At 39.4% G+C, this 60,948-nt stretch overlaps 1 protein-coding gene across 1 annotated transcript; it reads left to right on the forward strand.

Annotated features, from left to right (window-relative positions):
• Nucleotides 1–36,541: 36,541 nt before the first annotated feature.
• Nucleotides 36,542–38,521, forward strand: LOC148117326 (transcription elongation factor A protein-like 5). Its single transcript, XM_087902813.1, has 3 exons — nucleotides 36,542–36,698; nucleotides 37,260–37,332; nucleotides 37,636–38,521. Exon 3 carries the CDS (start codon nucleotides 37,662–37,664, stop codon nucleotides 38,259–38,261), a length of 600 nt encoding a protein of 199 aa, XP_087758939.1. The 5' UTR covers nucleotides 36,542–36,698; nucleotides 37,260–37,332; nucleotides 37,636–37,661; the 3' UTR covers nucleotides 38,262–38,521.
• Nucleotides 38,522–60,948: the final 22,427 nt, after the last annotated feature.

The raw sequence follows: 60,948 nt of genomic DNA on the forward strand, positions 1-60,948 counted from the left end.
GTACAAAGTATAATATAGACCATGCTATCTTTCATATACAAAAGCAATGTAAAAAACATTTCTTCTCTTCGTGCAAAATATACGACAGGATGAATTAGGCCAGAAACTTACAGGAAAAGGATGGGAAATAAAAGCACAGTAGAAGAGATGAGAATAGGAGTTTTATGTGTCCCTTATGAAAATACAACACATCATATAAGAAACTTGAGTATTCACAGAACATAAATGAAAATTCACTATGGATGTCTTGTAGTCAATATATTATGGACAGTAAGAGTACAGGGTAAACAATTGAAATTACCCAACTTGTGAACAAGAGAATGCCCTAAAACCAATAAATTAAGCTAATTATAATTTACATAGATTTTGTAAATATTCACATAAACATTGTAACCATACTGTAGGAATAAAAAAAAATATTTGTGCCTAGAAAGCTTTAATTTTATTAAGCAAGGTAAAGACAGAAATAAAAGCACACAGATACAAGTAAATAAATGTTTCTATCAAGTATACTTAGTAATTCTGAAACTAATGCATATGTATACTGAGTAGGAAAAAATAAGTAAATATATCATTGAAATAAAAGGCAGGTGAGGGAAAAATTTAGAGGTAAAGCTAGCAAGGATTGGAATCAGAAGCATCATCATGAGATCCTGTCATTTGTGGGTGTGTGTGTGTGTTTGTATAAATATGGCTACATGCATACTATATCTTACTTCTGCACTTGGAAAGGACTCACCCACAGTAAAAGCCCATTAATAAACACTATCTAAATGCAACTCACTAAAAAGAGGATTCAGAAACTCTTGAGCAACGTGCTTTAACTCAAGGCCAGGATGGAAAAAAATTCACAAGATGAATCTGAAATTCCTAGTGTCAGACACTTCTAGTGTGCAAAGCAGTACATCATTATATTGAGAAAGCAACTGACTAACTAGAAGGAGGTCCCAGAATAATTCAAGGAACAAAGTATCTTGTAAGATGATTATAACATATAGTATCACATTTATTCCTAAAACCACACTGGTACAAATAAATTAATGAAATACAGATAGTACCCTTTTCTAAAAAGATATCTCAACAGGTAATTTTAATATGCCCAAAGAAACCAGAAGGCCATGACTAGGTACATTTGTAGCAAGCTAGTTCCTAAAAGAGAGTCACAATCTGGGAAGAACAGTATTTCTTTCAAACTTAAATTGTTTCTTTCACCAGAAAATTAAAACAAAAATATGTGTGCTTTGACATCTGGGGAAAACTAAGCAGGTTTTAGCCTAATAGAAAATGACCCTTCCTATTACGTTCCTATGAGAAGAAATCCCCTAGTCTAAGTACCCTGTTGCTCTCCTTTGAGGTAGTGGATCAAAGCACACTACCTGTTTATTTCCCAAGCAGCAGACTGTCATCCACAGTATTGTGCAGAACAATCATTCCCCCATGAAGTGAAGGTCATTCCCTTTTCTTGATACTACCAAGAATGTTCCACAGCCCTTTTTGTACACCTTCTTCCAGAATGTGACACTGTATAGTTCTACCCACAACACAGTGTGCTTCTCTCCTAGACTTTAAGTGTTGTTGCTCATTAGTTTTTATGTATTTATTTAATCTGCCTAATGTCAGTTACACTTAGCCGCTCCCAAAGCATTCTGGTGGGAATGCCCTGCATATCAGTAAGGTGAGTGGGGAAAGAGTAAAACATGTATTTTTTCACAGATGCACACTTTCAATCTAGTCACAAGAAAACATTAAATTCTAGAGGATGATGCCAAATTAGAATCTGCCTATGGTGGCTCATAGTAAATGAGGAAAAGTCCAGGCAAGAAAGGACAGACTCTAGAACACAAAGAGAGATTAGGATAGCATAAAAATCAAGAAAATAAGTTACAGAAAGGTGAGAAACACAGAGACAGGGCTATGCCAACAAAAGGAGCAAGTAGCTAAGGTTCCAGCAACTGTTCCATGACCAGGAAGAGGAAGGCAAAGCCTCATCATAAAGGTAAGCTAAGTGAGCCTGGATAAGAGCCTGGAAGCAGTGCTACCCAAAGGGCAGGCCCGCAGTTCTCACGCACCTTAAGTCAAGTTGGGGGGACTGGGGTGACAGTGACCCCACTCGCATGAGAGAAGACATCCGTTTCAGCCCTCTTTGTATGGAAGTGTTGTAGATGGGCGACATCTTGAGAAGGGCTTGCTGTTTGAGACAGACTTACTCTGGTCTTCCAAAAGAAGAAAAAAAGAGACATCACAAAACATGACTAGGGACACGCTGCTAGTGTGTGTCTCTAGATGGACCCTGAAGATCAGACACAGACATTTTGAGTTCAACTGGCAGGTACTGCAGTGAACGGCACAGTGGTAGGAGATTCCAGCATCCATGACAGGAAGCATACATACCCCATAACCTAAGGATGGTTGAGGATGCTGACATATCATACTTGGGATCAGCAATCAGACTGAGATCCAGAGGCATCTGTCTGACATGCAATTCATGACTGGTGAGAATAAGAACTCTGAATGTTAGGCCCAGCACAGCCCCAGGATTCTGCAGTCCCCTCCCCATCATACATCAGCTCTGTAGGACAGGATATGAATGTGTAGAGACTGACCATCCAACCCAAATCTCAGTGCTATTTCTTCTTTCATTCTAAAATGTGCTTGGGAGACACACGTTGGCATAGATGTCAGTCACCCCACAGTTTCTGAACACAGGTAAACCCTATCCCTCACACAGAGAGTAAAGTATGTACGGACAGCAGAGGCTTCTGAGACTCAAAGACTGGAAGCTCCTGAACATGTGGGGACCTGTTTAATCTGATCCTTGAAAGTCCACTCTCTCAATCCTCCAAAGAATAGGACAATTCAATTCCAGTTCATCCATCTGTTAGCAACCTGTGGCAGGCTCCAGTTGAGGACCTGAGGACCTGCAAGGGAGCTGCTCTGATACTTGACCTTTTCTTTTCTTTTTTTGACTGCTGTATTTTCATAATTTTAATTCACAGGCTTGTTAATTGGTCAGGCTAGTACAACAATGGCTTTCTCCCAACAGAAAGGCCAAGAACCTGGTAGCTGTTCAGTCTATGAAGTTTCTAATTTCCAATTTTTCTTTTATTTGCCTCTTTGCTGTACTCTTTCTAATATAATGTTAGTCACTTTCATTTTATAGTTAAGCCTCCCAATTATATTTCTCTTACATCTACCTAATTATTTTTGCAAGTTTCTTAATTGTGCAATCAGTATTTTTAAAATATCTTTTTTCTTTTCCTCTTTACAGTCACATTTCTTCACTTCCTTTCTCTTGTTTAGTGTTGCTATTTTTTAATGTCCTCTTTCTTGGTCCCTTAATTTATTTCTTTCATTTACCATTTCTACTTTTGCCCAAATTGGTTTTTAACTTCATTTCTTGCTGTACATTATTTTTGCTATTTCTGTTCTGTAGTCATTGGTGCTGTAGTGGTTTGCTTTAATCAATTAATTAAATTTGATTACAATTTTATGATTATTTATATGCATGCTTAAGTGTGTTGTTTACAGCTGTTATAGTGGCTTCCTTTACCCTCTGTGAACATAGTGGATATTGAATCTTTCATTGAAAAACAGTCTCCCAAAACATCTGGGTGGGATGTAGACTTCATGGGATGCAAAAGTAACAATATGGAACCTTGAAAACACAGGGCATAAGCATCATTAATCTTCAAATACTGAATACAAAATGCTGAAACTCTTGAAATTCTAGACAATTAATTCAAAAGTCTACTTGAAAAATTACCAGTGGCTTTCAAGATACAAACAAGGAAGGAAATCAATTCAGAATGTAAATACACAAGTCAGCAAGGATATTGATACTTTGAGAACAAGCAGCTAAGGAAACAACCAATAAGATGAAAAAGATTTACTGATATACTAGATCAAGGCAAAGAAAGGTTAGGTTTGGAAGAAGAGCTCAAGGAAACTTTACATTTAGACATCCATAAATAAAACCAAATTAGCAAGCACGAGCAGAACTTGCAGAAATTCAGGGACACGCTAGATTCCTTGGGGTAGAAAGAGGAGACGGCATGAAAACTAATGGTAGGGGAAATCTAACCTGTGACATTATCTCTGAAAAATTCCTAAATCTGGGAAAATAAATGAACATCTAAGTATTCATTTGGAATCCAAAACACACAGGGACAAAAAAAAAACCCCAATTTATCTAAAATAGGTTGGAAGTAAAAGGCAGGCTATGGGAACATAAACAACATTTGGTGCCTAGAAGAACAAAGACACAATATTAAAAGCTGCAAGAGAAACATGTCAATCAACTTAATAAAAGCAAAGCCACCAGAGTAACATCAGATATCCTGTGAGCAACTTGAAAAGCCAGATGACATGGAACTATATCTCTTTATTCTTAAAACTGAGCAGATTCCAGACAGTACAAAGTTATCTTTTACAAGCTGTGGCGAGGAAGAAACATCTGTGGAATGATGACCACTCTGAAAGATAAACTCAAAGAGGCAAACAGTTGATGAACATCAGAGCAGAATTTTAGAAAGATCCCTAAAGGAACCCTATAGGCAGGGGAGGAAGACAGTAGTTTTATGTTTTGCTTTTCAGATGTGAAAATCCGTTTGGGGGGAGGGTTTCAAGATACTGTTTCTCTGTGTAGCTGTCTGTCCTGGAACTCGTGCTATATTTCAGGCCGGCCTCAAACTCACAAAGATCTGCCTGCCTGTGCCCCAGAGTGCTAAGATTAAAGATGTGTGCCGCCACAGCCCAGCCCAAAAAGTTTTTTTAACTAAGGGAATGAAATACTATAAATAGAGAATGATTGCACACTGCAGTCTTTACTATTTTATAAAGCTGACATAAAATAAGTAACAAAATTGTCAGGCAGTGGTGGTGAATACCTTTAATTTCAGTACTTGGTAGGCAGAGGCTCGTTTATCTCTGTGAGTTCAAGGCCAGCCTGGTCTGCAGAGCGAGTGTTCCAGGACAGGCTCAAAACCAAAAAAAAAAAAAAAAAAAAAAGGAAGAGGAAAAGAAAAGAAAAATTTCACCACGTATCCAAGGCAACCTCGGCAACTTCTTACCTACTTACCTTAGGCTTGGAAAGGCTCTAGCCTTTCACAGACATCTGCAACCTGTTTGATGAACAGACTAAGGAACCAGTCTGAGGAACAAAAATTTTTGAAGAGAAAGGATGGTTTGAGAACGTTAAACACTCTGAGTAGTCACACAGTTGAAGCGAATCACATCAGAATAAGCCGTTCCTCAAGTGGACACCATCTGGGGACACACTGAAAGATCCAGCCAGATCGCAATTCATCTCCAAAGTCTGGATTAAGATAATTTAGGCTCCAAAGGTTTCATTTTACAAAAAGAAAACTGAGGCGGCGGTGGCGCACACCTTTAATCCCAACACTCGGGAGGCAGAGGCAGGGGGATCTCCGTGAGTTCCGAAGCCAGCCTTGTCTAAGAGCGAGTTCCGGGACAGCCAGGGCTACAGAGAAACCCTGTCTCTAACCGCCCACACCCCGCCCATAAAAATATAAAAAGGAAAAAAAGAAGTTTAAATTTACTTAACTGGTAGGGCAAGGAAAGTAATTTGACTTTTTTAGTACCTCGGCAGCGGTAACCTTCCTCTTCTGGTGGGTGGGGAGCCTGAAGCAAGGTCCCTCAGACTTCAGTGCTTCTCTGACAAAGGGATCCTCCTCAGATTACACAGAGGCAGGCACTGGACTTCAATTGGTTCATTTGAGGTCAGCTGACTAAACCATGTCTTTGTCCTCATCTAGGAAACTGCGCCCAAATGGGCGGAGTTAGCTCCTCTGAAGCTACCTGCAAGGTGAAAATAGTTGGGAACTATCTGAAGACGTGGGTTCCCAGGTTCGGGAATCAAACTCAGAGGTCTTCTGCAAAAGCAGCACAAGCCCCTAACTGCCGAACCATCTCTCCAGCACCAGTGTTCAACTTTTCCCCCATACTACTGATTCTACATGTCTCTATTTGTTAATCTTTTCTATACTATTGTTTACGGAAGTACAGTGTACTCTTACGCTATTTGGCATTTTATTGTGCGTCTTCCGTAGGAAAAAAAATAGGATAGAACTATCAGCCAATGCCTCATTAATGTACCCTCAGTGAGTATAGCACCGCTTAGATAAGTGATATATGGGTGCTGAATGGATAGACGATGTTTTCCTTGCTATGCAGCAACCTTCTGGTTCCTATAAGACTCTCTCACCAAACTTATGTACCACTGTGTTTTGCTGTAAAATCCTTCTTTTTCTCTTCCGTTAATATTAAACTTGCTTCTTTTTATTCTTTGTGTCTTTCAGGTCATGTATCTCCATCCCGTTTATTTTTTCGTCATTTATTTTCTTTAGTCTACTATTTTTTTTTTGTTTGGTTGGTTTTGTTTTAGTTTTCCAAGACAAAATTTCTCTGTGTAACAGTCCTGACTGTCCTGGAATTCAGTCTGTAGAACAGGCTGACCTCAGATCCACAGAGATCTGCCTGCCTTTGCCTCCTGAGTGCTGGGATTAAAGGCCTGTGCTACCACCACCTGGCAAACTAGAAGCTTCTTACATGGAAGTGTAAGTAAAATGTTATAGATTTGGGATGGTGCGGTGTATATATTTCTTGATCTTCTTATTAATACTCGAAGAATTTTGCACAGTGTATTTTGATCATATTTCACCTTTCACAGATCCTCACAGATACATCCAAGTTTGTGTTCTCTTTTTCTTTTAACCCACCAAGTCTAATTTTTCCTGCACTTGTACTCTCAGATTTGTGGCCTTCCACTGGAGCACAGTTGATTTGCCAAGGGTCACCTCTTTAAAAAATAAATAGACTCTCTGTTTCTCTGAAGTCATCAATTTTCAATAGTTCCTCTGATAGCGGTGGGATTTTGCAATACCCTCCATTCCATTATGGGAATTTGTCTGTCATTGAACTTGTGCAGGTCTTGTGAATTTTCAAATGGTGCCTTGTCATAAATGCTATGATTTCATGTGTGTAAGGTGGTATGCAAATGTTGCTCCCAGTATGGAGAATATTTTCAAGAAGCATTATACTTTTACCCTACACATTTAAATCTTGACCTATTTTGTGTTGAATTTATATGATCTGTAAAGGTACTTTGCCCCTCACTATGGCCATACAATTTTATTACCATTATTTATCTAAATGTCTTTCCTTTGTATAGAAAATTGTTTTGTTTCCTTCACAAAATTCATATATCTACAAAACTGTCACTCGTATTTTTATAAACATTGCATTAAAAATTTAGAAGAATTTTGCAAGAATTGATATTTTTTCAATGTTAAGTTTTCCAATCCATGTACACATTTTTCTCAGATTAAGCCCTAACAATTTTATGAATTTTCAAAGAGTATGTTTCTTTCCATTATGATTTCAACATTCACATTGCTAGCATACAGATTAACAACTGAGTTTTTTGTCCAAATAAAGTTGTGGTTTTGTTACTAAGTATATTTTTATAGAATTGTTGAAATATTTTATGTAGACAGTCACATCATCTGCAATTAGGAATAGTTCTATTTTTTAACCTTCCACTCTGTGATTGTGTTTGAATAATATGCAGCCATTATTTATTCTAATTTGTTTTTAAACCTCATACTCTCAGTTCACCTTCCAGCCATTTTACTGTGCTTCGTTTCTTTAAGCCCCTAATACTTATGCTTTTTATTGTATTTTCTTTGGCTTCTTACATTCAGAAAATTATGATGCTGAATTTACAAGTCACCAACAGTGGCTTTTGTCATGTTTATTACTGATTCCATCTATCAAACTCATTTATTTTGAGGCTTGCAGTTTCTAATGTAATAGCTTTTCTTTCTTTCCTTTTATTGAAAATAGATTTTTTCTCACATAACATATTCTCATGATAGTTTCACATCTCTCTACTCCTCCAAATTTCTCCCATCTCTCCTCCCCTTAAATCCACTTTCTTTCTGCATCTCATTAGAAAATAAACAAGTTTCTAAGAAATAATGACCAGACATAACAAAATAAAATGTAATAAGATAAAATAAAGACTAGCACATTAGCGTTGGACAAGACAAACACACAGAAGGAAAAGAGTCCAAGAGCAGACACAAGAATCAGAGACCCACTCCTTCACACACTCAGGAGTCTCATAAAATCACTAAACAAAAGCCATAGCTTGCACACAGAGGGCCAGGTGCAGACCCATGCAGGCCCTTTGCATACTTCCTCTGTTTCTGTGAGTTCATAATGGGCTTTGTTCAATTCATTTAGAGGGCCTTTTCTCCTGGTGTCCTCCACCCCACTCTGTCTCTTATACTCTTTCTTATTCCTCCACTGCAGGCTTCCATTGATAACCATGTCTATTTTTGTGCCAATATAATGCAGGTTTTACTAATATACTTCTGAAATACAACCTGAAATTTGGGACAGTCTTCCATTCATCCATTCTTTCGTTATTCATAATGGTTTTTGCTATCTTCATAAGATAGCTCAGGTTTTGTATCTTCATAAGAAGATGAGAATTGTCCTTTTAAGATCTGTGAAGAATTATGTTGGACTTTTTGATGTGTCGAAATTGTAGATTTCTTTTGGTAGGATAATCATTTTACTATGTGAATCCTATCAATCCATGAGCATGGACTATCTTTCTATGTTCTGATATCACCCAAAGAGGTATTAACACACAGATTGATACCCACTGCTCTAGGAGAACATGGACACACAACACCTTGATTTCAGATTTTTGATGTTTTGAGTTGATAACTTTTTTGTAGGTTGTACTTCATATCTGGTCTATAAAAGTTGCGAGAAAATAAACTTTGTTACTTAGTGACTCTAAGTTTATGCTGACTTAAAACTCAAAAATAAAAATGAATGCTGGTCTTATTATACCAATTAATGCAAAAAATATACAAATATATTTGGGTTAAAAAAGCAAGTAATCCTCAGAAAAGTATATGTAATTCAGCTAAAGTATGCACCTACTTATTGTGTTATTTTAGGAACATATTTTAGCAAAAAATAATGAGGTATTATTAAAATTTGAAAAATAAGTAGAATCAATTTTATTTCTACTCCAGGATGAATACTAATGTTAAGCATTGTTATTAATATTACCAAGAAATTAAATTTTAACAATATTTAAATAATTCTATCTTTTACAAAATCATAATAGGCTTAACAAAGGAGTACGTTAAATTACTTTATGAAGTTCTGACAATAATAATAGATGAAAGAGAAGACAAAGAAGTATGTTTGGGGTGAATATGTGCAAAAGCAATGATATGTATATGTGTATGTATCTATGTATGATGAAAATATCAGAAAAAATTTGTTATTTTGTATAATCGAAAACTCTCAGTGATATTTTTGTTGAAATCGAATATCTGATTCTAAAAATTCATTAGGGATGTGCATCAGTGTCAGGAACTTGTGCTACAAAGAGGAGAGTCTAGAAATAAAATGGTGATTTTTATTGTTGCTTGACTCTTAATAGCTCAAATGTTTTAAAGCATTCCATTTAAGCACAAGTTAGTCTCTCATAACCATAAAAGTTTTACTATTTCATTACTAGATAAATATGTAATCTTTTTTAAAATCACGAAATATAAGAAAATAAAGAGTTGGCTGGTAAACATTCACTTCTAGTACAGAGGAAAGGGGATGATGCAGGGTCTTTTTTCAAGGTGTTTTCACCTTTAGTTTTATGTTATGTATATGCATATTTTGACAACATCTATGTCTGTGTGCCATGTCAGGAGGCCAGAAGGTATTTGGCCATCTGGGGCTGGATTTCCAGACACCTGTGGGCCACCAAGTATGTGCTGAGAATAGAGCACCAGATCCTCTGGAAGAGTAACAAGTACCCCTAAACCCTGAGCCACATCTTCAGTCCTCTAAATCTTAATGCTATTCATTTTTGTGTCATCAATGAAGAAGATATGCATATTTTGATATAAATCTTCTCTGATTTATAACCTTCTTTCCCAAAACCTTTTATTGATTCTTTCTAGATTTCTCAGCATTCATCTCAATCCCATTCATTTTCCATCCCTTCATATCTGAATGCTGACCTTACAATCTCTCTCACCAAATAAAATAAGGAGCAGGAGTAGGTACAAGGGATTGAGTGCTGAGGGAACAGGCCCTAGCCAGAGACCTCAGAAGGACTGGTGTGAGTCAGGGAGCTCTGAAGGAGCAGGCCTGAACCAGTGACCTCTGCAGGAGCAGGCCATTGCAAGCGACCTCCACAGGAGCAGGTACAAAGGAGCAATGGCCAAGGGATCAAGCCTGAGCCAGAGACCTCTGTGGGACAGGGCCCAAATCAGGGACCTCTGTGTGAACAGGTCTGAGCTAGCGACCTCTGGGACCATCTAGTGGTCTTCAGAGTGTCTCGAACAGTGAGTCTGGCTGCACAAATGAGGAACAACCATCTGAGTCTTGGATACACTGGCGACTGGAAGATTGATCACCAGAGACATAGTCCCAAATACATCAATCAGAGGAAAAGATGGGTAAACAAGGTCAGAACACACTAAACACCACAAAGAGCAACATGACAACAACAAAAACTAGTGGCTCTACAACAGCAAGACTTGAACACCCCAATATAGATGAAACAGAAGAAAATGATGTAAAAAATAGCTTGAGGAGAATGTTTGAGGCCCTTAAAGAGGAAATGAAAAGTTCCCTCAAAGAAATGGAAGAAAAGATAAATAAAAACTTAGAAGACATCAACAAATCCTTTAAAGAAAACCAAAAAAAGCAATCAAACATATGAAAGAAACTATTCAAGACTTAAAAACTGAAATAGAGGTAATAAAGAAAACACAAGCCGAGGGGAATTGTAGAAACAGAAATCATAAGAAAATGATCAGGAACCACAAACACAAGTATGAACAGCTGAATACAAGAGATGGAAGAAAGAATCTCAAGCACTGAAGATACAATAGAGGAAATGGACTCACCAGTAAAAGAAAACATTAAATCTAACAAAAGCTTAAAACAAAATATCCAGGACATATGGGACACCGTGAAAAGGCCAAAGCTAAGAATAATAGGTATAGAAGAAGGAGAAGAAGTTCAACTAAAAAGCACAGAAAATATATTTAACAAAATCATGGAAAAAAACTTTCCCAATCTAAAGAAAGATAGGCCTAAGAAGATACAACAAGCTTACAGGACACCAAATAATGATCAAAATACTAAACATACAGAAAAAAAGAAAGAATATTGAGAGCTGCAAAGGAAAAAAACAAATAACATTTAACGGCAGATATATCAGAATTAAACCTGATTTCTCAATGAAAACAATGAAAGCCAGAAGGTTCTGGTCAAGTGTTATGCAAACATTAAGAGACCAGGGTTGCCAGCCCAGACTACTATACCCAGCAAAATTTTCAATCACTATAGGGAAAAAAACACAATATATTCCATGACAGAATCAAATTTAACCAATACCTAGCCACAAACCCAGCACTATACAAAGTACTAGAAGGAAAACTCCAACCCAAGGAAGTTGGCTATATCCACAAAAAAAAAAGCAGAAAATAACTGATCTCACAGCAACAAATCACAAAGAAGGAAAAAACACACAAAATAACATCACCAACAACAAAACTAAAATAACAGGAACTAACAATCACTGGTTATTAATATCCCTTTATATAAAAGGACTCAATTTACCTATTAAAAGACACAGGCTAACAGACTGGATAGGAAAACAGAATCCACCCTTCTGCTGCGTACAAGAAATACACCTCAACCTCAAAGTCAAACATCACCTCAGAGTAAAGGGTTGGGAAAAACTTTTCCAATCAAATGAACCTAAGAAACAAGCTGGTGTAGCTATTCTAATATCTAGCAAAATAGACTTCAAACTAAAATCAATCAAAAGAGACAAAGAAGGACATTTCATATTAGTCACAGGAAAAATACATCAAGAGGAAATCTCAAGACTGAACATCTATGCTCTGAATACAAGGGCACCCTCATATGTAAAAGAAACACGTCTAAAGCTTAAATGACACATTAGACCCCACACATTGATACTGGGAGACTTCAACACTCCGCTCTAATCACTGGGCAGGCCTGCAAGACAGGAAATTAACAGAGAAATAAGGGAACTAACTAATGTTATGACTCAAATGGACTTAACAGACCTCTATAGAACATTTTATCCAAACATAAAAGAATACACTTTCTTCTCAGCACTTTATGAAACCTTCTCAAAAATTAGCTACATATTAGGTAACAAAGCAAACCTCAACAGATACAAAAAATTAGATTAACCCCATGTATCTTATTGGATCACTGTGGCTTTAAATTAGAATTCCACGGCAACACTAATTTCAGTTTGGATCATTGACAAACTCGTTTTATGAGGCTAAAAAAACCTTGATACTGAAACCACACAAAAACATTACTAAGAAAAAGAATTACAGACCAATCTCCCTCCTGATCATTGATGCAAAAACACCCAATAAAATACTGGCAAACCGAATCCAAGAACACATCAGAAAAATCATCCACCATGATCAAGTTGGCTTCATCCCAAGATGCAGGAAAGATTCAACATATGAAAATATGTCAGTGTTATCTACCACATAAACAAATTAAATAAAAAACCACATGATCCTCTCATTGAATGACAAAATGCAACATCCCTTCATGATAAAGGCCTTGGTGAAAGCAGGGATACAAGGAACATACCTAACCATATTTAAAGGCAATATACAGCAAGCCAACAGCCAAAATGAAACTAAATGCAGAGAAACTCAAAGTGATTCTACTAAAATTAGGAACAAGAAAAGGTTGTCCACACTCTCTGTGTCTATTCAATACAGTACTTGAGGTTCTAGCTAGAGCAATAAGACAACAAAGGTGATTAAGAAGCTACAAATCAGAAGAAGTAAAACTCTCACTATTTGCTGATGATATGATGGTTGCATAAGTGAATCCAAAAATTCTACCAAAAAATTTCCACAGGTCAGAAACACCTCCAGCAATGTAGCAGTATACAAGATTAACTCAAAAAAGTCATTAGCCCTCCTTTACACTGATGATAAATGGGCTGAGAAAGAAACCAGAGAAACATCATGTTTCACAAGAGTCACAAATAACATAAAATATCTTGAAGTAACTGTAATCAAACAAGTGGAAGACTTGTATGACAAAACCTTAAATCAATTTAGTTCTATAATTTTTGTTCGTTTCCTTTTTTCCTCTGGCAATGTCTCACTGTATTTCCACAGAACTTGTCATATCGAACAGACTAATGTCAAACTTGCAGCAATCCTCCCACCCCTTCTTTCTAAGCACTGGGATTACAAGTATGTGCTAACATAGCCAAATTGCTATTGAATTAATAATAATGTAGTGTGGGTATTTTCAATATGATTAAACTTCCTATATATTCCTTCAGAAATATTTTTATAATATACATATAAAATATATATATGGAGGAATAGTTTCTTAGCTAACACAATTACAAAATTTCTCTGGGCCATGTCTTAAAAGTATAAACTTTCCTGTCCAAAACTTACTAAATTAAAATACTCAGTGGATGAACTTGTGAATCTGGTGTTTATGTATGGATGATGCCACCCAAGAAATACTTGGGAAATCACGGTTAAAAAAAAGGGACATCAGAAAATATCCTGAAAAACAAAGAGAGGGAAATGAAACAAACCCAAAATGTATTCAAATGAAATAAGTACAAAAGAGCCATGTATAAAAACCATCACAGAAAAGGCTTATTATAGGAAAATTATCGAAGTGCCCACCAACAGAAAAAGGGAAACAGAAATTATGATTATGCAATAGAATATTATATTGCTGTAAAAACAAATATATTTATTTATAGAACATAGTTTTTAATAAATTAGCAAGTCCCACCTATACTCATCCAAGAAACTCTAATTAAGCTCAATGGACTGTACACAAAAAGGAATAGAGTGTCTACCTGTCTGGTTTCTATGACAGATGGAAGAGGGATGAGAAAACATTATGAAGACTGAGAAGGTCTAAAATTAATTATGTACATTTCTGAAACTGACATATAAAATTAAACAAATAAAACAAGAAAAAAGTAAAGAGACACCTATATGAGTGCATATGTCCTTACCTATGAACACATATACATTTAAACATATAAATATTAGCATGTATATATACATGAATATATTCATATCACATATTGCACAGAAAATGCTTGACTCAGAATTCTATTGTATTTGTCATGATTTAGATATTTAATAAATTAATGTGATTAATGATAATTTTTGAGAATAAAATGACTTTCATTGTGGGGGTAAATCTGTGTGTATTTATTTGTAAAAATTATGCCAATATAACGAATTAAGGATTAAATCAATCAATAAATTATTATGTCAAGTTCAATAAGACATTAAATACAAATAGTTAAGTATTTACTAATCTGAAGATATTTTTATTAACTTAATATTTCAGGAAAATAAAAGCATAAGTCAGAACAATTTATATTATATGATTCATATTAAAATAGGTGTGAGAGGTAGTGTCAATGAGGGAAAACTGGCAGGCTGAACAGCCCAGCTACCACTTAGACCCAGAACAGGGCTTTGAGTTGGCCCACCCCAGCATCCACCTGTTCTATGAACTGCAGGAGCATGTGAAGGGGCCTAGGCCTACAGACCCAAAACTACAGGGTCTCCGTAACACAGCACAAAACCAGGTTATTTAGGAGGAGTCCCAGTGAGGGCCAAGTATCGATAGTGTAGCAAAAGCCAGAGGCCTCAAACCAGACCATTGATTCTTAGCAATGAACACTTGCAATAAAGATGTATGGACTAAAGTGTGTACTGTGTGATTCACTGGGCCACACTACAGCTTCCATGATAAGATTTTGTTTTGTTTTTTTTTGTTTGTTTGTTTGAGTTTTTGCTTGTTCTTATATTCTTTGTTTTATTTTGGGGGAGGTTACTGTGGGGGCCAGCCATGATAAGCTAAGTATGGACAGATCCCTAAAGTAAGTTCTTTATTTCCAACCATTATCACCTGCCAGAATAAAACTCAGCCCTCCATAAATTTAATAAGAGGCTTGTATCTCAGTAGTTTACCCTGAGGCAATGACTGGTTGCAGGACTACTGCCCAAGAACAGACCACTCAAAGGAAATGCCTAACATTCCAACTGCTGTAGATAGGATCACCTGCCAGAACACTCTCAACAGGACACCCCTAGGCAAATGTCATCCAAGCAGGGGAATGAACCTCAGAGACCCCTCACCCCCACCCTTACTACTATAAAAACCCAATTCTAATTGAACTCGGGGCTCACAGGTTATTCCAATATGTTGGACATGGAGAGACCGAGTTTGCAAATTTGATTAAAATAAAGGCTCTTCACTTTTATATATGCGACTTGGTGGTTTCCTTGTTGGCTTGTGCAGGGATCTTGCAGATTTGGGCACAACAGTTGCAAAGGCAGAGGGCAGATATGATGGGACAGAGAGATGAGTGGGATTGAGATGGATAATGTGAAATCCACAAAAAATCAATAAAAAGTGTTTTTTAAATCAACTTGGGAATATATTGTGTGGGCATGTGAATAAAGATTTCAGTAAGGGGATGTCTGTTTTTTTCTGTATCTGTGATAAAATATAAGTAAAGAAGCAGATTAATGGTGAAACTGTTTACTTTATACCATTATGGGACGTCACAGTGAGTTGAGGAAGCTGTTTCATCTCAACTATAATCAAAAACTGAAAGAAACAAATGCATATGTGCCAGTACTTGCTTGCTTGCTCCATTTCAACAGTCGAGGATACCTTGTCCAGGAAGTGGTCTTGCCTACAACAGTTAAGATGGATCTTCTCACACTATTTAAAAGAAATTATGATACTTCCCTCACAGATTTACCTGGAGCTTGATCAATCTCCCTGGTGATTCTAGATTTTGTCAAGTTCACAATTAATACTAAATCTCAAAGAAGGTATGGCAAAATATTTGTTTTTATGTGTTTTCTTTTAAATTTTATGTAATAAATCTGTGAACATAAAATACTAATATTTAAGACATGGAATATAGAATCAACTCTATTTACTTTTTAATGAACAAGTGATTCTCAAAGAATTTTAAAAACTTTGTTCAAAGAGATCCCAATATAAAATAAATTTGCCAAAGTGTTAATAGCTGAGAAATATAATGAAATATTTTGGGAGGTTCTTTCTATAGTATTTTTCAAAACCAGTGTGACAGTTTCAAATTTTCCATAGCAACATTTTTAGAAGGACTGTTTATATAATTATGACAGATGTTCTTTTTTGTATTGTTTTGTTTGGGTGCTTGTAACAAGGCTTCATAGCCTTACTTGGTGTGAAACATTAAGGAATATATTGACTTTTATATCTATTTATTGTATTTAATTTTTGAGGCTGGGTCTTGCTAAACTGTCCTGGATAGCCTGTAATTTGTTATATAGCCCAAAGCGATTTCTCATTTGATATAATCTTCTGCCTCTGCTTCTTAGTCCTGGGACTGTAGATGTATGTAACCAGGCTCAACAGAATTAAAGAACTGAAGTCCAGAGAACCAGATCTGACTGACCCTTGTAAAGAAGATTCTGTAGAGAAGTGTGTGGTGCTCTAAACATATAAAGTGGTGGATTCAAATAATATTACTTAGAAACATTATATTTTCTTTTGTTGGGATTAATAAAAATCCCAACAAAAGAAAATATAAACATTTAAAAATAAAACAAACCAAGAAATTTACGGTATTTTTTAACATGAGGGAATGTTATATTTCATACTTTTTAGAAATCAAACTGGGACAATGAGAATTTATGGGCATTAAAAATAGCAAAAAAATAATCAACTGTGACAATTCTAGGAAATTAAGACCAGTATTTACTTTTTAAAAAAAACTCTGTTTAAAAGAAAGTTTATTCATCGTCAACTCCAATAATAAAAATTATAAACAAGCCAAATGCAGGATTGTCTGTGCAGTGTTTGTTTTGAAGGGAAATGTTAGTAATTTAGAGTAACTTGTGAATAATATGTTTTACACTTTAACTGCGTCTGTGGTTTCTAGTTTTGCCAAGGACTATTTTCTGACACTCCGGACCTTCCTTAGATCAGATTTTGGAAAGCCTAGAGGTACTAACCATCTTAACCACCCTTTCTTGGTAACAAGTACCAAGAAACGTCTCACATTTGGTCAATAACTGAGATTATTCTGAGGTCCATTCAATATTCATCATCAAAAAGGGTCCCTAGAAGAACTGAACCAGCAAGTTTCAAGTCATGTTTGTCTCTGATGTAGTATTTATAAAGTTTTTTTTCTCATTCAAGGATATTACATAAAATAACTTTTGATACATTCTGTAGTTTGGTGTGTTTTATGTAAATATTGAGAGACTTTACTTAAGTGTGTTCTACAGGACAACTTGTCATTGTTTCAGAAATAATCTTTTTTCATTTTCTTTGTACCATTTCTTCAACAGTATAAGGTCTCCTAACTCATTCAAGAAGCTTTATCTAGTTTACATCTTTTTAAATTTGGAATGATAATTAAGTTTCTCTTCTGATTTATTCATTTTTAAAGAAAAAACATTTATATTTATCTATTTATTTATGTATTTAGAGAGTGATAGAGTGTGTGTGTGTGTGTTTGTCTGATGGCATGCATATAGAGGTCAGAGGTCAACCTTCAGGAGTCCTTTCTCTCTTTCCCCCATGGGTTTTAGGGATCAGGTTTGGCTCATCAGTCTTGGCTGCAAATACCTACAACCCTCTCCCAGGCAGGCCCCATTCATTTCAGATTTATTCTGGGAGATGTTGTTTTAACATTGCAGTGAGTTCTGTCATTAGCAGCAGGAATGCTAACTTCCATTGCCAGCTGTGCCACTTGGAGAGTCTCCCATAGAACCTAGAAAGGCCTCTACGTATCTGCATTGGGGTCTGTGACAACTACCAGGGGTGACAGGGAGTATGAATTATAGTGAAGTAAAGTTGGGGAGTTTGTTGATATAGAAGGCAGACAAGATGCACTTAAAGAAAATCAGCTATGAACATGAAACTGTAAATGCACCAAGGAGTCTCAGCAGCTGTATATAGGATCTTGGGCTTTGAAGCTGGTTATTCAGAAACTGTGATTAGAGATTAAAGTATGTGCTATCCAACTCCTTGTTTCTTATCTGTAGAGTTTTGTCGTGAGGAGGAGAATTTTTAGGCACATTGTGTAGGCTTGCTACTAGAGAAGGAAGCAATAATAGAGATAAAGCATTATACAAAGGCTTCTTTATACACGAGTCAAGGGAGAACAGACTTAAGATACAGTTCATTAGTCATTTAAAATATCTCTCTTGTATGTGTCTCAGAGAAGAGGGTACAGATCTTCCTGCAGGTATTCTGTTCAATTATGTTAGAAACTGCTGACTGTCAGCCAGCCATGATGAAATGATAACTAGGAACTGGTAAGGGGTTTCTTTTTTCTTGGTCCCTCTATTTCCTGTCTACCAATGGTGTTTCAGTTTTCTGTTTGGCAGTATAACTTCTTCAAGATATTGTTCTGAAGTATTGGAAGGTATCAGTACCATTCCACTTTCAGGACAAGGCTGTGTTACTATGAAGTGAAATAGGATTCCAAGCTCACAGTGATTGGCCTTTACCAGACCTAGAGCCTTCCACGAGGTACTCTCCCTTTCTTTGGTGACTACTATCTTGGCAGTCATTTGCTGGTAGCTCTGAATGCTGGCCAGCCTGTTGATCAGCTGAGGAAGAAAATGACAGATGCTGATCCAGTTCAGCAGAGTGGTGGACTCCAAATCAAGTGTGAGTGACAAGGAGCAGACACGCTCTGAGATCTCTTCCTGTACTTTAGGCATACCCTTACGATGCCAGACATAGTAGGCTTGGAGCAAGGAGTCCCCAAAGGGACCCATATTGAAAATGGGAACAAGATGGGATTTCCTAGGGGGTACATGGGAAATATTTGATAGAGACACATGGCCACGAGGGGGTGGCAAATAATAACGACTTGATTTTTGACGATTCCTCAGAATGCAGAGTAACTGGAGCTCTGGAGTTGGGGTGGACAGACTCTGCCTGTGTTTCAAATGTACAATCCCAGCATATTTTTTCCACTCTACCCTGACTTAGAGTCCGAAATGGCTAGACACTTGAGAGCAGAGATGCTGTTGAGGAAAGGCAAAGGAATGATGCCTATGAAAAGGTCCCTTTGTGAAGGAGACAGCTGAGTGAGGAAGCTTTTGACTAAAGGGATGAGGAATGAGATGTCTGCAGATGTGGTGTAAACACAGGCACAGCTTGGGGATCCTGGGGTAAGAATGAATTAGAAAAAACTGAGTTGGGTACTGGTTGACATTGCCCCACACATCTCTTGGTTAACACCCATCTTGAAGTGCAAAATAATAGTCATAGGAGAAGGGTAAATTTGAAGGGGACACCAGCTTATAGGGGACTGGCAAATAGAAAGACTGTCTTAAAATTTTTCTAAGCAGAAAACCCTTTGACTCCTGTACTGCAAAATTCGTACCCCTGTATCCAAGGAATTGTCATTTGTTGAATGGTATGAAACAGTGTAGCATAAAGGTCTATAGAAATGAATGAATGATTTGAAAATCATTACTTTGAGTAACAAAGCATATTTCTCAAAAGAGAAATATCTTCTCACAGCATGGCAAAAACAGACCATGAGACAGGGTGGAGGAAAACAGACTATTATATCATTTGATCCACTGGTAAACCCTTAAACCAATAACAGAGTTGGTGTCCCGGGACTAGCACTTGATCATGTGATCAATCCTGGCCACTGCTAGCATTTTTTAAGCATGCATCAAGGCTAGAAGATGAGGATTGCCTCTGATCTGTGCAGGTAGGAGGTTGCAGATCATGGAAAGGTATCAGGAATGAGACCAGAATCCAGGAAACTCAGAGCTTTCCCTACCTGAGCTGAGAGTAGGGGAAATACATGGAGGAAAATCTGAACTAATGAAGAAAGGACTGCATATAGGGGCAGCGGGCAGAGCTCAACAGCAGAGTCGATCAGAATCGCTAGGAGGTGAGGCCTAGACCCCTAATTGTTGTAAGGAGAGAGCCCGCTTTTTCCTCCTGGCCACCCAGTTAGCTTAGCCCAGAAATAACCACACAAATACTGTATTAATTCAAACACTTCTTGCCCACTAACTCTAACTTTGTATTGGCTAACTCTTACTTCTCAGTTTAACCCATTTCTATTAATCTCTGTATTGCTTTGTGACAGTAGCTTACCGGGAAAGATTCAGCATGTCTATTTCTGGTGGCTTCATGGTGTCTCTCTCCTCTGCTTTCTTCCTCCCAGCATTCAGTTCTGTTTTCCCTGCCTGCCTAAGTTCTGCCCTATCAAAAGGCCAAGGCAGTTTCTTTATTCATTAACCAATGAAAGCAACAAATAAACAGAAATACATCCTACACCACCTAATGGCTGCTCTACCTATGCCCTAGCCTACATTATGGTCACGTGTGTTTCCTGTGGAAAGACTTTTGGTGGACTTTGAGACAGAGCTGGATCTGGAGAGACACAGGAGCATTAAGTCTCTCAGGTAGGAGAGACTGTGAGAAAAGAACTCTGAATTCTGTTACAGAGCATTCATTCAATTCTGTTTCTTGTTTCTTATCACATAGAAGAAGCAACAAAATATCCTTGAAAAATGGCCCTCAGGGAAACCAAACTGTAGAGTACATCCCAGTTACCAGTGAAGAAGTTTAGTATTTAAAAAGTGTCTAAGGCAACATATGCAGGGGTTAACCTAGAGAGGGTTGGCCACCCTCTGTGCAGGATTTTGAAATGGATGTGGAAAACTGGCATATAACATTGACATGATAGCTGGAGGAGCAATGATATGGAAAAGTTCATAAGAGGAGCTGAGAGAGCTAAGGAGAAAATTTCCCACCCTTCCTTTTAGGTACATTCTGCATGTTTTATAGGGAATCTCTTTCCTACTCATGATGAGTTTTGCCTTATGCCTTGAAACTTTAGGTTAGTAATCACAAGTGCCTTCTTTGTAAACTTACAGTTCTTGGTCCACCTTTCTCATTAGATCTTTTGACACTATAGTTTTTGACCAGAAATTCAATTTTGACGTAGGAACTAAGTTCGTCTGTCAGCAGGGCATTTCAACAACTTTCATGGGATAATATTTAATACAGTATAAAGTTAATAACAATGCTTAAAATCAAGTAGTAGACTTATTATCTCATTTAAAGGCATGAATACTTATGTATTATGTACACAAAATCTATTTTTATATATACAAATTAAAATTTTCTCTTTAGTTTAGTTGTTGGCAGTTTTTATTTTTATTGTTTTAGGTTGTGAACGTTTTTCTTTATACTTGATAATTCTATACAAATATTCAATGAAATATGATCATATTCACTGCCTATTTCTCCGTTCTCACTCCTCTTATACTTGCACCAACATGACCCACTTCCCAAATTCATGTTTTCTTTTTTCTATTTTTATAATCCACTAATTAAATTAGTATTGCCGATCTGTATATAATGTGGTGCCATCTGCTGGAGAATCATAAGTCTAGCAGAGGCCGCATCCTCAAAAGAGAATAGTTTTCTGTCCTTCCAGAAGCTATCGTCTACCCCATCCACGGAAGAAGTTTTGCTAACTTGCTCTTGCTTAGGTTTTGTGCAGGTAACCAGAGCTGCTGTGAATTCTTGAGTGTGATAACTGTGTCACAACCAAAAGACAAGATTTCAAAGCATTCCTTCTGTCCTCTGTTTATTGCATGTTTTCTGGCTTCTACAATGTTCACTGAGCCTTAGTGGCAGAGGTTGGGAAGTATTGATAAACATTTCTTATTTGGAGCCTAACATTCACACGTTCTCATCACTTAGACCAATCAAGAATCTTTGTCCAACTACTAACTCTGAAAAGAGAAACATCTCTGACCAAGGTTATGTACAGCCCAGGTGTATGAGTACAAAAATAAATATTTAGAATGCAATTTGAGTGTATGACTACTAAGCAAAATAATAAAAGAGGTTCTAACCTAGGAACTCTTGCCTGCCACCCCTATCAAGCTATGGTCTTTTGATCAGGATGACAGTACCAGGCATGGAACTCCTTTCTGTAGAGCAGGCCTCAGAGTCAATTAGAAAGTAGTTAGTGATCTTATAACAGTGGGACAACTAGTATACCACTGGGCACCTCTTTCCTGGAAGGTTGATGTACCTGCATGCTCTAGTGCTAGGTAAGGCCATCGATATCTTTTCTCCTCCATCAGCCTGCATAGCACCTCCCACCACTATGAAAGCTAGCTATCAGGGAGAAATTTCCTATAGCCACATTTTGTATCTTCAGCAATAGGAACTTGCCATGTGGTTATGGTGGATGACCAAAGGCAATTGACATAATCTGTGTTGTTTTGAAAACTTCAGCTTACTACTTAACAAATAATGTAGGGATTGTCTTGTAATGCAATATCTATTTTTAAAAACCAGTGTATTCTGGAAGCAGCATTTATAAAATATCCAAGATAATTCCATTCTAATAACAAAGACTAAATTTCTAGGATGCTGGCAGATCTCTGTCAGAGAGTCTCCAATCTACTTGACGCCAGTTTTGTTTTTGCTTCTTGTGTTTGTATTTCTTAATCTCCCATGTTCCACAGACGTATTCAAGAGACAATTCATGTGGTTCTTGCAGCTGCTCAAAACCATCTGTAACTCTGGTTTCAGGCGATCTATTACCCTCTTCCGGCTTCTGCAGGTACTGCGTGCATGTGGTGTACAGAAATACATGCAGTCAAAACACTCCCACACATAAAATGATATGTGATATGAAATACATATTAATACTGAGCTAACAAGAAATCTATACTTCCAATCCAAGGTTGGGAGATAGTAAAATTGAGATGGTTGTTGGAGGTTTGTCCTAGTTAAGGTTTCTATCACTGTGATAAAACCCCACGAAAAAGCATCTTGGAGAGGAGAAAAGATTTATTTCTTCTCACAGCTTGTAGCCCATCATCCAGGGAAGTGAAGGCAGAAACTGAAAAGAGGAACCTGGAGGTAGAAACTGATGCAGAGACCATGGAGGATCGCTGCTTTACTGCTAGCTCAGCTTGTCTTCTAACATCACACAAAACCACCATACCAAGTGTGGCACCACCCTCAGTGAGCTGGAGTCTCTCACATCAATCATTATTCAAATTTCCTCTACAGGGTTGTCCACTGCGCATATATATATATATATATATATATATATATATATATATATATGTGTGTGTGTGTGTGTGTGTGTGTGTGTGTGTGTGTGTGTGTGTGTATTTTAATTTGACGTTCCCTTTTCCAAAATGATTCTAACTTGTTGAAAATTAGCAAAAAATCAGCCAACACGGATACATTTGAGGAGGAAAACCTTTCACTGTTCTTTGTACTACCATCATTGTTGGGGTAGAAATTAGATTAATCAAAAGAGGAAATGTTATTCTTGTTTTCTCATTTATTTCCCCCAGCACCCTGGCCTTTAACACATATATACATAGGTGATGACGTGCAGGTCCATATATTCGTGGGAATGTTGACTAAATATTAATTTGAGAAAATGACTTTCATCAGCTAGGTGGGGGTTACACCTTTTTATGAAACCTCGATGTAGCAAGTATGCAATTTTCCAATGACTGAATGCACTTCCACATAAAATTTAAATGTAAATAAGTAAGTATTTACTTTAAAAATAGGCAATTAAAGCCATTTCATATAAACATGATTATTTGGGTTTTTTTGGATTCAATTTATGTGAGTTTCTTTCATTCCCGAGCTGTCAGTATGTATATGTCTTAGAGGTAACATTAGTTCCCCGTAGACAGGTTCTTTTAATGTCTTTTCTGTTTTAACATATTAGATTTTACCATTTTGTTGAGGAATTTCACCCACTTACCATTATGTTAATTATAGCTAGTTAAAGCTTTAGTACTGACATTTTATTATTGTTTTTCTATTGGTTGTTTTGGGGTAGTTATTCCCCTCCCATTATCTTCTCTCACAGTGAAAGAATTTCTCTGGTAGTATGTTTTAATTCACTGATTAAGATTTGGATGCTATTATTATAGATTGTAGGTGGGGACTGAACTTTTGTTTCTCAGCTGCTCAGACCCTAAAATCACACAAACTATATTAATTAGAACAATGTTTGACTGATGGCTCAGGCACATTTCTAGCTATTACATCTTAAATTAACCCATTTTTATTAATTTGTATATTGCCAGGAGTCTATGATCTACCAGTAAGGTTCGGGTAAGAGGCTTGGCTCTGGAGGTGTTCCCAGGAGTCCAAAGGGATGATCTCAGTTCAGACCCTCGGCAGTGGAGGAGAAGATGCCTGAACTGGCCTTGTCCTGTAGTCAGATTGATGACTATATTGAATATCATCATAGAACCTTTGTCCGGGGACAGATGGAGATAGAGACAGAGACCCACATTGGAACACTGGACTGAGCTCCCAAGGTCCAGTTGAAGAGCAGAAAGAGGGAAAACATGAGCAAGGAAGTCTGAACCGCGAGGGGTGCGTCCACCCACGGAGACACTGTGGCTGATCTAATAGGAGCTCACTAAAGCCAACTAGAATGGGACTGAGCGAGCGTGGGATCAAACTGAACCCTCTGAATGTGGCTGACAATTGGGGCAGACTGAGAAGCCAATGATAATGGAACTGAGATTTGTCTCTACTGCATGTACTGGCTTTTTGGGATCCTAGTCTGTTTGGATGCATACCTTCCTAAGCCTGGATGGAGTGGGGAGGGCCTTGGACTTCTCACAGGGCAGGACACCCTGCCCTCTCTTAGGAGTGGAATGGGAGGGGTAAGGGTCATTGGGAGAGTGGGAGGGAAATGGGAGGAGGGGAGGAAGTAGAAACTTTGAATGGTATTATTTATAAAGAAATAAAAAAGAAAGGCAGACTTTGATAAGGCACTCTTTCCCACTATACCATACTTCTTCCACCAATAAAAAAAGGTTCCAGCATCTTTATCCTTTTGGAAGCTACATGGCATCAGCCTGACTCTGTCTTCTTCCTTCCTGCATTAGGTTTACCCGCCCCCTGTCCTCCTAGCTCTATTCTGCCCTATCATAGGCCAAAGCAGCATCTTTATTGATAATTAGCATTAGGATATTAAGAATATCTTTTGATTGTAAAAAAGTTATTTTGAAACTATAATAATATTGGTCATGAAAATAAAGGAGAAAAAATGCTAAAAATCTTTGCAATCCATTCTTCATAGAGGTCATAAAGATAAAAGGTGGGGGGAAAACAAAAAAAACCAAACAAACAAGTCAAAAAGCATATTTCAATTCATTCCTTTCCAAATTTTGAATTTAAAATATTTTTCTAATTTATTCATTTACTTTCAGTCTTAGCTAGTGTTTCCACTGTTGTGATAAAACAGGATTAAAAGTAATTTGGAAGAGGAAGGATTTATTCCAATCTGCAGCTTTCAGGTCACAGTCCATCACTGGGAGAAACCAGGGCAAGGACTCAAGGCAGGAACTTGGAGGCAGGAAGTGAAACCCAAATTTGATATAATTTTGCAGTCGATGTGTTATTTATGAACATCTGACAAAAAAAGTTTTTTAAAGGTAGTAAATGTTTGCCAGCCTCCCTCTGGTGCTGTAGTGAGCCCCAATACCTTATTCACAAACACTGACCTATCGTCAAATGTACAGCGTTCTGTCTGGCACTGAACTTCATAGTGGAGGAAATATCACTGTTTCTAAGCAATGATTTAGGAAATATTTTCCTGCTTTTTCACTTCATGTAGATAGTGACTTCTGACATATTGTCTCCTGGGTTGTGGGAGCGTTAGAGTAGCCTGTTGGCTATACTGTGGCCATCAATGCCACAACACTGTGTCCCAGCAGGAATCTATAGGGCAGAGACCAGATTGAACATTCATTCTGCAATCACATTCATGTTTCTGTGACTCACTTGTGGTGTGAGACAGCTTTGTACAGAGGAAAACGCTGTTTGACAAAATATAATTCTTTATACTAGGACCACAGGTCTCCATGTGGCACTCTGATGGGTCAGTCCTGCTGCTCTGCTGATGGGCACTAAGCTAGGTACAGGGACCTCAGGCATTTCTCTGGTGAGGGGTTTGTTAACTCAGCACTAAGAACCAAAGTAAAGTCTTTTGTTTACTTCTGTGTCTGACGTCCCAAAACATGCCAATTTACTCTAGCTTACGGCCTGAGAATGGGAGTGGAGAGGTAGAGTCTGATTCTTGGCTATCAGGCTAACACAGGTCCAGAGCTCAATCCACAATCACTACGCTGGCAGGGGAAGGCATAATGTTTTGCGCAACTGTGGGTTTAATCGTGTCTTGACTTGTATTGTGCTCCAAATGTGAGACCTAGGCATGTTTCTCTTTCTCTCCCTAAGGAGTTTATGGAATTCATTATGCTGCTTTGCTTAGAAAGTGGCAAAATTTGACTCAAGCAACTCCCTTTTTCCTATCACTTCAATCTAATTTTAAAAAGTTAACACCATAGAGCATAATACTGTGATATTCCACCTGTGTTCACCACCTGTTGAAAAGATAATGTGCACACAGAGCTGCTCAAGTGTGTTTCTGTGAGGAGACAGTGAGAAATGATCTTAAACTCCCATAAATTTTGCTCTGCCTCTAGTATCAATTATATACATGTCACACTACGTGGGAAAGAAATGAATAAGATCATCACATTTAAATAACTACAAAAGTTAAATACCTAAGAATAATTTTTTTAATGGGGGCAGAAGATCTAAGCACTGAAAGTGTAAGATGCTGATGAATGAAGCTGAAGAAGATGAAATAGAAAGGTATCTTACATTATTGAGCTGGAAGAATTAACATTAGCAACATTTTTGTGCAATTCAACATTCAAAAATTAATTCCAGGCAATCCGTACTAAAATACCAATGATGTTTTACAAAAATATAAATGCAAAATCCTGAAATTCATAAGACTCAAAATCCTGAAATTCATAACATAAGATTCCAAACATTTTAGAAAATTTTCTTCAAAGAGAACAAAACCCAGATAATGACCTAATTTCAAAAACTATAAAAGTTATGATAATCAGAAGAATGAAGTATTGGGTCCAAAGGAGACACAAATCAATGAAATATAATTGAAATGTCATAAATAATTCCACAAATTTATGATCAGTTTTTCTGAGAAAGGGATCAAGGGAAAGAAATGGTTTCTTAAATATGATGCTGGAAACATTGGATTACCACATACAGAGCAGTGAAAACAGAACCTTATCAAACATCATATACAAAATTTATTTCAACATTGATTAAATGTTTACATAAAATAAATTCAGAGAAAAAAGTAACATTGGCATAGAAAATAATTTATTTTAATATGAAATTACAGGCAACAAAATAGACTGACATTTTCATAACTGGAGTTAACAATAGTTTATGGTTGAAAAATATTGAAGGAGTAGGCTTTAGGTTTTCTCACGAAAAATAATTATTATATGAATTAATGAAGGTAGACATAGCTTGAGTTAATTTTTCCACAGTACATACATACATCTAAAGATCACATTGTATGCTGCAAGTATGTAGAACTATTTTACGGAGGTGGGATGGGAGTGTACTCACACAGAGAATAAGACTAATTGATGACACAATCAGAAGGCATCTATTGCTTGGAATGGTGATGTGCACCTTTAACCCCAGCACTTGAGAGGTAGATCCAGATGGATCTCTGTGAGCTCAGGCTAGCTAGGGCTGCATCAGGAGACCTAGTCTCAAAAAAATGGGAGTGGGGTTGGGAGGTATCTATCAGCAACTTTGAAACGGGAAACACAAATTCCTATTGCTAGCTCTTTGATCTTGGATTTTGAGTTAGCATGAAATTGAAGAATCAATTTCTGTCATTTACACCACCAGTGTGTGCTATTTTTTTTTATGACAGCATCAGCGGATGTAGTACAATGATGATCAAACACAGATGGCTGATTTTGGAGACCTGGGGAAAAGGATGATACTTAGAAATTGCTTTTTATTCAGATTTTTTTTTTGCTAGAATTTTTCTTTAGGGCAATGGCAATATTTTGAAAATACACTGAAGTACTTATGCAACATTATAATGTACTATTACTGTATTGTATAAGTTATTAATTGCAGGATATATTATTGTGGAAAGCATAAGTAATTCAAAATTTATATCTTAGTCAAACACTTCAAAAACATTAAGTACATTCACAGCATCATAAGAGTATACCAATAGCTAGCTCCAAAATGTTTCATCCTTTCACAACTGATTCAAGTCTCCATTCTTCATTTCCTCCTTCCTATAGACTGTTGTAACCATTTTTCTTTCTCCCAGTAGGAATTTTCCTATTTTAGATAACATTTTTCAGAAAAAGAAAACAGAATAAAATATTGACATAGAGTATCTTGTCATACATATAACTTCAAATACCCAAGCATGGCAAAATGAGTAAATTTTTGCCAAAAAGGAGACATAATTAGTGACCATATTTGTAGGAATAATGGTATAACTCAAAGTAATTTTTAAAACTCAATATAAAGTTGACTTCAAATTAAAAATAATGGAATCACAACAATGACCAGCTAGTTAAGATATTCCAATTGTACAGTAGTAGCACTTATATCTTGGGGGTAGCCAACAGTTGTCTTATTGGACTTCAAGCCTGCCATGGTACTGCAGCCATAGCCAACAATCAGTTGCTGCAGAGGTCATAGATTCTAGAGGAGAAACTACTGCTATCTGCTATCATTTTCCTAAATCACTGTAGTTTCTAATTGTATTCTAAACACTTATGCTTATACCCACAGACAAGTATAGCTCCTATCCCTAATTTTTAGGCTCCTTTTTTTGCAGCAGATGGAAACTATTAATTACTACGATCCACAGCAGATGGAAATGCAGAGAATAAGTGACTGCAGATCTCATAGCTCCAATATCTCCATCTCCAACAAACTCTCATATCTGAAGCTCAGGTTATATAGCAGAAATAGGGGTGAAAATGTTCTCAGAGACAGAGGACCAAGATACCTGCTGTGAGAAAGTATCTTCTATAGATTGCAGAGATGGTGCACTCATGAAAATCACCTGTGTGAGTGGTTGAAAGAAGACTCACATAATGACAGCACCAGTTGACATGCCAAAGTGGATGAGAGAAATTTCACAAAGACCACTAGTAGATGAAGAGTTACAGGTAGTCAATGACTGCCGGAGCATTGGTTTCCTCCAGGGATGAGCCCTATTTCCAGGTAGGTAGTCAGCTCTAAACTCATGTATACTAGAGGAAAACTAGATGGACTCAGTAGGGTATGTATGTGTGTTTTAAATGTATACACATGTACAAAACAGTAGCTATCAATTGTACAAGAAGAGGTCCTAAATCCAAGAATCAGTAGTGGGTAGTAGGGATTAGTTAGAGGGGGAGAGGGGAGAAAAAAAATCATGCAAATACAATATTCTCATGTATTATATTTTCAAAACAACAAAAATTTTCTAAAATGAAAATTTCAGGCAAATATATGCAACTGGAAATAAAATATGCTGAATGGGATAACTCAGACCCAGTCAGACAAATACTGCAAGCTATCTGTGTTTTCATATGAAGATCCTAGCCTCAACTCTGTGTTCAACATGAGTACCTGTGGAAACCAGGAAGCTAGAAAAGGCACACTAGGGGAGGCGACTTGCCTTAAAGGGGAGAGGATTTTAGAGCATGGGTAAAGTGAAGGTGCAGAGGAGGCATGTTAGGGGTGAAAATGTTCAGATAAGGAGAGGAGTGGATGATAGCGGGGGTAAGGAAATGGATGAGGATTAATTAAAATGGAGGAGGATATGAAAGAACAAGAAATGATGAGATTGAGTCTATGCATGGCAATATGCATGGCAATATGACCAGAAGGAATTTGCCAAGTGGATGAGACAAAAATCATCAAAACACTTACTCAACTGTGAACCCTGCCATCTTGAAGGACAACTAGCCCAACAAGATATGCCCACTGGCACAATGATGGAATGAAGTTTCGGGGAGGGGTGACCGTCAGCTTTCTAACTAGATTTAAGGCCAATTCCACAAGAAGGAGCTTGTACCTGGTACCCTGGTACCTGGTCAGGAACCTGTGCCTGGGGAGGTCCTAGATCCTAGGGGAGAATCTACTGCTATTATTTTGTTAAATTGACATAATATTAAACTACCTTCTGTCCCGCGCTTCCGTCTCGCCAGCAAGAACCACGCGGTACACATAGGATCCTTCTGCAGTAAAGCTTTATGTCTCTTGGGAGCTAGAGCATAAGCCACATGGCGGAGACCCAGATAAGATGGAACCCATCCCTTATATAGGAAACAGACCCTGCTTTGGACGTGTCACTCTTTGATTGGTCAACTGCTCCCAGTCCCAGGTGATACCTTGGGAGTAGTGGAAAAATACCAACACGTGTGAGCTTTCTAGCTCACCTGGCGGTGCAGCGCCATCTATGGTGGAGAGTGTGGTTGCGGCCCTCTACATCTCCCCCTAATTTTACTTCTTTGCAGAAAGGCAACTCCCTAGGAAGGTAAAGATAGAGGTCGCACTTCCCAAAATGAAAACATTAAAATGGGCTTACACAGAATCTGTCCCTAGGCTCATGACACCTGGAACCTATCCGGCCTGCCCTCTGCCAATTTTCTGGGAAAGGGAATATACGGCAAGAAACCCTTAAGCAGAGCGACTTATCTCTCAGAGAGGGCCATTCTCTGTGCGATGCTCTTCAGCTCGACAACCTTCAGGGCTAGCTAAGCCAAGCACTCCACCCTGTGCAATGGACCACAGTCCTAGGGGTGCAGGAGCTGGTTGGCTTAAACCTTACTGCTTTAACATAGATAACCACATAACAATAGAAGCTCCCTGTTTTAGGGCAGCCAGCGCTGTGCAAAAACCACTTTATCCCTATGGCTTTGGGATTTGAGTCAGCAGACCATCCAGAGAAGAAACACTAATCCATAGCATAGGACTGTTCCAAAACATTTCCACCCCCACCCCTTCTTTGAAGTAGGAGATGAAGGACACAATCCAGGACTGGAATTCTTCGGCCAAGCTTATGTCCACTCGCGTGGAGTTGATTGTCACGATGGACCGTCTCAAGGAGGACAGCAAATCATCAAAATTCTCCTGCAAGATACAAAGACAATTCTCGGGACAAGTTAGCCACTTTTATAAAGTTCTCATATGGTACATTGGTCACACATAAGGCTGGAGTTTTCCATTCACAGCCCAATTGGGCAAGCTGCCATAAGCTATCCACCTGTTCTTGCATTAGGTCAATTATTTGATTAAGAACCATTATTTCACCTCTAATAGATGTATCTATGGTAACCTGCTGATCTAGGGCTGTAGCCACTGTGGTCGATAACTGATTGAGGGTCTTTGTTTTTTACGATATAGGCCGTGCTGCCCCAGTGGCGCCTAGGAAAAACCCAGGCCCTGTTTGTTGATATAAGGTTTAAGATTTATTGGCTCCCGTATTTTTTGCTGGTACAGTGGCCTTGGGTTCCAGAGCCCGCCCGCCATCCAAGGGCTGTGTGCGGCCCTGGGCCTGCTCGCTGCGCGGATCCCCGTGTCCCAGGCCAGGAAGTGGCGGCTCCATCCCCAGGCGCCCCTGCCTTCCCCGCGGGGCCAGCCCAGTCCTCCGTGGCTGTGTTGGTGGGGGAGTGTGGCGGGAGCCGACACTCAGACCGAGGCGGCACAGGCGGCAACATCTCAAGGTCCGCGCCAGAGCTGCTGCGGCTCAAGGGGCCAATGGGAGAGGCGGCGACCAGGGCCACTTCCCTACTAGCAAACTCTCAACACCTGTGCCACAGCAAAAGCGGCTGTAAACTCTCACAGATCCAGCCAACGACCCAATCACCCTCCGCGCCGGTGTCCAAAATGCCTTCAAAGCATTTACCATTGACCCAAAGGGGCAGTTTGGGTCGATCTTGAAGGCTAACAACCAAGTAGGCTGAATCCTGTCCTGTTGACCCCATTAATCTATTCTCCGGCCTCTGGTGGATGTCTGCCGGGAGAAGCAGTAACTGAGCTATCCTGTCTCCTTTACTGATGGAAAAAACTCCACTAGGGCAAGAGCATAGGGCTTGTATCTCAGCAGTGTGCTGACTATCAACGAGACCTGGGTGGACGATTAATCCCTGTAGGGTAAGCGAGCCACATCCTAAAAGCAGGCCCACGCTTCCAGGGGGTAGGGGCTCAGGCAGCTGCACAGGGACGGGCTGTACCCCCATTTGAGGCATTAATAAGAAGTCGGTGGAGGCACACAAGTCCACTCTTGTTCTGCCTCCGAGGGTCCCTCGGTCGTTGCCCTGACGAACTTGTTCCCATATTTTTGGGGGCCCTGGGACCGAGGGCCCGCCATCCCGTTTTTTGGATCATCAATCTGTGGGTTTCCTAATGGTGGGAGGATCTTACCATGGGCGTCCCTAACGGAGCGGCAGAGCTCTGCCCTATGATAACCTTTACCACAGCGTGAGCAAAGCATAGGGGGCGCTCTCTCCTTTTCTGATGACCTACAGTCCCTTTTTAAGTGTCCTGGCTTCCCGCATTTAAAGCAAACTCTTCTGTCTGGCCCTTTAAAAGGGTGTTTTTGTGACTGCATGATGGCTGCAGCCAAACCTGCATTCGTCATGTTCTCCCCCATTTTTACTTCCTTAGAATTCCTGGAGGGTCCTCTTTCCTTAATTTTTTTTTCTCACGCGCGCGTCTAACCTCCCACTGCATTCAGTTTCTGATATTCTGTCCTGAATTTCCTCCGCCTTTGCAACAACCGCTTGGCAAGATTCATCTTTTAAGCAATTTCTGACGGAAAATAAGAGAATTGCTAAGATAAGCATCAAGGCCTGTATGAAACCTTCCCAATGCGGAGACAAGTCAAGCTCAAAACCGAAAAATCCAGGAACAGACATTACCTCTCTGATTATGCAGACCCGCAGTTCTGAATCCTTCCTGAATCCAAGGTGAATCCAAGAGATCCCCGTCGGTGCGGTGGTCAGGATTCCTCGGCGTCCCGAGGGCTTCGGCACCAGTTGTCCCGCGCTTCCGTCTCGCCAGCAAGAACCACGCGGTACACATAGGATCCTTCTGCAGTAAAGCTTTATGTCTCTTGGGAGCTAGAGCATAAGCCACATGGCGGAGACCCAGATAAGATGGAACCCATCCCTTATATAGGAAACAGACCCTGCTTTGGACGTGTCACTCTTTGATTGGTCAACTGCTCCCAGTCCCAGGTGATACCTTGGGAGTAGTGGAAAAATACCAACACGTGTGAGCTTTCTAGCTCACCTGGCGGTGCAGCGCCATCTATGGTGGAGAGTGTGGTTGCGGCCCTCTACAACCTTCTAAATATCCATCCTTATAAATAAATATTAGTGCAGCCCTCATCCCCCATCAGAAACCTCTTTGTGTTAAGGGCAGAAGCTAATGCACAGACCCTCAAAGGACAGAGAATAACTGAGTTGCTCAGTCCTGAATGGGTTATCTTATCATCCAGTGTCCCCAAGGCTCAGAGTCAGTCTCAGAAGAGGGAAGAGAAAGATCATAAAAAAGAGAATAATGAGGACTGGTGCATGGATGGTGGAGAAGCTCATGAGAACCTCATTCTTAGCTGAGGGGCTATTAGCAGTTGATTGGTGCTTGGAGAGAAAAAAATACATTTTCTTTGGAAGTTTGGGCCCTGATAGGTTGTCCAGGGTCCAGAGGATGACCCCAAATTCATGTGTATGTGGAGAGCATGAATTTAACTCAGCGGACTATGTTTATAAAGAGAGAGAGCAAGACAGGAGAGCTGAAGGTGATAGAAGTCTGGGAGGGAGGGCTGAGGGGTCCATGTGATCAAAACACATTGGATATACACAAATCTCAAAGAATAAATAAAAAGTTCATTTTATCTTACTCAATAACCTAGAATTTTAACTCTATAGTTAGTTCAATGTTTCTGATTTACTACTGTTATGCCCAGATCACAGAGAACCCCACAAACCAACCAGAAGACCGAGTCCTGTACGTAAAAGGAAAAAGCCTTTCTTCTTACATAAGTTTGTAAACTTGGTCTCTCTGTGTGTCCCACGTATTGGAGTGATCAGAGAGCCCCAAGCTCAGTGAGAGTTGAGTTTTTATAGTAGTAAATGTGGGGATGATGGATTTCTAAGGTTTAGGATCTCCAAATGGCTGACATTTGTCTAGGGGTGTCCTGGTGAAAAGTGATGGGTGTGTACTGGCAGGTGATCCTATCTACATCGGTTGGAACGTTAGGAATTTCCTTTGGATGGTCTGTTCCTGGGTGGTACCTGGATGGTCTCAGTTTGTGGTCTTTCTTGCAACCAGGTATTGCCTTAGAGAAAACTACTGAAACCCAGGCCTCTATTGAGCTTGTCATGGCTGGGTCTTACAACTACAAAACAAAGATTTTTATAAAAGAACTCTTTTTAAAACATCAAAGTACAGAGACTGGAGAGGGAGCTCTACTATTAAGAGCCCCTGATGTTCTTCTAGAGGACCCAAGTTATATTCCTGGCACCTATGTACAGGTCCTGTGGCTCACAGCAGCTTGTAACACTTAGTTTCAGGGATCTGATGCCCTCTTATGGTGTTTGCAGGCATTCATCTGGTGAGAAGAAAACACAAAACACACAACAAATCCACTTAGGAGTTTATTAGAGGAGACGTGTACAGGTCTGGTGAAGTCGGTTTCCAGAGAGAGAGAGCGGAACATGGTGTATCCAGCTTTTAAAGGCTGCCTCACACATGCACACAGAGGGATGACGGGGTTCACGCATGCGCACAAGGGCTCATGCAGCTGTGTCATACATAGGTGATGCAACCATGCTGCACTTGGTCATGCAGGGCCTTTTAGGGTCCCCAGGGCGACTAGGTTATTCTTGCCTGAGGGCTTGTCCGCACATGCATGGTCCTGGGATCTGGAAGTGCCAGCCATGCTGGTTTGGCTAAAATTATAACCCTATCCATGTGGAATATACTCTCACAGAAAGGCATGTATACAGTTAAATTAAAGAATGAATGTTAAAAATAAGTAATCTCTACTCCTAATCTTAGGATGCAGGATCAAGATGATTTGGAAGACCCCATGAAGAAGCTTTGCTGTTGCAAGCTGTGACTCAGGGACTGCATTAGAGAGTGAAAACAGACTGACCTGAGCCAAAGTGTTGGAGGAAGAGCTCGCAGTCCCTCCAGACCTCTGTAGGTTTTTGTTTTGTTTTGTTGGTTGGTTTATCGAGATAGGGTTTCTATGTGTAGTCTTGGCTGTCCTGGAACTCTCTCTGTAGACCAGGCTAGTCTCGACCTAATAGAGATCCACTGCCTCTGCTTCCCAAGTGCTGGGATTAAAAGCATGTGCCACCACAGCCCAGCAATCTCTGTTTTTCTTATTTTAAGCTAGGTATATTATCAGATCCTTTCACATAAAGAGAAAAAAATACAATGACAACAATGAAAATGTCAGAGAAGCAATAGTAGAACTGAGGTGTCAGAATAATTAGTAAACTTGGAGGTCAAGGTCAGTTGAGATTATCCAGCCTGAGGAACAGAAGATTTTTGAAAGACTGTGGAACAATGGACATAGCCCAAGAATCATATCAGACATCACCTAGCATAGCAACATGCATAATGAACTTTTTACATTTGAGTCATGGATGTTGCTCAAAACTAATGGCAAAACACTAATAATCTGTGTGTCTAAGAAGCTTGATGAATGGGATAATCTCAAAGAGATAGCAAATACAAGTTTGGGAAGTTGCATGTGAGTGCTAAGTTAAACAAATTTTAATGTTTTTTGTATTAGTCATACTGGTTGTCTCTTTTTCTTCCTTAATGAAAACAGATCTAATATTGGAGGGAGCATTGTAAGTGTGGAGCTAGATCAAAACAGAATTAAGCTAATGAAGACAGTATATCTTCTTTGAACATACTTCTGATGAGGCAGGAGTATCCAGCAGATAGTTGATAAGGCAGGCTTGAGTTGGAAGAAGGACTAGAGTGGAGATGCATGTTTGGGGAATAATTGGTATTTAAAGGGAATGAATAAGAATGAGGTCATCCAAGGAGTGGGAGCACCTCCACTCCACGTGGAAGAGGAGTTAGGAGACTGAGGACAGAAACCCTGAGAACACTTTTAAGGATTAAAGTGGAAGCTCAGCTTCCTGGCAGGCACCAGCCCCAGGCTCTGTAGTTAAGCATAACTATTGCAAAGTGGAAATCAGAAATGAGTCTTGGCAAAGCCGCTTACCCCCTCTAATTGAGCTGTCACAATTAGTGAGAATGGGCATCTTACAGGGATCCTCAGAGAGGATAGCCAGGTAAAGCAATTGGAGTCAGGAAGCCCTTCCCTCCTTTTCTTGTCTGCTCTTCTCCATTCTCCACACTCCCCCTAACTGTGCCTGCATTTCTTCCCAGATCCTCCGGGGATGGAAGGTGGGGAGACAATTGGGGGGTGGATTTAGCTAGGGTGACGATTTGCTCACGTGACTGGCTTGGTGCCCACGTGGGCACCAGCCCCCGCACCAGCTAGTCCTGCTGTGGCTACCTGTACCCAGCACCAGCATTCGCATAACATTATTTCCTTGAGCTGTCCTGGTAACTGTGAGCCCTGAGAAGGCGCCCAGGCCTGTCCAGGGGTTCCTCAGGTCAGTACAGAAAGTCTGGCTCTGCCCGCAAAGCCTGACAGGGGTTGGTGGGGGTGGCAGCTAGAACCAGCAGCAGTGGGAGGGGAGGGGGAAGAAATCGGGGAGATTGGTGAGGAGGGGACATGCGGGCGGGGCGGGAACGGGGAGCAAGGAGGACCCCGCAGCCGGCTTTCTTCCCTCACCCCACTCCTGATCCGTTTTAGAGCGGGAGGGGGTGAGGGGACCCGCAGTGCGACGGTGAGGCGCAGATGTGTTCTGAAATGATCACTCCAGGCTATGAAGACAAACTGACCCGGACCAAAGGGAGGATGGGGGTGGGGCAGGCTGCCTCCAGAGGCTGGGGGGGGGGGGGAGCGCAGAGTAAAACGGAGTTAGGAGAGCATCCCGATTTTGTGTCCAAGGCCTGAGAAGAAATGGCGGCTGGGGTATGCGGGGGGGCGGGGGGGGGAGGAACGAGTGACGGAGGAAAAGGTTGGGTGATGAGTATGGGCTGCAGGACAGGTTCCCAGTCTCTGTGCATTTACTGACCACACAGCCCCTGCCCCTGTGCTGTGTCTGCAGGTCTGCCCCTCTGTTGTTCCCAGCGCATTGTGACATCTAAAAAGGAGGATTGACCTGCCCAGGATCCCTGCAGGTCAGTGGATAATCGAAACAGGGGCATGATTTGGGACCCCACTGACAGTCCCCTCCCAAGCTAATCCATGCAACAGGCACAGAGCTGGTACTGAAGGAACACTGAGAAAGTGGCAGGACCTGTCATGGCATAGCTGTCTCAAGGGTGGGGGAGGGGTGCAAGCAGAAACCGTTGGAGGGCTAAGACGTGGGGACCCCACGAAAGGGCCAGATGCGAAGACAGATGTTAATGAGCCTGTATTCTGCCGGTATCTCCGTCTCTCACGTCTCTCCTTTCTTCCCGTTTCCCCACCTTTACCCTCAGGACAGGAAAAGGAGGGAAATCTTGCCATGGAAGAACTCCGCGGTGAAAACGAGGGGAAGCTGGAAAAGGAGGGAAAGCCAGAAGAAGTAGAATCTGACGATGAAGAAAAGTCAGATGGGGAAGAGAAGCCGGACAAGAAAGCAAAGCCAGCGCGCGAGGGCAAGCTAGAGGAGGCAAAGCCCAATGAGCAGGGACAACCACAAGATGAGGGGAAGTCAGAAAAACAGGGAAAGTCTGAAGGGGAGGGCAAGCGCCAAGGGGAGGGCAAGCATGATTCCCAGGCAAAGCCAGTCAGTGAGGGGCGGGCCGCAGAAAAGCGCCCTGCTGAAGATTATGTGCCCCGGAAAGCCAAACGAAAAACAGACAGGGGGACAGACGATTCTCCCAAGAACTCCCAGGAGGACTTACAGGACAGGCATGTCAGCAGTGAGGAGATGATGAGAGAGTGTGCAGATGTGACGAGGGCGCAGGAAGAGCTGAGGAAAAGGCAGAAAATGGGAGGTTTTCACTGGATGCCAAGAGATGCACAGGATGCTCTAGTCCCCAGGGGCCAACGGGGAGTCAGGGGAGTGAGGGGCGGAGGAGGCAGGGGCCAGAGGGGCCTACATGACATCCCATACCTTTAATGCCTTTGGCCTTTGATTCTGATTACTCAGATAAAAAAAGAACACAGCTGGCTCTGCTTTCCCTGGTAGATACTTACCAGGCCCTGTGCTTCAACCTTCAGCCGAAACTCTGCTTTAGGTATCAATGTCCTTACCAGCAGCCTTTTGACCCAACTACAGTGCTCTCTGTCTTTTAGTACAGAATTTTCACCCATGTGCATGAAAAATATGTTCATGGTACATTGTAAAACTGAATAAACAAAGCAGTTTTCAGAATCACAGATATAGAATCAGTTTGTTTTTGTAAGAATGTAAATGTGCTTGCATAATGCATCTGGGCATAAAGACAACTTTGGACGTGTGTACATTAAACAGCTAGCAATGGCTAGTTATGCAAGATAAACACAAATAGGTCTCATGTGTATTCAAAAATTAGCCATACTACCTGAGAGTTGGGGACTTCTTGCTATCCCTCTACTGTTTGTCCGTCCTGGGTCTTTTTTTTGAGACAGGGTTTCTCTGTGGCTTTGGAATCTGTCCTGGAATTAGCTCTTGTAGACCAGGCTGGCCTCAAACTCACAAAGATCCACCTGCCTCTCCCCCCTGAGTGCTGGGATTAAAAGCGTGTGCCACCACTGCCTGGATTTCCTGGGTCTTTTCTAACATTATTAGTGGGCACTGTTATCCCTACCCATGTCTCCCATTTTATGATCCCTCCTTATGTGACCCTTTTTGCTTGTCTGTGGCCTTCCTTACTTCCTTCTTTTCCTGACTCAGTTATCTCTGTTTTACTAGGGAATATGAACTACAGATGCCACAATATGCTGAAAGCTAAAATGTGACAATAATACATAACAAGCAATTGAATGTTGAATTGTTTGAATGAGCTTACAAAGACAATAGCATTTAAAATGCCTGTTGTTAAATTGGTAAAGTTCATGTTATCTCTGGTCCTCACAGCTAAAAGATCCAGTGTACCACTTTAACAGATCCCTTACTGTAAAACAGTCTTGTCATCTTGAAGTGAGCAAGAAATTTGCCTCCTAACACTTTCCAGTTGATCAGATGACATGCTGGAGGAATGAGCTGTGTTGTGGCCTGCCCACACCCTGTTTAAGGCATTTAAAGAGAAATAGCTTCTACATCACTCCCGTGCAGCAGCAGGAGCATTAATAAAATCTGACACTTGGGAGAAAGGTCAGGTAGTTCTCCTCTATGCCCAGGCACAAGTCCAGATAGCATAAAGGTACGGACTAAGAATATCATGATGTCTGCTGGGCACTGGGACCTTTCTCGTAGGCCCAGTAGTGGTGATAGAGGCTCTAAGTTGCTACTCAATACTCGAGTCACTGGTAAGCCACTGTTCACCAACTCTTTACCAATATACAAGTGAATAAAGCCTTATTCTCCCTTTGGAGTGCTGTCACCAGTTACTTTGCATATTCCCTTTGCTTGGAACTTCGTATTAAGACCTTTAGGGTCTTTTGTATAAGAAAATGATTGCCTGTGTTTCATTGATTTGTGTGTTTTCATAAACTTAACTATTATCTTCACTACATTTATATATTACAGACTATACGAGGAAAAATTATCTATAACAGTTGTTATGGTGTTCTTGTGGTTTAATATGCTACATGCAGATTTTTTTCTTAGTTTAAGTTTACTCTGAAGAAACTCTCATAGATCCTTACCTTATCACCTCAACAGACCAAGCAACACATTTGTTTTAAATCCTTAGTAGTGATCACAAATTCCATGAACCACATCTTCAATATCACCTAAGAGGTAGGTAGAAACAAAACTACAATGTCAGGCTCTCTCCAAGGTATATTGAATTAGAACACATTTTTAATTCATTTATCTATTAATTCATTAATCTAATCCTCTCATAAATACAGATTATTTAAATAAACTCTCACGGGAGGTTCCTTTACCTTTGAAGTTTGATGAAAAACATGCTTATGGGAATTTCAAGAGTTTCTCCATTGCCACCTTTACATGGAATATAAGTCTGAAAGTATAAATAAATGCACTAGGCAAGATACCTACCACAGATAATAATTATCCTTCTCCAATGAAAATTAGATCTTAAAATCAATGGTTTAAGACCTATAAAGCTTTGAAATTATATAGACTAAAATATTGAAATCAGAAATATCTGATTGCATTGAAAGTAACTAAGGTAAATACAATTTTATGAGATTTATTTTTGACTATTTCTGTATGTGCACGTATGCACTATGAGTTTTGATGAAGACATTTTAATTTTAGATTGCTAATAAAAATATGGAGAAACACTCAGCAAACCTAAGGCATAGCCTATCCATTTTATACTCTAAGACCTCACACAAATACCTGAAATGTATTAGGTACTTGGCAAAAATATAAATGATGACTAAATCAGGAACCACCAATAGTTATCCAAGTTTAGCCTCCGAATTTGTAACTAAGTTTGAATAAATTATCTACTGGGGATTACTTATGGACTCAAAAGAAGTAGGGAGTCATGAGCTTTGAAGGCTCAACAAGAAGTGCTAGCACACAGCCAAAGAAGCCACTATTAAAGAATACACACTCATTAACACAAAGGAGAGCTCCAAGGCTTAGTGAGTAGAACTTCTCATCTCCAAGAAGACAACTTGGTTGAAACAAACAACTAAGAAAACTGTGCTATTCTCTGACCCAAAGGCAGCTTCTCTGTATGCCACAAGAACACAGGTTCACAAAGGACCAAAACCATGACTGAGTGGAAGTCTGAGAACTGGAGGTGCTGGACTATAAAAGTAAAGCACATACCTAGAGATGCCCTTGCTTTACTTAAGAGGATTAACTTGAATTTTAGTGATTATAGATGCCATATTGGTTTCCAATTTGGAATGGCATCCAAAGCAAACAAAAAAAATTTACATTAAATTAAAACCTCACGACCATGCAAACTCTGTTATATTGAGTAAATATTAATTAGAATATATCAAGTCTTAGAAAGTATAGTGAGACTACACAGTATTGGGGTTTTAGAGCAGAGTAGGTACCTATGAACCACCAAATAGTGATTCCCTTTCTTGTTAATAGTCTATACTTGAGAAACTGTTTATGACTTGTTAATAAACCATAGTAGGGATAACATTCGATTATGGGAAAGAAAGCACTCACTATGAAGTTGTTTTTGTCTATTACCTTAAGTAACAAAGTTTGCTGTGGGTACCAGTTTCCCCAAATCAATTTCAAGTGGCTTTAAAAAATATCAAGCCTTAGTAAATTGGGAAAGCAGAATACATTAGTCAGGGCTCTCTAGAGTAACAACTTAGAGAATGAATATATATATATTTATACACATCTATCTATCTATCTATCTATCTATCTGTAGATATCTGTAGATAAATAGATAGATAGATACATGCATGCATACATACATACATGCATGCATACATACATACATATACACATGGATTTATTAGAATGACTTACAGGTTGTGGTCCAGCTAATCCAACAATGGCTGCCTATGTACAGAGGGTCCAAGAATCCAGTAATTTTTTTCGTTCACAAGGCTGAATGTCTCAGCTGACCATCTGTATATGTTGCAATCTGATCTTAAATATATGAGAGATACTGAAGAAGCAGACTCTTATGTCAGTAAAGGAATTGAATTCCTAGTGAGGGTAAGAGAAAACAGGCAAAGAGAAAGAGTTTCCTTCTTTCATGTCTTTTTATAGCAGTGGTTCTCAGTCTGTGGGTCATGACCCTTTTGGGGGTCAAATGACCCTTTCACATGGGTCTCCTAAGACCAATAAAAAACACAGATATTTACATCAAAATTCATAACAGCAAAAACTGCAGTTATGAAGAAACAATGAAAATAATTTTATGGTTGGAGTCACCACAATGTGAGAAACTATATTAAAAGGTCACAACATTAAAAATGTTAAAAACCACTGTTATATTAGCTGCCAGCGGAAGGTGTGGCCAAGGTTAGAGGGGCATTTCTACCTCAAAATATTTGGATTAAAGGTTTGCCTTCCCCCTCAAAAATTCAAATTAGAAATGGGCATTTCCACTTCAAATGATTTAATTAAGCAAAAAAAAGCCTCATAGTTATGCCCAGCCATTTTTGAGTTTTAGTTAATTCCAAAGGTAGTTAAGTTCAAAACCAAGAATAACCAGCACACACAGGTATATTATGACAAGTGCAGTTTAATTAGACTCCTGTAACGTACATTCCTGCTCTTTCATTGTCTGTTCCTTAGCTTACATTCCTTAGTTTGAATTTAGAATGCCTCCAAGTCCCATGTAGTGAAGACTTAGTCCTCAGAATAGCACTATTGGTGAGGAAGTGGGACCTTTAAAAGATTGGGCCTACTGCCTCTTTCTGAACAGAAACAGAAGAATAGTGGATGAGAGGCAGAGGGGAGGTAGAGGAAGGGAAAAGAAGAGAAAGTAGGAGAAACTGCAGTTGGGATGTAAAATAAATGAAAAAATTTAATTAATTAAAAAAACTGGGCCCAGTTGGTGATCTTTCAAGCACTGAAGGCATATATTTGAAGAGAATATTGTGATAAGGACAACAGCCTCTTCCTATCTCTTTTCTTCTCTGCATCTGACTAGTCATGAGGTGAATGAGTCCCTTCTTTCACTTGTTTTATCATGAGGGATAGTGTACCATCGACCAAAATCATCAGAGTCAACTGACCATGAACTAAAATCACACAAGCTGTGATCCAAGATAAAGGTTTTCTTTTTTCCGTTGGTATTTTTTATTAAGAAGTTAAAAATAAAAAATTAAATATTAATGATGAAAATATTGGAGAAATATATTTGTACACTCATTAAAAATACAGATATCAAAGATATTTATGTGATAATTAGCTATTATATAGCGAATTACTATACTTAGTGGCTCAAAAAATATTCTTTTTTAGCTTATAGGTCTGTAAGTCAGAAGTCTGACATCTCATGATATCATTTTCTTCTCAATCTCACAAGGCTAAAATCAAGATGTCAGTGAGACCATGAGACCATGCTTGTGGTATGTTGAGTGTAATTGGTCCCCATAGGCTCATAGAGAATGACACTATTAGGAGGTGTTGCCTTGTTGAAGACAGTGTAGCCTTGTTGATGGGAGTATCACTCTGGGAGTTGGCTTTGAGGTCTCTTGTTGGCCTGGTTTTCTGTCCCACCTGGTTCCCGCAGTTATTAAGTCTCAAAGAAATCATACAGAGGCCTACATTAGGTTGTAAACTGATTGACCCATTAGCTCAGGCTTCTTATTAACTCTTATAACTTATATTAGCCCATTATTCTTGTCTATGCTAGTCACATGGCTCGGTACCTTTTTTCAGCGAGGTAGTCACATCTTGCTTCTTCTGTGGCAGGCTCACAACTGCTGAGGAAAGAAAGGCTTCTTTCTTCACAGAATTATCCTGTTCTCTTTGACCCACCTCTACTTCCTGTCTGGTTGTCCCACCTATACTTCCTGCTTGGCTACTGGCCAATCAGCGTTTATTTAAAATATAATTGACAGAATACAGACCAATGTTCCACACCAGTCTCTTATGCTCAAACTTCCCTCAGAATGACTTTCTTGTTACCTGCAAGATGTAGGAGTCTCAGCTGCTTCACCAGCTCCATGTCTTCTTGCACACAGCCGTGCTTCCCACCATGATGATAATGGACTGAGCCTCTGAACTGTAAAGTGAGCACCCCAAGTAAACATCTTCCTTTTTAAGAGTTTTTCTGGTTGTGGTGTCTCTTCACAGCAATAGAAACTCTAACTAAGACAGTAACCAACCACTCTCTGATTAGATTTAAGGCCCTCTCCATGAGATAGAAGCTGTGAATAAAACAGCTTGGACAGCCAAGAACCTGAGATTGGACCTAGGAGAACCTAGACATGGGCATAGGGGAAAACCAAATACTCTTGTTTTGCCAAAGAGCGTAGCAATAAAATGACTACCAATGACATTCTGCTATACCCATAGATCAGTACCTCCAAAAGCCATCTTCAGAAAAGCTTCCTTTTGCAGTAGATGGAAACTAACACAAAGACCCACAAATGGACAGTGTAGAGAGAACGAATGGTTTTGGAACACTCAGTCTTAAACAGTATCTCTATTCTTCCAGTTTCAAGAAAATGTTTCTTACATCCTGTTTGTTTTTCACACTCAGGAGCTTTGAAGTGCAGTGTTTTAGTTAGGATCTCCTTATATAGCCTTGGCCTCAGCTTGCTGCATAGACCAGACTAACCCCAAACTTCTAACACTAATCCTGCCTCTGCCTTGCAACTGCTGGGGTTGTCATGAGCTATCACAGTGTGGAAGGAACACGCTTTCATTCGTAGTAGATAATGATAAGGATGTTCCTCAATTTCTCCCATACCTATTTTCTAGTCATTTTTTCAAGCCACTCAGATATTTGGTACTGAGTAAGTCAGATAACACTTGATAGTCTGTCCATTTATTTTTAGGAAAGTTCTGATAAGCAATCACCATAGATACCAGTGGATCAAGGCTCTTCTATTCAGCATTTAATTTCTATTACCTGTTGGAATAGTGCTTACTTTGTCTCAGATTTTAAGGCCTGCCACTGGACCTATATTACCTATTATTACTTAATAATTGCTTGTTAATAAGTAATGTTACACATATTACTTATTCACAAATAAGATCAGGTAGTCCAGTTTCACTGTAGAGTTCATCACCATCATCTCCAGTCCACAGAGGCCCACACAAATCTTCAGTGATTCTAGTGACCTTCTCACCTGCTCAGTTTTTAATAACTTAGGGGTATAGCTACAAAATACCTCTTTCCCGTGCATCAGGGTTTAATTTTTTCCCTACTGTTGTCCTTACATTACTGAAAACGCCACAGAAGGTGAAACGTTTAATCAGCAGTGAAACCACAATCCTATAAGGTATTAAGCTTGGTCCTTATCTGTGCTTGCTGTATCTGGAGGATGAGGAACACCTTCAAACCTGCCATAGAACCATCCTTGAGCTGCGTATGTCCTTAGCTTTCCACAGCTTCTTCTCTATGCATATTCTTTAGTGTCTTCAGATGAGCACAATTGTTCTTTAATGTTTTTGATAATTTTACCTCACTGTTTAAGTGACATAGTCACTTGATTCCCCAAATGCTTTGACCCACAAGGACTTCATTTCACGCCTCTAGTGGTGGTTATATTAATAGTTGTGGTATGTCCACTGACCTCTCCCGAAACTCATCCTCGACACTTTTCTGATCTTCAAGGAGGCTTATTTTTTCTTTAAATAATAAGTAACACATTCCTTGAGTAGTTCAGCTTTGAACACGCATGTGAAAGACAGAGGACAACCCTTAGAAATCCCTCTTATGGTGAAGTCAAAGCTAATGGGCATTTAAAGAGTGGTGATTTAGTGGGTAGCCGTTAGGTGAGGGGGTATGTCCTTTGAGAGAATTCATGTAGGATAGGGTCTTTGGCAGATTTTAGAAAGGATTCTTATGAAAGCTTAAGTCCATCCGCATCAAGCTGTCCCTAGCTTCCTGTCTAATATGTATTCACTTGTTCCTCAATACATTCCTACCACTGCCATCACACAACAGAGAAGGCTGTACTAATGAAGACAACCTGCTTTTGAAAGTAAATAATGAGTTACTTTGTTTTTTTGAAATTACTTTGTCTTGGGTTAGCATTGTAATGATAAAATCTGTCTAATAAATATGTGGAGTATTTCTGATATCTATTAGTGTAGCCAAGAAGAGCATAGCAAGAAACAGGGGCTGTAATAACAAACTTCCAAATCTTAGCCAAATTGGCTCTCTTTTAGCAAGCAGTCATTTAGCTGCTCTACTTGCCAGAATGAGACCAGCAGAGTCCTTAATAAGGCCAATGACAAAGTATACATAAAAGCAAGTTTCCCAGAACTTACCTATGTCTTACAATGTTTAAAGCTATAGTCACCTCTGTTGAACCCAGATTTACACAAATTCCACTGTAGATCTAGAACTACACAAACTGGAAGATTTATGGGTTTTATTGGTTGTATAACCCCTCCTATGAGAGATATCTGGTAGCTGTCTGTCCGGAGAAACTTTCTCATGTAAGGAAGGACTTAAAATGAGAAAAGAATAAGTCACAAGATGGTATATGCATAATGATTGTGGGTTATGCCTTACCAAATAAGTTAGTGTTCTGTATTCATGCTGTTATCCTCAACATTTATTTTCTAACTGAAAGAATGACATAAATAATTGGATCCTATCATGCTGTTTTGTGGTTTTCTAATGCTTTATTTGACATTTCTTTCCTTCTAAGCCCCCGGACCAGGACATGTTCATATGGAATCGGTAGCAATAGACCTTTAGAGTACATCCCCAAGTTTACTCATACAATCCTATTTTCCACGGGGTAGTGTTATAGAAGTTTCTTTTGTTATCCTGTCCACCCACTGTAAAAACTGGTTTAAAATACAGATGATACCATGCCCACCTACCGGTGTCTACCAGGTTTAGAAAAATATCTGGAAGACATGCAAGTACACCTAAAAGTTTAAGATTCAGACACAGGCAAAATTATTTTCATTGGATAAAACCTGAAAGCATCATTGACTTTCCCCAGTAGCCTCTGCCAATAAAATGTAAACAATCTATAGTTATTTAGGATTTCCAAGGTATTTGTAAATTTTATACCCCATTCTGCTAAAATTGCCCATCTCTTAACTTTGTGGAGATGAGGTCTGGGACTAAACAAACATACTCAAGAACCTTCTGGTTCAACCAAGCCCCTGGTGAAGCGGACCGAGAACCATGTGCTCTTGTCTATCAGTGTCTGCTCACTAACAGTGTCACTAACAGAGAAGTTAGGATCTCTGACAGCCACAGCTGGGGTCTGTAGCAAAAACAACCTGAGCAGACACTAAGGGAGAAGAAACTTAGCACGACAATTGCTAGTCAGATATAAATCCCTGAACTTGAAGCAGGTAAAACCTATCACTGTTCAGTGATAGTAGCGACGGAATATCCAGTGAAGGGAAGGTCTGAAGGCCTTCTAGCTAAGGCCCTTTCTGGAACAGTGCAAACTCAGAGTAGCACAAGTACTTAAAAGCACAACTAAGTGGATGAAAATGATAGCACGTTGCAGGGGCTGAAGAAATGCTTGCCAAAGACATAAGCTGTTAAATTTAAAAAAAATCTTGGTGACAGGGGCAAACTACATCCCCTTGATTTGTTGGTTACAGAAGCAATGGAGGGGACCTCCCCAGCACTGCATAAGACAATGGTTCTCAACCTTCCTATTGCTGTGAACCGTTATTATGGCTTGTCATTCTGTAGTGAACCCCAACCATGAAATTATTTCATTGTTACTTCATAACTGCAATTTTGCTACTGTTATAAATCATAGTGTAAATATCTGATACTCAGGATGTCTGACATGTGACCTCTCTGAAAGGGTCATTTGATCCCCCTCTTGTGGGTCACAACTCACAGGTTGAGAACCACTGATACAAGTTGTTGGCACTTTAGTTTTACAGCAGAACTGAGTGATAAGTTTCTGTTGCTGAAGAAATCAGATGCCTTGATTGCAGAACATGAAAAAATTAATCTGAGACTAAACTGGAAGTTCTCACCATAGTGGCCAGACTGCATAGTGCCAAAGGTCACTGGATAGCCAACTTCTTGAGGTGAATTGTTACCAAAGGCCCTGTTTATCCATTGGTCTGTTTGTTACATTTGTAGTACATCCTGTGGAAAGTGCCCCCAATGCACCAGTTACAAAATCATTACAGTTACTGGAAAGCACACTCTGATTGGATATGCCTGCTATGCAGAAGGGGACCCAGGATTGATACTGCAATAAAGCAAAGAACCCATGTGGTTGGGGAAGGCAGTCACAGTTCCTCAATGTCTTACCTGTACTACTTCAGTATTGCAAACTGTATGTGATAAGGTGGGAGTGGGCAGTAGACTCCAACTTTGCCTATGTCTCTGCAGGCTGCCACTGTCCACTGACCTTCAGGAATTCTGGGTAGTTCACCCCTCCTCTTTATGTATCACTACAGTCTGGGAACAACAGAGGCAAAGACCCGCAGACAAGACACAGGAGCAGGGGTTGGGCTTTCAGTGAATCTTGGTATCTGCCCTAATCCAGGACCTCGTCACCCAACTGTTTCCTTTGCATCCTACCCCAGTCCCATGGACTCCACCCTCCACTTCTTTTTCTTTGTTACTTAAAATTTGCAGAGTGCTTAAAAAGAATTTCATTCATGAATACTGTATCTGCTTCATTTATACCCCTTGTTCTCCTTCCTCCATCTCCTATGGTAACTCCTTTTCTCTCAATTTTATGCTTTTTAATTTCATTTTTATACACATCAGTCCCAATTTGTGCTGACCATGCATTCCTAGAGGTGTTGCCTTCCAGTGAAGTATAATAGATGTAGATGTATCACGGGCCACACCCTTAAGGAAAACTGACTTTCCCTCTCTGAGAAGCTATCAATTGTCAATAGATTCTTGGCTAGGGGTGGGTACTGTCTAATTTCATGCGGGTATTTGGTCTGGCTTGAGCTTGCAGACCTTTTGTTGTTGTTAAAGATTATTTATTTGTTATTTTTTTGCATTGGTGTTTTGCTTGCATGTATATTTGTATGAGAGTGTCAGATCTTGGAGTTACAGACAGTTGTGAGCTGCCATGTGAGTGTTGGGAATTAAGCCCTGGTCCTTCGGAAGAGCAGCCATCCATCTCTCTGGCTCCCAAGCTTGTAGCTCTTATGTGTGATGTCACAACCACTTTGAGTTCACATATGTAGTTGCCCTGTACTGTGTAGAAGACACTGTTTCCTTGTACTCTCCACTCCTTCTGACTCTTAGCGCTGCTCCTTCTCTTCCACAATGATCTCTGAGCCTTGGGAGGAAGGCATATGCTATACATGTACCAGCTAGGGCTGAGCATCCTGTAGCCATTTTAACCCTTCCTTTTCTAATATTCCCTATCAAGCCTTTATAGCACTAAATTCTATCTCCATGCTCTGGAAATACTCCAACATCTTGTCTTCTTACTAATTTCTTGACCTGTATAGTTAATCCAAATGAAACACACATATCTAAAGATTCAAATCTAACTCCAGAAATGAGAGAAAGCATGCAACACTTGTCTTTCCTTAGTTACCCTACTCAGAATGGTTGCTTCTAGAGCTATACATTTATTTGCAAGTTTCAGAATTTCAGTTTTCTTAATAGCTGTGATGTGGGATTTTCCTCTGTATGCTATGATTATCATTGATAAATAAAGGAACTGCTTTGGGCCTATAGCAAGCTATAGGGGAACAGAGCTAGGTGGGGAAAACTAAGTTGAATGCTGGGAGAATAAAGGCAGAGTCAGAGAGAAGCCATGTAGCCCCACCAGAAACAGACACCCATTATAATCTTGACAGTAAGCCACGGCCACATGGTGATACAGAGATTAATAGAAATGGGTTAAATTAAGATGTAAGAGCTATCCAATAAGATTCTAGAGCTAATGGGCTAAGCAGTGTTTTAAATAATTCAGTTTTTGTGTGGTTATTTTGGCTCTGGGCGACCCCCTCCTTGCTACACAGCTGAACAATATTCTGTTTACATATAAACAAATATACAACATTTTTGTTATCAGTCCATCAGATGAAAGGCATCTAGGTTGTTTCCAATTTCTGGCTATTGTGAATAGAGCAATAATGAATATAGACGAGCAGGGATACCTATGGTAGGATATGAAGTCCCTTTGGATATATGGCTAAGAGCCGTATAGTTGGATATTGAAGTAAATCCCAGCTTCCTGTGAAACAACCACATGGATTTCTGTAGTGACTGCACAAGTTTGTACTCCCACCAGCAATGAGTAAGTGTTCCCTTTTCTACATCCATGCCAACATTTGTTGTCTTTTTCTTTATTTGCTTGTTTGTTTAATCCTAGACATTCTGACTGAGACAAGGTAAAATCTCAAAGCAGTTTTAATTTAAGTTTTACTGCTGCTAGGTTCAGCTTCATCCCTTCCATTGCTGACCTGGATTCCCAGAGAGATGCATGCATTGGTGAATGAACTGAAGAAATCTGGGACAGGCGTAGCTGTCTTAGGCCTCACAGAAGCTTTTTTGTTATTTGGACTTTCTGGTGACAGAGTGGAGCTTTTTACGTTCCTGTGGTGAAAATCTGTTTGAAGGATGGTGTTCTAGTTTCATCTCTGCAACCATAATAAAGCACCCTTATCAAAAGCAACACAGAGGAGGAAAGGGTATTTTTTTGACTTACAATTCAAGGCTAATGTAAGGCAGCATATTAAAGCATCACACCCACGGTGAAGAACTCCTTTGTTAGTTTTCTCTCTTAATATGCAGCTTGCTTTCTCTTCTTTTCTACAGCTCAGGTCCAAGCCCACAAAATAGTGCCACACAAATCTTCCAACCCTTTTTTTATACTTTTTTACATTTTACAAACAAAATAATTCCCATGGGACAACCTGATCTAAACAATTTCTCAAATGAAGCTCTCCTCCAAAGTGGTTCTTGGGAAGAATTGTGCCTACTTTGGTTTTAAGTGGTCCATGTGAATTATTACGGTGTCATCCGAGAGCATGCTGCCCATACCTGCCCATCCAACTCAAATCCATCTACCTCAGAGAGACCAAGAAGTTGTAGGTATGATAGTTTACAGAGTGAAGCTCCCCAAAAGAAGAAAGAGAAGGCATCCTACCCACAGATGTTCTTACTGGTTGCACCTTATAGTATTCTCTCTGAGAAACCTTCCTTCTTAAATACCCATTATCACCAGGTATATGTATTATCAGGACTGAAGAAAGATTGAGAAAGTGGATGTGGAACAGAATGGGAGGCTTTGTAACTCAGTAGCAATGACAAAACAGGGGAATTTAGTATGAGACTTCACCAAAATAGCAAGACTTGGAGACAAAATGGTACTGGGTTAGTATAATGTTTTCCCCAATCCATTGGAAAGAAAGACTAGATTCCTATTAATGATCTGTGTGGAGAGCGGGTCAAGCAGATGAACCTTGTTAAGTTGGGAGAGTACTCCCAGCCCATGGCCTGGGAGTTGCTTTGCTCTGGACTCCAAATCCCAGCGTGCAAGGTCCTGATCCCCCACCCCTGGAGGGGTCAGTCCCACAGGGTGTTTAAAGGGCCTCCTGGAGGAGGGACATGTGGTTTTTCGGGTCTACATGGACTCCCTCCTGTCCTGTCTCCAGGCCGTGCACTCGGCCACCCAAGAACGTCATCTTTAATAAAACGATGGGCATTTTGATTTCGTTTGATCTGACCTAATTGGATTTCTTGTGCAGGCGAAGCTGCTCTTAACAAAGGTAGCACCAGGAGTCCCTTCTCACAGATCCAGACTGCCTCAGCTTGTAGGGACAACTGATAGGAAAAGAACTCATCAGAGAGATTGCAGCCTTAACCTCATGATTTCATGGCAAAGCACAACTCTTAATCTAAAATAAAAGCGACACTCTGTGGATAGGAACTTGGAGGCAGGGAAATAAAAGCACAAAGTGTTTAAGCTTGTGGTGTCTGTGAAAAAGATGTAAAGAAGAAAATTAGGCTGGGAGAGAACAAAGAAGGCATTCTGAGCAAACAGAATCTTATGGGAAGTGGAGAAGTCATGGCTTTGAGGCAGCGATAGAGAAAGGACAGAATGCCAGTTTGAGAGATGCCAGAAATGGTGGCAGTAGGAGATTATGTCCCACAAATGTAAAGAGAGAGAGAGAGAGAGAGAGAGAGAGAGAGAGAGAGAGAGAGAGAGAGAGAGAGAGAAGCCTCTCAGCCCCAGTTCCTGTAGTTGAGGGAGTGAAGAGAGCCTACAAGGCTTTTGCTTCTTGACCTTGGAATTGAAGTGCCAGAGAACACCGAGGGGAATAGCTGAGAGAGGGGGCATCAAGAAAGGGTAGCTTAGTATAGAAATGGAGGCAGATGCATGCTGCAGTGTGGGGATGAGCTGGCATGTGACTGGACAGGATTAATTTTCTATGGAGACATAAGAGAACAAAAACAAAAGCTTGGTAGTTTCTAAATTGAGCTCTGGAATAAAGACACATTCGTGCTGATACAGTTAGAGAAACAAAGAAGGAAGCCAAATGGCATTTGCCACTTGTGGTAGTCAGTTGTCTGTGATATTTGCTTGGCGTTTATAATAGGATTTTAATATCATGTTGCTGTTGGTCTTTAGCACGGACTAAAAGGTTAGGAGGGAGACATGACAGATGTCATTAAAAAATAACTTCAAGTTGGAAACCAAGAAAAAAAATCAAATAACAACCTAACTTCCCCCTTTTATCTTTTATTGCCAAAGCCATTCTTTTCTTCTCAAAGAAGTACATAATGTTGAGTCTGTGAGAGAAAAGTAATTTTCATTATTGTTAACAAAATTATAAATAAAGATATTTTGTAGTCAATAGGTACCAAAGGTTGTGAATCTTGCATAAGTTGTAATACAACAACCTGTTTCCTGAGTAAATTAAAGTAGATCCCAATAAAATGAAACTAAATCTTATAGTAGACATACAAATGTCTCACAGAATATCGATACATGAACAAGCATAAATTGTTCTACAATGCTATGACGCTGTTGACAATAATGACAAGGAAGTATAATTACATGAAAGAAGTTAGCAAAAAAAATTTAGAGCTTAGTGCATGGATGATATTGCTTTGTAATCATTATGCCCTTATGTAGAACCAAAAAAAAGTGTTGAAATATCAGTTACAGTGATTTCATGTGATGCTACTATACTTCATTCTCACATTTTTATTTTATATTACCTGCTGTCCTTATTTTCAAATTTATGATGTCAATTTTTGAAATTAGAATCTTACCTTGTTAATACACAAACATTATATAAAATAACTGGTTTCATTACAATAGGAATATATATTACATTAAGAGAATCTCATATGTGATGAAAAGATAATATATTCAAACTGAATGGTACATTTCAAAGTTTGCTCAACTCACTTGGTCTAGCAGACCTAAACCAAGCCTCCTCCCATCCCTCTCTAGTTGCCCAGGGAGAAGTAGATTTTTTCTTGCCCTGTATGCCCCCTCAACGCCTTTTATACTCATAATACTTCCTCAATTTCCTTTCTGTTCTTAGAACCACACCTTTTCCATAGCTCTGAAAATAATGAGTACAGTTACATTTACAGACATATAATTTCCAAGACTAGATACATGAATCCTCAGTAAATATTTGCTGAAAAAAATGAATTCGTTATGAAACATACAGAAAACCTTCATTTGGTGGTGGTTTGTCCTGAGATAAGGCTGGGTATAGATTGAATTAGAGTCATTTTGGGATACCCTTCTCACTTTGACAGAGGGCAATGACTTCATTCCATAGGCAGTAGCTCTAGAAGTTCCAGGCACAAATGTCAATACTGTGCCATACAAAGTGTAGTGTGTAGCTTGTGTTGCAGTCAATGTGGATGGAGGCACTGGGCCAGGTCCTGCTCTGGTTTGAAATGAAGCTGTGGAACACAGTCCTGAGCAGGTTTCAAGAAGGAGCTGGAAAGCAGAAGAAGGCAGACTCATGGGTGTACCAGCAGGAAGACAATGCCCTATCTCTGCCCCTGCCAACATCTTTGCTATTTAGGAAGGTATGAGCAGTTCATATTGAAAAATAACCATTTAAGTAAAACCAAAGTGAAACAAGGGACAACTGAAACAATAAACCTATTCCATTAGAACTGGGTCCCTTCTATAAGCAGAATACAGTCCAGTTTTCTTTCTAATTAGGAAGATTAGATGAGGAGAAGACAATGAGATTAGATTCTGGAATATATGACTATAGGACTTGAGGATTCAGACTGTGGCAGCTTTGTGACGTAGAACAAATCACTGTCTGGTGATGCTATGAAGCCACAAAAAAGGAATAGGCCCTGAACCACACAACACTAGACCTCTTGTTTGCATGAAGAATCCTGAGCTAGGTTTCTCAGGCACCCAGGGATGAGTGACTGGGATCTAGGCCCTGTAGTCATATGACTCACAGTGAGGCCTTTTGGTTCTTGTCTAGGAATACCATAGCTAATGAGTGACCTCTAGTTCCTCCAGACATGAAAACAAGATCGCCCTGAGAAGGGTCAAGAATTGGCATCAGAGAAACCCTGAAAAACATTTTTCTCCATAGACTTAAGCTGTTAGAAAGATATGTTGTCATGTAATTAATCAAAAAATTCTAGAACATGAAAGTTGGGTGGACATACTGAATAACTAGAAACAACATTTTCATACTCATTAAGTGTGTTTAAAGGTTGGAATGGAGCTCGAAGGGCCTGGCCTACAGAATGTAAGGATATGACTCATTAGCTATGGTATTTCTAAGGACAAGATAAAATGGTAAGCCTAAAGGATCAACAAAAACATGAGCAAAATAAATGTAAGTATTTAGCAAGAGTGGAGGAAAGCCAGCTTCAATGGGAAGGTAAATATTTTCCCATTTACAGCTCTAAGTCAAGATTCCTTTCGTGTTCTAGGATAGTTTGATTGAGGAAGAGACTTGCTCCCTATGAAAGAAAAAGACAATTATTAATGAAGTCAATCACACACAGTAATGAATGCTGTATTCGTATAACTGAATGTTATATAAGTGTGCACTTCTCAACACACTAAACTTTCGATGCTGAATGTGGATTGATACTGACATCTGGGAATCCAAAGAATACCGGGGATGCTCCATTAGGAAAGGGACATATGATAAGAGAAATTACAGTAGAAACTTAACCAATCTAGTTTTAACAGTGGTACCAGATTAGGTTAACATACTCTTGGTTACATGGATTGCAGCCATTCTTTCCCATACCCATCAGAAAGGAGGTCAGGAGGTCAGGAACAGTTTGCATCCACATGAAATAGTATACACTATACATTCATGCTTTTCTCCAAAGTTTTACTATTTTCCCTACTTCTTTAATATACAACAGTACAAAAGGATAGGGATCATCTGGATAGTCTTCAAATTTTTGGATGTTGGTTCACTACACGGAAGTCATAATATTAACTGGATCAATGAACTAACTGTAAGGGACAATTAGTGAAGAGGCCTTTGTAAAAATTCAATTCAAGAGGGTTAGAGGCGAATTCTACCAAGTTTTCTGTGAAATTATTAGCATACAGTGGTTTAGGACATGTTGAGATGGTATCTACAAAACAAAGAGCAAGTCATCATGCCTTCTATCTTCTATCACTAAAGTAGAACTGAAATTTAGATGGTTGACTTCTTAGGTATTTGAGAGTAGCCTGTTCTTCATTCTGGAAAACTGCTGTGATCTACTTACCAGTTGGTAGTCAAGGGTGCTCGCTTTGAGTAAGAACTTACTATGGCTGTTATGCAAGGAGGAACAAAAAGCCCATCAAGCCTGTGGTCCTGGGTCTCTTTCTAATTACCATCTTTTCTTCCTTTTATTTTTGAGACATCACCTCACTGTGTATACTGGGCTGGCCTGGAACTTGTTATGTAGGCCAGACCGGCCTCAAATTGAAGCTATTCCACTTGCCTCTATATTCTAAAAGAGAGCGTAGACCTGAGCGAATGCATCTAGTTGATGCTGGAGTTCTTTGGAAGAGAAAGATGTGAAGCCCTGGCAAACCCTACAGAACAGACTCCCAGTGGTCTGCTGCAAGTCTGTTTCATGTGCAGTGGAGAATCACATAACCTTTGACCAACTCACTATCAAAGTGCTCAAACTCATTGTATTGCTCCTTGCTGAGGAAATGCTTCACCACGATGGGGATGTAGTACTCCACGTTCACTCTCATCAACCAAGAGCAGTCTCATACACATGGACGCTATTAGAAGCTCATTTAATAAGCAACATGCTGAAAGAGGTATAAGATGTATAGAAATGAAATGAGGGCCAGAACATTAGCTTCTTCAGTCAGTATATGAGCATATTTAAACAACAGCCTGTACCTACCCTTATGCTGTTCCTTGACATGGTATGACTTCATATCCTGGGTAAACATATTATCACTGTAACTGATGCCTAGTAGAGTAATTGGAATCACTTTTTACTCATAAATAAGCACAGCTTCCTGGCTTTGAGGAAGGTGATGATGGCACATATATCCATACAATCAAGTTTCTGAAATCAAAAAGAGCTAGTCTTTGAAACTGGTGTAATTTGTACAAAAATAGTGTAGGGTCAATGAAATTTGGGTATAAAGTCCACTTCTGTCTCTTATTGTGTGGTGTCTAACAAATTATTCTGCGTAATACCTTGTCTATACCAATATAGAGAGGTAATACCTACCTCAAGGGACTATGATATGTTATAATATATTATATGTCTATAAAAACTATACAAATAAATATATAATATATATTGTTAAATAATATATGTAAAACTTGAAATGCAGTGCCTTAGTAAGTTAAATAAATGGTGATGGAGTGATGATGACAATTACGTAGGGAGCGCTGTCATCAGAACTTGTCAAAGGCCTCAAACTGTTAACAAGTATATTTAAAGGAAACAGAGGAAGATGGTGTGAATCTTTAAGAAAAGGAAGAAGGGTCTTGCTTTTTGACACAACAATTGAAGTGGAACAATGGAAGGAAGATGTTGGTTCAGAGGAGCCTTGTGTACTCCAAGCACTGGGGACTGCCTCTGTGCTGTGTTGCAGCGAAGTGTCAAAACAGTCTTCCAAACATCTGTCTATTCAATCCTTCATCTGAATTATGTCTATGACTGCTTTGTGCATGAATACACAATGTGTAAACTCAGTGATACTATACTGATATTTGTTACAAATATGTTATTTGTTTAAAAGTTCTAAGGAATATGGTTTTTTATTTTGTTGACATTCCGAATCTACTTCAAAGCGATGCTATTTATATTCCTAAAATGAAAATATTCAGCATTTGGGAAGCAGAAGCAGGCATATCTTTGTGAGTTTGAGGCTAGCTTGGCCTACAGAGTGAGTTTCAGAATAATTATATCTGTTTCACAGAGAAACCTTGTCTCAAAAAATTAAAATATTTATAGCAGCAAAAATATAATAATTTTACATTAAAAAATTACCAGAGTATTTATCTGTATATATCTTTCTAGGAATATTAGAAATACTTACTCAAATGATGTTGAAGAATTAGTGAAAAACTTCAAAATTAAGCTATTTGTTAAAATATAATCTTTCCAAGTACTCATTTATGAATGTTATGTTTGTGTATTGATGATATTTCATTTTAATTGTGTATATAAAAACTGGAAGGACAATTTATTTTTTCTTATATATTTAGGTGAGGAGTTTAAGATGCATTGGGTTTAATAATCAGTTTAATGCTTCTCAGAAATTGAAAATTTTGATTGAATCACTCCTGTTAAATACAAATACCATGTTTAACACTGTGAAATGCTGTCTGTTAAGGAATTTGTATTCATAATGTGCAAATGGTATACATTGTGTGCAATTATAACTTCAACGTAAAAGTGAATAAAAACAGAAGAACCAAAAAAAAAAAAAAAAAAAAAAAAACAACAGTCTTCCAAAAACATTTCAGGACAAGCCACTTCCATTTGCTTAGGCTTATTGGGAGGAAGCTTCAACACAACTTTTTAAGGATGGATCAGTTTTCAGAGTGCCTCTGACAATAGTGTAAGGATCCCAAGCCCACAGATGAAGCAGCAGATTGGCTTCCTGAGAGTGCTAGATCCAGGGGCATAGATGTCTAACTGTTTGTGGGACTTCAGAGGGAGAGAATCTAGAGGTGTAGGGAACTGTCTCCAGTAAAAATGAAGAAAGCAAAAAAAAAAATTCTTTTGTTTCTATAATTATATCTCATTTCTCTGTGTCTGTGTTTGTGTCTCTGCCTCTGCTCTGTGTTTATCTCTCTGTCTCTGTCTCACACACACATATTCCTGCTGTTTCCCCTTTTCTTTATCAGGTTATATTAAAAAATTGACTCCGTTTCATCTTTTCTATTGCTTTTAAGGATTTTATTTCATTTTTAATCATTTGTGTGGGTAGATGGGGTATTTGCACAGGTACACAGCTCCTGCAGAAGTCAGAAGAGGGCAACAAACCTTCCACAACTGGAGTTTAAGGTTGCTGTGAGCCACCCAGTGTGAGTTGAGCCCCAAACTGAGTAATGACAAAGAAACCAAATTCAAGGATACACTGTAGGGATTCACAAAGTGTAGGCTGGAGAGCTGGTTCAGTGGGTAAGGTACTTGCAGTGAGAGCATGTGGGTCTAAGGTCAGATCCCCAGGACACATAAAAGCTGAGCATGGCAGTGTCTGGATCACCAGCACTGATGCACAGAGACAGGTGGATCTGGGACCTGGCTAGTCAGGTGGTCCAGCAAAAATGGACAGCTGCACATTCAGGAAGAGACCCTCTCTCCAAAAATAAGGTGAAGAAGTGATCAGAGAAGACATCCCAGTGTCAACCTCTAGCCTCTACACAAGATACACACACACACACACACACACACACACACACACACACACACACACGAATATCTAAAAAGAAAGTAGTCCCCCGACACTTGTCCTGGGTTCCCAGAGAGGGACATGTAAGTATAGATCTTACCCTCTAGGATTGCTTAGTTGCCAATTCAGCAAACATAAATAGCTTCTTGTGAGACTTGGTGACTCACATTTTGAGTCCCAGCACTCAGAGGGCAGAGACAGGTGGTCTTTGTGAGTTTGAGGCTACCCTGGTGTATGTAGAGCATTCCAGGCAAATCAGGGTGATGTAATGAGATTTGTCTCCAAAACAAAAGGTTTTTAATACTGCTGCTCCAATCAAATGCCAGGCTGAAAGGATATTACCATATTGTGTGCCTCCTCCAGTATTCCTAAGTCTGTCTCCATGAGATGTCAATCATTGGAGTGATCCCAGTTAGATTTCACTGCACTTTTTGAGTTTCCTTTTTTTAAAAAAAAAATCTCTTTGGTTTCTTTTTTTCTCGTGCCCTCTGCACCTCCTCACATGGACATTCTCTCTTTTCTTCTCTCCTTCTCTCACTCCCCCTTGCTTATTTTCTTTCTCCCTCGCCCCTCTGCTCTGTAGATAGCCTGGTACTTAGAGTAGATTTTGAATTTTCTGAGGATAACTCCAATTTTCTGCAGTCGCTCTCACCCTGAAATGGGAGCAGAGGATTCCCTAGTAGGGGCTGAGTCCTGCAAAAGAGACTCTAGACTCTTACCCCATACTCCACTGTGTAAAGATTCATTATTTCTTTGCTACCAAATCTAGTATTCATCTGTCATCATCCACCCCACAGGACAACTGCTCTCCAGATATTGTTTATCAGTTCACCAGAGACTAGAGCACCCAGTGAGTGGCTGTGTCTGCCATCTCCTGAATCTGTTCAATGTTTTATGGAATCAAAACTATGACACTAAGTAATTGAGTTCTGTTCAATTGATGTGGGCAGAAATAACATGTGCCTCTTCAAAATTGGTCTTCTAAAAGCCTCACAGTCAATACCTTCATCCTTCCAGCAAAGACCTTATCATAGGAGCTAAGAAATGACAAGGCCACAAAAAGATGCTACCTCCAACCTCCATCACACCCTTCCTTGAAGAAAGCCACCCACTTGAGTAGTAACACTGAGGTTTTATTGTTTTATAACAAAAGAAGTGTTTATTATACTAAGTCAATAGGAAATTAGCTTTGTATGCTATATCGTTAACTTATCCTGACAGAGAAGGACACCTTTTCTATCTCATTGGTAGCAGTTTTTAAACTTAAAAAACCTATTATTTTCTTATAAAGAGAATTCAGGGACATAAACAAAGATAGAGACAATTTCTCTAACACACCTTGGGTTCTAGGTTCAAAAACAGAGCTCCACCACTTTCTTCCAGAAAAAAAAATATTTTGAAAAAAAAAATCTACTCCTTTCAAAAGGTCATAAATGGTAGTCATAACGCCTTTGAGTAAATTTAGGTTAGCTTGCTGTCTATGCTATCAATACAGGCTTTTAAAACTCACATTTTAAGCTCAGTAGTAGATTGTGGTAGGTAAACAAGGTTGCCTAATGGTTGCTCGGGCACTTCTCAGCATTTTAATATCTTCATCAGAAAATGTTGGATCCATGCCACAGTCATTGACTGTTGGGTCCGGGGGTGGGCGGGGGCGTTGCACAAAGCTGAGAACACCACCAAGTCTAATAAACCAGAAGCAAACTTTATTCCAGAAACCAGATCCCAGGAAAACTAGAAGCAAACTTAAAAATAAAAAATAAAAAAACACCACGGTGCACAGAAGCTTATCAGCTAGCTGAGACCACAACCAGAGATGGTGTTTGTTAGGCTGTGGTAAAGGGCCAGTTTCTGAACCCATTTTTTATAGTAGGGGCACCAAGCATTAGCTCTGAACAAAGGAATTTTTATGATCTTGCCCTGATCATAAAACTTAGTCCCTAAGGAGGGGAGTGAGTTCTAACGTCAATGGGTAACTAGACAGCTATCATGAAATACGTTTCAGAGGAGATTGCAGCGAAAGTCACTAATTGCAAGAAAACAGGTGTCTTCAGCAATTAGTCAGAAAGGGACTGCTAGTAATACCAGAAGGATAATAAATTAGAATTAATTGGTTCTTAGACTGGGAACTTAGAAGATAGCAGAAAGCTTTTCACACTATCTCAAGGTAAAACTCAGATACAGACTACCGTACTATACAACTTCCATTAGCAGAACTCATTAATTAGATGGTGTTTGTACTGTCCGCTATCTCTCCTGGT

Source organism: Myodes glareolus, chromosome X (genome assembly GCF_982192425.1).
Source record: "Myodes glareolus chromosome X, mMyoGla1.1, whole genome shotgun sequence".
In the NCBI taxonomy this organism is placed as follows: Eukaryota; Metazoa; Chordata; class Mammalia; order Rodentia; family Cricetidae; genus Myodes; species Myodes glareolus.

Bases quoted from the DNA above. Each gene is read 5' to 3' on its own strand.
- LOC148117326 (XM_087902813.1), top strand. From the start codon at position 37,662: ATGGAAGAACTCCGCGGTGAAAACGAGGGGAAGCTGGAAAAGGAGGGA.